The sequence below is a fragment of the Gymnoscopelus microlampas genome (assembly GCF_963454915.1).
Source record: "Gymnoscopelus microlampas genome assembly, chromosome: 3".
In the NCBI taxonomy this organism is placed as follows: Eukaryota; Metazoa; Chordata; class Actinopteri; order Myctophiformes; family Myctophidae; genus Gymnoscopelus; species Gymnoscopelus microlampas.
Window position 1 is genome coordinate 51,661,074 of NC_139940.1, and position 72,089 is coordinate 51,733,162.

Below are 72,089 nucleotides of genomic sequence, written 5' to 3' on the forward strand. Positions count from 1 at the left end.
AATGATTGGCATCAAAATATACTTAAAGTACTTAAAGTAAAAGTACTAAAATGTTTGAAGATAGCATATCTACAAGCTCACAACATGTCGCGATGCGACGCATTGTGAGCTTATAGATTGGCTATTTTCAATTAGCCTAGGTATAAAATAGGGCTAAAGTGGTTCATTCATGTTTTATAATATAATAATTTATATCCACAAAGTAACTAGTAACTAAAGTTTTCAAATAATTGTAGTGGAGTAAAAGTACAATATTTGCCTGGAAATACTCCAGTAAAGTCAAAATACCTAAAAAAAACTCTACTTAAGTACCGTACTTGAGTAAATGTACTCAGTTACTTTACACCACTGCCATCAGGTCAGAGTTCGTGTCAGATCCTGTGTCTAGGTGAGACATGACCTTTGACACCATCTAAATGTCTCAATAGAAGAGCAGGCAGACTAAATACAACCACCCCAATTGTATAAGTTATATTGTATTAACATACTCTACCATACAGATTGGCCAAAATTACATTTTACTCATTAAAACAAGTTTTTGTTGTATCATTACTAACATACACAATTCTATGCTATGCTAAATTGCTAACGCTAAGGGTTTGATTGACTAGAACATTCTATCTAACTATAATAATAACCCATTAAAACTATTAAATGATTACATTATTAACGAATTAAGCTATTAATGCATTAACACATTAAATAATGCAACACACTGAAATGTTAACACATTAAACTATGACCACATGAAACTATCAACATGTTCAATTATTGACACACGTGCGCTCGGGTGACAGGGTAAAATACCTGTCCACCTCCATGTAGTGTGCGCGCGCGCGCACGTGTGTGTGTGTGTGTGTGTAGAACACACACACGCACACGTGCGCGTGCGTGTGTGTGCAGTGATGGAAAAAGTACTCAAATGTTTTACTTAAGTGTGCGTGTGCGTGTGCGTGTGCGTGTGCGTGTGCGTGTGTGCAGTGATGGAAAAAGTACTCAAACGTTTTACTTAAGTTAAAGTATCAATACTGCAATGTTACTACAGTAGTAAAAGTCACGAATTCAAAATGTACTTGAGTAAAAGTACTAAAGTATTGGTATCAAAATGTACTTAAATACCAAAAGTAAAAGTATAATTTTATCTGTGTTGCTTGTGCCAGTTATCAAGGACAAAGCTGGGAAAATAAATAGTATCGATAATTACAGACCTATTGCTCTGGCTAGTATTCTCTCCAAAGTACTGGAGAAAATCTTGTTGGACATGCTGGATAGGTATATTACCACAGCAGACAACCAGTTTGGTTTTAAAATGAAACATGGTACGGATATGTGTATATTTGCTTTAAAGGACATTATAGCAAAATATAGAAGTCATAATTCCACCATGTTTTTGTGTTTTATTGATAATTCAAGAGCATTTGACAGATTGAACCACTTCAAATTATTTGACAAAATGTGCCAAAGAGGGGTACCCAAGTACATTATAAGGATACTAATCTCTCAAGAACAGATTCCGACCTGCGGTGGAATCTGTCGGAGCGGTTCGTCCTAACCAGCGCGCATTGGATACAAGTGGGCGTGCCTTCAGATCAGGAAGTGGGCCGCGCTTTACCCAATCAAATGTAGTGGGCGGGATTCACGTGTCCATCCACCATGATCCACCCTCCCCCCCTCGAAACTAGCCGAAACTAATTTAACAATAGCGTCCTCGGAGCGGACAAAACCACGGAAAGATATTCACATTTTAAATTACTCTTTCATCATAGAAACAAGTGGGCTTATAACCAAAACCATCCATGTTCTCTGGGAGAAGTGGTGTTAGTGTTCCGTGTAGAAATATTGTTAGTGGGAATGAAAACACGGTCGCACCAACCGGAAGTGATGCGCTATAGGCAGACATGAAACCGGTGTTTCCCTGCGCTCTAGTCTAACATTATACTCCTGCCAGACTCCACAGAATATCAGAAAAGCAGAGGTCGCTGTTTTTCATTTTCTGTGGGGTCTGGCTACGCGAGACTATAAGGATACTAGCCTTTTGGTATGCACACCAAACTATGCAGGTGAAGTGGGGCAATACTGTGTCTGAACATTCCTATGTAGGTAATGGTGTTAAGCAAGGGGGGATTTTATCTCCTCTATTGTTTAATTTATACATGGATGATCTGTCTAGGAATCTGAACCTGTGTAATACTGGATGTGGCATAGGTGACACTGTTGTCAACCACCTTATGTATGTGGATGATTTAATTATCTTCTCCCCGTACAGTGCAGGCTTACAACAGCTTCTGAGGGTCTGTTCCCAGTATGGCTTTGAATTTAATAAGTATAATGCTAAAAAGAGTAGCATTATGATTGTGCGAAGTAAAGAGGATAAAAAGGCTAAACCCTAATTTTATTCTCAGTAGCAACATACTATCTGTGTGCAGTGAGATTAAGTACCTAGGTCACTGTATCTCTGATGATCTCTCAGATGATAAAGACATCCATAGACAACGATGCAAATTGTATGCCCAGGCAAACATATTAATGCGGAAATTTCACAAATGTTCTGTACATGTCAAGGTCTCACTGTTTATAGCCTTCTGTACACCTTTGTATACGGCTCACCTATGGAGTAACTACAAGGCTAGCAGCATGCAAAAACTCAAAGTAGCATACAATGATGCTCTACGGTTGCTGGTGAGGGTACCAAGATGGCACAGTGCCAGCCAGATGTGTGTTAATTTGGGGGTACCTACCTGTCAAGCCCTGTTAAGAAATCTAATGTACAAATTCATATGTCGTATTGAAGAGTCTGACAATCATGTTATTATGATTTTAATTAATCCTATCAAGAGTTCTACACGGTTCTCTTCCATGATATGGAGACATTGGCGCAACAGCCTTTACAGACTGTGAGCAGCTGTAGATGGACTGTTTTTGTTTTATGTGTTTTACGTTTTGTTTTGTTTTATCTCTTTGCTTTTTATAGTTTTAGCACTGTGTATGTGTCGTATTGTCTTGTCTTTATTGACCCTGAGTCTGAAATAAAGATTGAATTGAATATACTAAAATCTTTTACAATAGCCGATCTACAAGCTCGCGACGCGACGCGTTGTGAGCTTGTAGATCAGCTATTTTCAAGAAGCCTAGGTATAAAATAAAGGCTAAGTGGTTAATGTATGTTTTATAATGTAATAATTTGTGTGCGTGCGTGTGCGTGTGCATCAGGTTTGGTCGAAAGTCCATACTAACACTGGCTCTGGATCAGGAGAGGGAAGCCGGGCAGAGAGGGCGATCTTTGTCCCTTTGCCAACGACACTCCTATAAGGCCTTGGGGCAGAGCCTGTCAGAGGGGGGTGTTGAATGGGAGGAGTAGGATGAGGCGCTACGTCCTCCCGGTGGGGGCTCCTCACTGGCAGGTAGGATACAACAACAGTGTGTGGGGAGGAGTAAATAATGTGATACTCTGCTCTCTCTCTCTCTCTCTCTCTCTCTCTCTCTCTCTCTCTCTCTCTCTCTCTCTCTCTCTCTCTCCCTCTCTATCTCTCTCATGTTACACTATTAACACATTACACTATTAACCCAAACAATAGACACATTAAAGTATTAGCACATTAAACTACTGTAAAAACATATTCAACGATTAACACACAGGCCCGGACGGCTGGAGTAGTCCGGGCACCTAGGCTGAATAGCGTGTTGCGGGTTCGAGTCCCGACCCCGACGACCTTTGCTGTGTGTCACTCCCCATCTCTCTCTCTCTCTCCATTTCCTGTCAGTCTACTGTATACTATCAATAAAAGCCCCCAAAAAATATCTTAACAAAAAACAACAACTATTAACACACAACTAGTGACAAATTGACAGGCTAAGTACTTCTCTTTTGTTTTTCAGAAGAAAAAAATAACTGATCCAAAACTAAAAAATATGATATTTCCTAATCATTTTACCCAAAATGTTTATAACAAATGATGACTTTTAACATAACAATAACCCTGTCTGTCAGTTATGTAACATAATAGATTTAAATAGGTTTAAATAGGATTAAACCTGGCTTAGGCCAAATTATTTACTGATTTACTCCAGACTTACGCATTTTTTTTTCTTCACAAAAACATGTGACTTAGGCCAAAAGAATGGCCTATTTTGGCCTAAGTCACACTAGGGAGATAGGCCATTATACTAAAAGGGGAGGGAACAGCATGATCCTTTTCAATTAGGAGATAGGCGATTTTACCAGAGGTATCATGAGGAGCTCACTTAGGCAAAAATATAATTTTCCTCAAATAATTACGTAGGCCATTAGTTGAAGAAGGTGACAATGTGTTTTATTGAGACAGATTTTCTCTTTAAATCAAATTTAACCTGAACTTGAAATATAGACACAGCATCCTATCCGTTCAGACAGTATCAGACCCTCCCTGAGGGGGTTCCCAATGGACACTTATGGGTCTGTATTAACTCTCAGAGTTATGATGGTCCTTGACATTTAAAAGTTTGAGAACGCCTGCATCAGACACAGCATAATAAGTGGTAATATAAACTAACGTTACCTGTACTGGCAGGCAGGTGGCGCCATTGTATAAAACTAACTTCCATCATCAGCGTTTAACCACTGGTCTAACCCCAGCCATCGACACTCCTAACACATTTGATTTACAGTGTATTATATTAATTATTTTTATACAATTATCAGTTTTAATATCAGAAAGTAGAAAATAAAGATGTTAGAAAATAGGTTACAGTATATAACAATAAGAGAATATAAAAAAAATACTAAGATAAACTGTAATTCCTTGGTGGTCTCTCTCTGTGTTTGTGTTTGTGTGTGTGTGTGTGTGTGTGTGTGTGTGTGTGTGTGTGTGTGTGTGTGTGTGTGTGTGTGTGTGTGTGTGTGTGTGTGTGTGTGTGTGTGTGTGTGTGTGTGTGTGTGTGTGTGAAAATTACTGGGTCCATTTTCTACTAAACAATGTAATTAAACACTAATTAGATGTTTACTAGTGCTAGTCTGTTGTTTATGTGTATCATGCTCTCTCTCAGCGGAGTCAGTGTGTCTCTCAGTGTGTCTCTCAGTGTGTGTGTGTGTGTGTGTGTGTGTGTGTGTGTGTGTGTGTGTGTGTGTGTGTGTGTGTGTGTGTGTGGGTGTGTGTGTGTGTGTGTGTGTGTGTGTGTGTGTGTGTGTGTGTGTGTGTGTGTGTGTGTGTGTGTGTGTGTAAAATAGAGAAAGAGAAAGGTTAAATAAGCTGTTTTAGAGTGTAATGTGTAATGTCCTAACCGGGATTTGAACCCTGGTCGTCTACCACTCTCCCTCGAGGGCATTCTTGCTTGGTCATCAGGGATATTGGGCTCATGCACTTCAGGCAAGGCTACTTCTCAACCAGCAGGTGTCCCACCCAACACCAGGGTGTATACGTCTCAATGGAAGAGTAGGGAGACACCTCCAACCACTGCACATGTAGTTCTATTGTATTAACATACTCTACCATACACATGTAGTTAGATTGGTAACTACTCGGCGCCATTTTTTCTAAAAACTCTAGGCCTGCTGGTGCCAAGCTTTCCGAGAACACTCGAGGCGGAACATTCGGACCATGTAATGTTAGTAATAAGGTTAGGTTTAGGCATAGTTTTACTGAGATGAAGGTCAGGACTAAGGTCAGGTATAGGCATAGTTTTACTGAAATACCTGGTGCAGACTGTTCTGAGGTCGCCAGAATTTGACTGGGGCCAACTAGGTATTGGTGCCAACCGTTCTTGTATTTGTTATATTGTATTGACATACTCTACCATGAAGATGTAGTTATATTGTATTAACATACCGGTACTCTAACATACAGATGCACTAGTTATATTGCATTAACATACTCTACCATAAAAAAATAACATTTTATTCATTAAAATAAGTTCCTGAGCTTTAAGGTTGGGGTAAATGTTAAGGTTATAGGATTAGAGCTGGTTAGTTATGGTTTAGAATGGATGAAAAGTGTTTTCTAGTCTACTGACCACTCAAAGATTATACTGCTCATCAGAAGACTTTAGGCTTTCAGTGTCTTGCTTAAGGACACGTTGGCACTATCTTCTGACACATCTTCTGACGGCCGCTCTACTTCCTGAGCCACTGCCACGCCTAGTCATTTAGTTATGTTTGTTAAGGTTAAGGTAAACACACTAATGACACCCATAAAACGAGCCACCAAAGGCTATCTGTCACTGGTCAATGGTTAACAGACTCTCTTTGTTCTCAAACGTTTTTCATGTCATTGGGGTGCGGACCCCTATGGAGATTTTTTTTTTAATGGACTATTTTCTAATTCACCTTATTCTTGGCCCTTCTCCGGGCGGCGCCATTGCCCTTTTCCGCTGTTTCATTCTATATCTGTCCACTTCCTCCCTAGTAGGCTACAGGTGCAGGTAATCAGTGTGTTGCCAGATTTCGCAAGAGAATCAAGCGGCCAGGTCTATGAAAACAAGCCCCCAATACCACTTTACATCGGCTATTTGAAAATAGCAGATCTACAAGCTAACAATGCGTCACATGTTGTGAGCTTGTAGATCTGCTATTTTCAAAAAATATTGGTGGGAAAAGTGTGATTTTCCGCATATTTTTTAAACATTTTAACAACAAAAATCTTGTATAGGGGTCCTTGGCACAAAATATTGTCAGATGGGGGTCCGCGGACAAATCAAAAACATGACATGAAAAAAATGTGGGAATCACTGGTTTAAAAGACTTTAGGAAGCAAGCCAAAATAATCAACACTTGAGAAAAGGTCCCAAAGTCGCTTATTATAAGCAGACATGGCAACACTGGTAAACAGGAAACCCCTGGATATGGGATATGGGTCTCCCCCCCCTCCCTACTTTTATTCAAATTGGCACTCACTCACAATGACACTGTCAATTTGAATAAAAGCAGAGGCTGCTGAGCAAGAGCAGTGTGCTGTATTTTTTGTTCATGAAAATATTTGTTTATCATGTTTGCTTCAGGACCAGAGTATGGCAGCACATCCTATTGTATTGTTCCACCTTCTTATTTAACATGTTATTTGTTACTAATCGGGACAACCTCGTCTCACGCATGAGTGAAGCGAGTCAAACAAGTTCAGGAGTTTAACACTTAAGCCCAAAGCCCTTTTTAAGTGTCATCATAGCCTCCAGAGCCACTTTCATTAGATTGCTAAATAGCTTCTTCCCCTGACCCCAATCTGGCCAAAGAAAATAGAAATAAGCCTGTGAAACGCTATATACAGTATACAGTATAGTTGCTGTCCGGTGGAAACCTTGTATGTCCAAAACCTTCCTTTTTTTATTATTATTTTCCCACCCAAAAAAGAAAATAAATAGTAAAAATAGCAGACTGACATTGCGACGTGCTGCAAGCTTGTCGATCTGCTGTTTTCACTACTTTTGTGTGACACTCATGTATGATGAATAGGGCGTTAATTTATGAGAAAATAAAACCACATAAAAAGTTGAAATAGGATTTCTGCCCGACTGCAACAATATACAGCAGGCCTACAGTGTCATACAGTATGACATTATTTTGTTCTCTTGTCGCTGACATCTCTCTCCTATCCGTGCCTGTCCTGTGTTTCATGCAGTGGCGTCGCTATGGCAACTGAGTTTCCCTTCTGGAATCAATAAAGGACTTATCTATCTAATCAAGTGTAAAGGTTAGGCACGTAATTATGTTATTATGTATGAATGAATGTATTCAGGCTAGTAGTGCTCTCACGTCTGGCAGTACAAGGGTGTGTGTGTGTGTGTGCGTGTGTGTGTGTGTGTGTGTGTGTGTGTGTGTGTGTGTGTGTGTGTGTGTGTGTGTGTGTGTGCGTGTGCGTGTGTGTGTGTGTGTGTGACCTTTTTCTTTTTATGTTGGTTTCTTATTTCATTTCATTGTAGTGCAGTACTAATCTTATGAACTTGTGTACATTGCATTGCTGTTGTTGCACAGTATCATTGCACCTGTATATACAAATACAGCCGTTGATTCTTAATCCCTTGATTGATCCCTCTCTTGATTGTGTGACATTTGACCTTTAGTGTGTCCTTGCGCTATCTTGTTCTAAAACGTGTGATGTGACACTTTGTGTTGAGAGGACGTTATGGGGTTGCAAATGTTCAAAATGGATCTGTGGAAAAAGGCGGACAATTAATTCCAGCCTCGAGCGGAGTGGCTGAGTCACACTGCTGTGTGTGTGTGTGTGTGTGTGTGTGTGTGTGTGTGTGTGTGTGTGTGTGTGTGTGTGTGTGTGTGTGTGTGTGTGTGTGTGTGTGTGTGTGTACTGTAGTAGAAATTGAGTGATAGACAATGTGAGGACCATTTTCCTGTACTATGGTTGTGTTATAGTAAGACAATGTTTTTAAACCTGTTTAGCGTTACAGGGTTATAATTAGGAAAAGATTCAGGTTGGGGTGAGGGTTATGATTAGACATTTAGAGGCTTGGTTTAAGGGTTAAGGTTAGAGTTATCTGATTTATACTTAGTTGCACCCCAGTGTTGTGCACCCAAAATAGCCAACCTATCAGCTCACAAAGCGAGCTTCTAGATTTGCTATTTTCGGTAATACAAAAATGTGCGTGCGTAAATATACAGTACTTGCGTGTGTGTGTGTGTGTGTGTGTGTGTGTGTGTGTGTGTGTGTGTGTGTGTGTGTGTGTGTGTGTGTGTGTGTGTGTGTGTGTGTGTGTGTGTGTGTGTGTGTGTGTGTGTGCGCGCGCACGCACGTGCATGCGTGTGAATATATGCGTGGGTGGGTACACTAAATCCTCCCCTACACAACAAAGGCCTGTTGTAAACCGGCCTGACTTGTTGCAACTCGCTGTCAACAGCACACAAACCCAGAGGATACTAGCTTATAACTTCACTATAATAGCTCATATTATAATAGCTTATATTATATAGACGCACGCTCACACACACACACATGCACTCGTAGTGCACACATGCACACACACACAGGTTAGAGAGTTTTTGTGTCCTTGTTTGACAGCGTATATAGTAGCATGGCAGGAGCATTCCTCTCCACTCCTCCACTGACCTGGGAACAGCCGACTCATTCAACCAACGGCTCCTCTGCCAGTCACACTGTTCAAGCAATGCATTCAGCTGTGTGTGTGTGTGTGTGTGTGTGTGTGTGTGTGTGTGTGTGACTGTGTGACTGTGTGTGTGTGTGTGTGTGTGTGTGTGTGTGTGTGTGTGTGTGTGTGTGTGTGTGTGTGTGTGTGTGTGTGTGTGTGTGTGTGTGTGTGTGTGTGTGTGTGCGTGCGTGCGTGCGTGCGTGCGTGCGTGTCCTTTAACCATTTACAACCTATACTTAGTCGACCACATTCCCTAGGGCTATACTGTGCCCCTCCTGTGCAGTGTTGTGCAGTGTTGGACAAGTTACTTTTAATATATTACTGTAATATTATTATTTTACCCAGTAACGAGTACTCTAAGGTATTACTCTGCCAAAACAGTAAATGTCACATATTACTCAGGTTTTGTTGGCTTTGATTCAGTTCTAAAAGGAGCTGGCTAAACTGATTGTGTTGTTGTACACCCCTTTTTCTTTTTCTTTTGTGGGTGTGGGGCAAAAGTAATGTAATATAATATATTACTCTTGATTCCAAGTAATAAGTAATATAATATTATTACTTTTTTAAAGGAGTAATATGTAATAAGTAACATATTACTGTCCTGAGTAATATTGCCCAACACTGCTCCAGTGTCCCCTCTACACTAAATCTGTTCATTGAAAATAGATCAGCTATTTTTGGCCAAACGTTCAAATATACGTGCCTAGAAAACTAAATTAACTAAATATTTGGGGGTTTGATTCCAACAAACAGCCATGTGACCAGTCTTCCCCTCAGCCAATCGGAGCCCTGAACAATGACCCGACTGTCTTTAACCAGCTCATCAGCAGAGATCATAACGTCTTTTTTTTATTCATGGACAATCTCTTCACACATCTCTTGACACAAATTGCACATTCTTTGGATTGTGTTATTTACTCATGAATCAAGAATCATAAGGGTTTCTTTGCCATGCTGGTACAGTGAGCAAAATGTTAGTGTACCTAGGGCTGTCACGTTTACACATTTAAGTTGACGATTAATTTCCACTCAAATAATTGTGATTAATGAATTCATTGGTTACATGTCATTGTTCCGACGTGTCATTGTTCCGACAATACTAACCCTATCCCTATCCCTAACCCTAACAGTACGCGGAAGCCACGTAGTCGGAGAGGCGAGATGTCGAAATGGAAGGCGGTTATCGATTTAATTGTGTGTCTAAAATGTGACTGAAACTAAATGGAATTTTGTTCAAAAGACTATGACTAAGCCTAACTCAAAATGAACACTGCAGGGTTTTGTGTGGTTAGTTATGTAATTAACAAGCAGCCCTTTAGGAATGGAGGAGGGTTACATAGCAGACTGTTTGTTTGATCTTGATTGAACCACATACAGTAGCAGTAGTAGGTATAGGAGTGGGATAGACTCTCAGGGACTCCTTCTTGATAAGAGATGCAAGAGGTGTTGTCTGTCACATGTTCCTACAGGTATGTGAGGGGAATGAGGGTGTGGCAGAACCCGCCGCAATGTGATAACAACAGTGGTGGAAAAAGTACTCAGATATTTCACTTAAGTAAAAGTAGCAATACCACAATATGGAAATACTCTGTTACAAGTAAAAGGCCTGTGTTCCAAATGTTACTTGAGTAAAAGTACAAAAGTCCTGGCATCAAAATATACTTAAAGTACCTAAAGTAAAGTCAAATGAACTGATCACCTATGTATTTCAGTTTTAATTACTTTCTCTTACTAACTGCATTTTGTTCCTTGAAGTGTGTTTTTTTAAGATTCTGCCATGTGCCAGACTGAAATAATGTCCCACTGGTTAATTTTGAACCCAGCTATGTTAACACTTATCCTACCCAAACCCAAAAAGGGAAACAATATTTGGAAGTATACTGTACAAACACAATTTCCATACAATTTGGACACAAGGAATTCTTAATTCTTTGTATTATTAAGATTCAAGCATATCTTGACTCTATTTTAGGGCAAACATTAAAAAAACTGAGCCAAGAATGTTCAAATTACATCTATATTTGTCTTTTTACTAAATACTTTTTGCGTCCCTGCATTCCCAGTAGGCTATGAAGGCTTACTTTGTGGGCCCTAGAATCTCCAAGAGAGAACTTTGAACTATCAGGCTCCTCTCCTGTGGAACCATCTTCGAGGTTTGGTCCAGGAGGCAGACACCCTGAGCAGGCTTCAAAACGTTCCTTCCATTTTGGGAACAACAGCACCATCATCACCCATAGTCTCTAATATCGTCATAGCCAGTGCAGTGCCACGTTTGATTACCTCATTAACAAATGACATGACCTGCCTGGTGAAACATGTTCAACAACTTTTATTGAGATGTGGTGTCTAGTAAGTATGTACATTGTATTTGTATATAACACTTCTCAAAGAGATAACTCACAAAGTGCTTTACATACAACAGAAATAAAAACACAGCATGAAACATTCAAGTGATTAAAAACAACAAAAACACACGTAAAATTTGAAGACATTCCACAAATGGTTCTTAAAAATGTCCACAGAGGCTGCAGCTCTCAAAGCCTGTAGAAGGGCATTCCATACATTTTTATTTTTGACCCTTTGACCGCCTGGGAAGCCTAAGGTTCGAAATGTCCCTGAGCAAGACACTTAACCCCTAACTTCTTCCCCCTCCGCATTCCCCCGCGAGATGAAGAAAGGTAAAAAACAAAAAGGTATGGAATGTCATTCCACGGGTCTTGAGAGCTGGGACGAAAAAAGGTCAGCCTCTGTGGATTTTTTTAAGAACCACTTACAAACACTAGTGTTTAAACAAGCATTTGTGTAATGTCTTAGATGTTTAGTTTTTTTTGTGTTTTTGTTGTTTTTAAGCTGGGTGAGGCAGAAAACTGAAGTTCCCCTGCGGGACGAAAAAAGGTCATAAAACAAAAAGGCATGGAATGCCCTTCCACAGGTCAGGAGAGCTGCAGCCTCTGTGGACATTTTTAAGAACCACTTGTGGAATGTCTTAGATTTGTTGTTTTTAATCATTTGAATGTTTCATGCTGCCTCGTGGACAAAACCTGGAAGATGGTTCCACAGGAGAGGAGCCTGATAGTTGAAAGCTCTCTCTAGGTCGAGATTCTAGGAGCCACAAAGTAAGCCTTCATAGCCTACTGGGAATGCATGGATGCACAGGGTGCTGTTTTTGTCCTGTAGCCTAATAGAGTCAAGATGTGCTTGAATCTTAATAATAACCACTTTATTCCTTAGGTCAAATTGCATGGGATTTATTGTCTCTTGGACTTATTTGTCTCAGGTTGTTTCCTTCAAAAGTTATGCTCTTTTCTAGTTCTTCCATTTTCAGGTTTGGGTACGGGATATGTGTAATAAAAGGTTAAAAATGAACCCCATGGGACATCATTTCAGCCTGTTACCTGGCAGAATCTTGAAATACACACTTCAAGGATGAATAAAAAAACAGGTGGCGCGAAAAAATCCACCCATGCACGTGGACCCCACTTTCCATCTAGACTAATTGTCGATCTGCTACTTTTCTTTATTTGAATCCTTAAAAGTATCAGCATTGAACTGTTTTTTTTGTTATTGGAGGTTTCCACCCAACAGCGACGACCTTTAATGACTGTCCAGTATGAAAGTGGTTTTGGGCATCACAAGTGTCATGCTTCTGATGTAAATACAGAACATAAAATGTAAAACAGACCCTGGACCAGTCAACGTTCACATTCATGTCTTATTGCTACATTTGCATAATGTCTTCCATGAGACACGGGCAAAGCCGTTTGTTTCTTCATCCTTTTACGACGGCCGCTTTGACTGAACTGATGTCAAGTAGATTAACGGCCCAACTAAACTGCAGTAATGTGTGTCATGTAGTTGACATAGTGCGAGGCATTCATCATCCTAAATGCAGCGTCACACAAGCACTAGATTAGATTTCTATGCAAACGGGAAACAAGCTTCTCTCTTGTGTCGGTGGCGTTTTGCAAATGAGCTGTTGAACTCAACGACGACGTGACCCAGGTGCCTGTCATCCTATGGAAATGAGCAGTGGTGGAAAAAGTACTCAAATGTTTTACGTAAGTAAAAGTATCAATACTGCAATGTAGAAGTACTCTGTTACAAGTAAAAGTCTGGTATTAAAAATGTACTTGAGTAAAAGTACAAAAGTATTGGTATCAAATTGTACTTAAAGTACCAAAAGTAAAAGTACCAGAATGTTTGAAAATAGCAGATCTACAAGCTCACAACGCGTCGCATCGCGACGCGTTGTGAGCTTGTAGATCTGCTATTTTCAAATAGCCTAGGAATAAAATAGGGCTTAAGTGGTTAATGTATGTTTTATAATGTAATATATTTATATCCGCAAAGATACTAGTAACTTAAATTTTCAAATAATTGTAGTTCAGTAAAAGTATTTGCCTCTGAGAAGTAATGGAGTAGAAGTAAAAGTATAGACAATTGGAAATACTCCGGTAAAGTAAAAGTACCTCCGAATTGTACCTACAGTATAAGTACAGCACTTGAGTAAATGTACTTAGTTACTTTACACCACTGGAAATGAGTTGAGCCACATGAAACCTCATCGTCCCTAGTCTGGACATGTCATGAGAGGCGAACATCTGGCGGAATTAGCTGAATATTTGGTGAAAATAGCAACCCGCCGCAACACGTAGGTCAGCTATTTTCATTAAAGAGGCTTGGTGTGGAGGCAAAAAAGGAGGGGACCAAGTTTGGACCCTTGGGGAAACCCCTGGGAGACCCCAGTCAACAACGTTTATAGGGTGTAAGACTGGGTAAGACAGAATTTGGCTCCTTTTTGGTACATGTATATGTACAAAACGTGTAGTCAACTGAAGCAATTCAGTTCCCTCTGCATGTTACATTAACACTGAGTCTGACCGACAGGGCCAACGTGTACCAACATGCATTGCACATGATCTTCAGACTACACCTGAAGGCAGAGGGACAGACAGGTGGGGTAGCTAGACGAGACGAGACATCTCACCTCAACTAACCTGTCGTTTTAACATCCTCCACCTTGGAGGCAATAATATTAGCGCCCGAATTGGAATACATCACAAAGGCAGACCAAGCAAGCAAGAAAGAAAGGCATTGTATTATTAAGAGAAAGATTGTTACATTACACAACAGAATCAAGATGGGCTGTAACAGTATAAATTAAAAAAGAGTCAATTTCTAGATGTTGCAAACTGTGGGTGCTCCCCCGATGCAAGAGTCTGCACTGCAGGGAGGAATTGTGTTCCTACGACTTTTATGGTCGAACTTATCACTTTTGTGGCGCCTATGGTCAGACGAGAAAGCGCTTGTGGGCGGTGCACTCTGTAGTCTGTCTGTCTGTCTGTCTGTCTGTCTGTGTTGTCTGTCTGTCTGTCTGTCTGTCTGTCTGTCTGTCTGTCTGTCTGTCTGTCTGTCTGTGTTGTCTGTCTGTGGCTAATCTCACAAACTACGTCACAGATCAGAGTCATATGTCTTGTGCACGCCGCCAGCAGGCCAAGGAATTCCACTCCCAGATAATATCTTTCACATTGAACGGTATCATTTTTGTGAACGAATAATCTCATACTCATCTTTCCTCTGCAGGCCGCGATGGAGCGGAACTGAACACACACTGTTTTTTACACGTGTAAACCTGTGATGTGACGATACATTTGAAGAGAACAACTATGTCTTAAATCAAGCTTTATGGTATCTGACTCATAGCGACTTTTAGGAGCTGTCATTGATTGATTGGTTGAATGATGTATCTACAGTTTGCAAAAAGTACAGAGGTACTGTACAGTTATACAATAATGCTAAAAGGATAACACCAAAATCCCTGAGGGCTTGTTCCCATTGTGGTCCTATGAATTCAATTCATCAAGACATTTAAAGATATACAACACTATACAAGAAATCACCCAAAAGTACATTTACAGAAAAACATTGGGGGTCTTTTTTTTTGGCAAGCTAGAAGACTTGTCTAGGTCCAGTTGTAAATTGCAGACAGGTGCTCTTTAAGGCCGTTTTTTAAGGAGGTGCAAATGTGCGCATGGGAAAATGTAGCGCACTGCAGACATGAATATATCGTCTCTGTCGGGCGGAAACCTCATATGTACAAAACGGTTACTTTCCAGGATTCAAATTCAAAGGTATCAAAAGTAGCAGATCTACAAGTTCAAAACGCGCCACTTGGCGCCGCGTTTCGAGCTTGTAGATCTGCTACTTTTGATACTTTTATGTGACGCTGTAGTGTGATCAAGTATAGGGCATTCATTTACGAAAAAACACAAAAGGTTAGAATATGGAGTTAAAGAGATTTCTGCCCGACAACAACGATACACATGTGTAGTGCATGTGCCAGAGCAGGAATTTCATGGAGGCCATGGTCAGTGGCGTGCCCATTCGGTTTGGCCTGATGCCACTCTGAAAAGTATAATTATGCCCAGAGGCCGCGGTGGGCTTGACAACCCACCCACATTGTCTCAGCTGATTTAACAGTTGTATAAGTTCAGTCATTCGTGAGAAACTCGGAGTAAAAAAGCTGCTCCTTGACTTGGAAAGGAGCCGGTTTAGGTGGTTCAGGCATCTAGTACGGATGCCTCCCAAGTTTCTCACTAGGGAGATCCTCGCTGCACGTCCCACAGGGAAGAGTCCCCGTGGCAGACCCAAGGACCAGATGGGGGGATTCCATCTCCACACCGGCCTTGGAATGCCTCGGGATCCCCCAGGAGGAAGTTGCTAATGTTGCTCTGGAAAGGGAAGACTGGAAATCTCTGTTGGAACTGTTACCCCCGCGACCCGATTCCGGAAAAGTGGTTGAAGATGGATAGATGGATATTGTATTAAAGGAATATTTCACTTTAAAAAAAATGTGATAATTTTATCGTCTACTCAGGCTTTTGGAAGCACCCCGGACAGTTTTTAAGTTGCTTGATTCAGTATTTAGATATTTGATATTCATTTTATCAGACACGCCCCCTTCCCATACAAACCCATTGTAACTTCAAACTCCATTTTAACCATGTTAGATTAATCGGAAACACCCGTCCTTGGTTCAAGTGACTGATATTGTCCTTCTAATACGTGAGGAGACTACTTCAACTACTTTTTTCATTTATTTTAAATATCTTTTAGGGAAAATGGAAAGAATTTAATACAATAAAAAATATATAAAATAAATGAAAAAAGTAATACAAACACAGAAACACGCCCCCCTCACATATTGCAGGATGAGTCACCAGAACCAAGGACGGGTGTTTTTGATGAATCTAACATGTTAAAAATGGAGTTTGAAGTTATGGGTTTGTATAGGAAGGGGGCGTGTCTGAATATCAAATATCTAAATACTGAATCAAGTAACTTAAAAACAGTAGACGCTAAAATGACCAAAACATTTTTTTTTAAGTGAAATATCCCTTAAACACAACACGTTGCATCACGGCGCGTTGTGAGCTTGTAGATCTGCTATTTTCAAATAGCCAAAGTTTAATAGGGCTGAAGTGGTTTATGTAAGTTTTGTAATAATAATACAAATCTGAAAAGTAACCTGTAACTAAAGTTTGCAAATAATTGCAGAGGAGTAATAGTGCAATAATTGCCTCTGAGATGTAGTGGAGTAGAAGTAAAAGTATTGAAAGGTACCCTACTTCTTGAGTACTTGAGTACTTGGTTACTTTCCACCACTGGAAACTTCCTTTGTATCTGTCTGAGATGTTGTCCTGGAAAAATGAGAGCTGTACAAGATCAAATGACGTACTTTTACTGAACATCCCTAGGGCGCACACTGAGTTTGGTGAATCCTCCTTTTCTTTTAGAACTGTTCAAATCCACGATGATGCTCCATTGTGTATCTGTTTGTAATGGTTTTTAACCTACTCAGTATTTTATTTCATTACACATTTTAGTATCTAGCCTTTTCTTTTATTGTTTTTATGTGTCTTCCTGTTTGTTTCATGGTTTGCTGCGGCGGCTGTTTTGTTCTGTTCGCTTGTCGTCACTGTAAACGAGGGTAACCTCAGTGCCTTTCGAGCATAAATAAAGGTTTGAAAAATAGCAGATCTACAAGCTCACTGCGCGTCACTTTGTGCCGTGCTGCGAGCTTGTACATCCGCTATTTTTGAACATTTTTGAAAAATCTTGAACGTGTACTGATTTAGAATGCATTTACTAGAACCGGCGTCATGTCTTAATGGGTTAAAACCATTGTGTTGACGGCCTTGCTGCCCTCTCTGGTATTTTGCCACCAAAGGCCCAGTGGCCTTGCCCTCTGAAATGATGAAATTCCGGGCCTGGTATGTGCCACAAAAACACTGTGGGAGGAGAGGCGTGCCAAACGGTTGTGGATATAAAAACAACAATAATAAATAGGTGCAATCACTATCACTGTGGTTGCCGTGGTATTTATTGTATTTCAGGAGTGAGTCACAACAATACAGAAGAAAGAGTGACGGAACAAGAGTTTTGATTGGCCGAATGACTCCACTCCTCTCTCCCTCTCTCTCTCTCTCTCTCTCTCTCTCTCTCTCTCTCTCTCTCTCTCTCTCTCTCTCTCTCTCTCTCTCTCTCTCTCTTTCATACACACACACACACACACACACACACACACACACACACACACACACACACACACACACACACACACACCCACACACACACACACACACACACACACACACACACATCCTCTAAGTATTCTTGAAGAAGGGCGGAGGGCTTTCCGTCTTTCATGTGACTGATCTTTCGCTTCCGGCCATTAACGTACTCCGCTACCGTCTGTCTCTCCCACAATGTCTGTCTCTCAGCTGTCCTACTGTCTGTCTCTCCTACACTGTCTCCCTCTCAGCTGTCCTACTGTCTGTCTCTCCTACACTGTCTCACTCTCAGCTGTCCTACTGTCTGTCTCTCCTACACTGTCTCCCTCTCAGCTGTCCTACTGTCTGTCTCTCCTACACTGTCTCCCTCTCAGCTGTCCTACTGTCTGTCTCTCCTACACTGTCTCCCTCTCAGCTGTCCTACTGTCTGTCTCTCCTAACCCGTCTCCCTCTCAGCTGTCCTACTGTCTGTCTCTCCTACACTGTCTCCCTCTCAGATGTGCTACTGTCTGTCTCTCCTACACTGTCTGTCTCTCAGATGTGCTACTGTCTGTCTCTCCTACACTGTCTGTCTCTCAGCTTACAGTACAAAGTGTGTGTTGAAGTTGTGTGTTTGTGGTTTGTGCCTTTACGTGTGTGTGTGTGTGTGTGTGTGTGTGTGTGTGTGTGTGTGTGTGTGTGTGTGTGTGTGTGTGTGTGTGTGTGTGGGGGGGATTACTAAGGAGAAGAGAGAGAGAGAGGGAGGAGTGATACAGAGAGGGCGGAGAGAGAGAGAGAGGTGGGCAGTGTTGTAGTTTTCCACTGCAAGGCATCAGAGACACACAGTGTGTTTGTGTGCGCATGTGTGTGTTTCCACACTTGTGGAAATCATCAAAAACTTTTGCTTCTTCATGATGGAAGTTACAGCGTGTGTGTGTGTGTGTGTGTGTGTGTGTGTGTGTGTGTGTGTGTGTGTGTGTGTGTGTGTGTGTGTGTGTGTGTGTGTGTGTGTGTGTGTGTGTGTGTGTGTGTGTGTGTGTGTGTGTACACACACACACACACACACACACACACACACACACACACACACACACACACACACACACACACACACACACATAAAGGCACGAACCACAACACACCAACATAATCACCATGAACAGAGCCATGAACTATATAGACAAACAGAAGCAACCATTGTGTTCTGTTGTGTAGAAGTGTGTAGAAGTGTGTAGAGGTGTGTGTTAGGGGTGTGTGAAGGAGGTGTGTGTTAGGGGTGTGTGTGAGGGGTGTGTGAAGGAGGTGTGTGCGTTAAGGGGAGGTGGTTGGCTTGCTTTTCTTTGCCTTCATGACCAAGTGGTTGCATTTGATTCATGTATTTATTTATTTGCATCACAGTTTGGTTTGTACATCTATACTAGGGTTTCTCAATGGGGGCGGTACAGAGAAGTCTGAGAGGGCGTTGGAAGCAATATATTTTTAAAGCGGCCGTTGAGATGCTCTTGTGAGGGGGGGGGGGGTAATATATTCAAGTGCACATTTTAGAACATGACAGATACATTGAATTGCTTGACATGAGGTCTCCTTTCGATCCATGAAAAACTGAAAAACACAAACGGAACATCTTTCCTACCATAGTAGGCCTAATGTAGACAACGAGCTACAACCTACATCTAAACATCCTCCGAGGCCGAGCTGGAAAAATAACATTGGCCTCTCTCTGCACATACAGTACAAGTGCACACTGCGCGGGGAAGCGCAGATGTAGCTCGTTGTCTATAATTGCTAAAGAGACGTTTGTGTTTTGTTTCGCTTATGAGCCATTGATCATGGAAGTTCGATCGGTGAACATTTCCAACTCAAACGCTAATAAAAAGCAGAATGAATGAACTGCTTTTCAATTAACTAATTTATGTCTCTCTCCAAACACCTTGAGAGGAGGAAGGGAGGCTCTTCTCTGCTCGACAATAGAAGCGTCATCAACGCGTCCCCTCGCTAAATACTGACATGATACTGACTATTTCAGTATCATGTACCAGGGCTGTGACAGTGCCTGACATCCCTGTGACAGGGCATGTCACAGGGATGTCACAGCCTGGAAACCAGATGAATCTGCGAGTGCAACAAAACTATTTGACCTCTGCAGATTTGGTCTGGCCCCGCTCGGTTGTGTCGGCATGTTTTGAATTCTCCCCTTGGAAATGCAGGTTCCACACAGAGGTTCCAGATTAATATCTATACGCAGTGATATTAGTCTGGCCATGCCAGGCTATGGATGTCAGGCCCTGTACACTCCTAGAGTTACAGACCCATAAGGAACACTGGTCTACACCCTCCCACGTGTTTAACTGTAGGGGTGAGCAGGGTCAGGGACTATAATACATCTGTGGGGAAAATTGGGAACTGGCATAACAACTAAATTGGAAGAAAAAGGAGAAAACGGAGAGAGAGAGAGAGAGAGAGAGAGAGAGAGAGAGAGAGAGAGAGAGAGAGAGAGAGAGAGAGAGAGTCATCTGGGTTTGGTTAGCAGAAGCTGTGTCCTCAACTGACTTCCATAATTAAGCCTCTTCCTCATAGTAAACGTCTCTAACATAAACACGCACGCACGCATACACGACACACACACACGCACGCACACACGCACACACACACACACACACACACACACACACACACACACACACACACACACACACACACACACACACACACACACACACACACACACACACACACACACACATACTTACATTCACTAACTATACACACACAAACAGAATTCCGTTCTGGCGTCAGCCTCCAGTTTGTAGTGGAAATTTTCTCTCCCACTCTCCCCCTCTCCCCCTCTCCCCCTCTCCCACTCTCCCCCTCTCCCTCTCTCCCTCTCTCTCTCTCACACACACGCACGAGCATGCACGCGCACGCGCACGCGCACGCACACACGCACACACACACACACACACACACACACACACACACACACGGTTTAGCTTTCATACTATTGTTGCCTGTTGATACTGGAGTGGGTGAGTCACCTTCCTCTGGGCCTTCCCCTGGCATGTCCCCTCCCCTCACCGCTGTCACATGTCCCCCTGAACTGCTCTGATTTGGCACCAGGATGCCTCTCCCTGCATGCAGTCAGTGGTAAACGGTCTACATTCATATAATACTCTTCTGCCCACGTGGAAAGTAGCTCCGCAGCCACAAGACCACTGGCACTAGATTGCTAAAGAACTTAAAGGTATAATTCACTTTCAAACATGTTTGAGGTCATTTTATTGCCTACTCAGGGTTGTGTGTGCACCCCCAGACAGTTTTTAAGTTGCTTGGTTCAGTATTTAGATATTCGAGATGCATTTTTATCAGACACGCCCCCTTCCTATACAAACCCATTGTAACTTAAAAACTCTATTTTAACCGTGTTATATTCGTTAGGGTTAGGGTTAGGGTTAGGGTTACCTGTCCTTGGTCTGGTGACTGGTTTTATTTTTTCATTTGCCCCCAAAGTTACATACATAACATAAATGAAAAAGTAATTCCGGAATTACAAATTTACTTGAGTAAAAGTACAAAAGTATTCGTATCAAAAAATTTACTTAAAGTACCAAAAATAAAAGTACTAAAATGTTTGAAAATAGCAGATCTACAAGCTCACAACGCGTTGCGATGCAAAACTGTACTTAAGTACAGTACTTGAGTAAATGTACTTAGTTACTTTACACCACTGATTATTAGATTACTATTTTTATGCATTTGATGTATTATTGATGTATGTGTCCTTGTGTTGTGTCCTTGCTTACTGTAAATCGCTCTGGATTAAGAGTGTCTGCTAAATGCTTAAACTGTAAACTGTATGAAGATAATACACTGAAATCGAAAGCTGATTCTCCAGAGCATCAGCACTTACTGGCGCTAAAACGCAGAAAATGGCAAAACATTAACCTTTATGATGCTGTAGATTGTCGTGTCAATAGAGGAACACATAGTAACTGACATTTAAAAAAAGAAGAAGAAGCTGCGACCGCATGCAATATCATCCAAGGTCTTTCATTCAGGCAGTGGTTATATCATAGCGCCACTGACTTAATTAAAAAACCCTCTAATACAGCCTGGTCTGCCGCCAATACGAAACTACAGAGAGAGAGAGAGAGAGAGAGAGAGAGAGAGAGAGAGAGAGAGAGAGAAAGAGCGAGTCTTTCCAGGTGTGTGCTTCCAGGCCCCAAGGCTTCATGACCGGGAAAGCGTCTGTGTCATTTTAGATTTTTAGCCTTGGCTATTGAAAAATAGCAGATCTACAAGCTCACAGCTCACAGTGCCGTCACTTCGTGCGAGCTTTGCTATTTTTGAACATTTTTAGAAATATCTGTAAAGCGTGAGAACTGCTGATTTAGAAGGTATTTGTAGAATGGGCCTCAGGTCGTAATGGGTTAGTGTTGAAGTGAACATATTGCACAACGTGTTGTATAAGCTCATTAAACTAAATTGACTCGACTCTCTTTTCTTCAAAGCCATGAGGTTGGACGTGAAAACAGTTGCGTTTTATAAGCATGAATGAAGAACAAACGCAAAAGGCACGCAAAAGCAATTTTAAAAATACAAAATGTGCTGTGCTGTTGAGGTTCCCCCCCCCCTACCCCCCACTGGTTGCAAAAGACGGTCGCTAAACAAAATAACACAGGGGCGTATTAATCTGCATTTGCAGTTACAGTTGCGTAACACAGGTCAAAAAGTTTACCTTATTAAATACCTGGTGTAGAAGCCTGTACCAGCATGAAACGAGTGTAATGGGTGCATTGAATGCATTTGAACGCAGTCTCTTTGTTGCAGACTGCAATCCCTGGTATAAATGTAGAGAGAGCGGAGCTAACCACATACTGCAGAGTTCAGAGTGCTTCCCTTTGGACTCTAGTATCATGTCAGTATCATGTCAGTATCATGTCAGTATCATGGTCAGTATCATGTTCAGTATCATGGTCAGTATCATGTCTGTGTCATGGTCAGTATCATGGTCAGTATCATGTCAGTGTCATGGTCAGTGTCATGGTCAGTATCATGGTCAGTATCATGGTCAGTATCATGTCAGTATCATGTCAGTGTCATGGTCAGTATCATGTCAGTATCATGTCAGTATCATGTCAGTAACAGTATCATGTCAGTATCATGGTCAGTATCATGTCAGTATCATGTCAGTATCATGGTCAGTATCATGTCAGTATCATGGTCAGTATCATGGTCAGTATCATGGTCAGTATCATGTCAGTGTCATGGTCAGTGTCATGGTCAGTATCATGGTCAGTATCATGTCAGTATCATGTCAGTATCATGGTCAGTATCATGTCAGTTGAGAAAGAAAATAGGCAACGCACATCGACTGGTGGGTGCTGGGCTAAAAAACAACAGTATAAAAATGGATGGAGCCTGCACACCGGATTTGGTACAAGAAGACTTTCTGTATTTGGACAACGTTTCGATCTTATAGATCTTCATCAGGTCATTATGACCTGATGAAGATCTATAAGATCAAAACGTTGTTTATTTGGACAACGTTTCGATGTCAGTGTCATGGTCAGTATCACGTCAGTATCATGTCAGTGTCATGGTCAGTATCAGTATCATGTCAGTATCATGGTCAGTATCATGGTTAGTAATCAGTATGGGGATTTAGGTACTGGCCCAAAAAAGGTTGTAACACTGTGCTAGCTCTAGGCGCTATTTCTCCCATATGATTGATGTGAAGCTGAACGTTGTTACACATTGAGTATAGGAGGCCATTACACATTGCTGTCCAGGTGGCGTGATAGTTGGACGCCAACCTATGATGCACGTCGCAACTACAGCAGTAATGTGATGGTGGTACCTGTTGCCCAGCATTTTGAACGGGAGGAAATAGGCACAAAGCTACTTGGAGGCTAGTCTGCTCTTTGGTCAGGTTATTGTCGCTCTGTGGCTGTAGGCGAGCCTCAGGATGTTTGGCCAGGGTTTGGTCATAACACCTGTTGAGCTGCAAAGACAACGCAGCACGTTTTGCAGTGGCATGCACTGTAGGCCTGAACTGAAGTGAAGTGAAACAATTTCTAAAATAAGCGCTCCCTCTTCAGTGGTGTAAAGTAACTAAGTGCATTTACAGCCAAGCCAAAATGGCTTGGCTGGGGGTCACTGAAAAAAATGGGTTTAAAAGTGATTCAACTGGTCAGCCAAATGAGATATCGGCATGTAAGTGATGTTACAAAAAATGTGCATCTGTTCTTGAGGTAATTGTTCATCCCCCAAAATCACGAAGGCTAATTTGACCTTTGGGATACACAAATAAGTGGGCGTGTCCAAAAACTGCACTTTGGCCTGGCAGGGCAGTGTACTACAATTATGAGGTACTTTTACTTTACCAAAGTATTTCCAAATGTCAGTACTTTTAGTTCTACTCCACTACATCTCAGAGGCAAATATTGGACTTTTACTCCACTATAATTATTTGAAAACTTTAGTTAATAGTTACTTTTGATTATAATACATTGCCGTTTTGATACTTTTACTTAAGTATAACAATTTAGTACCAACACTGTCTCTCTCTCTCCCACTTACACTCCCCCTCTCTCTCTTTCTGTCTATATGTGTGTGTCTCTCTGCCTAGCTGTCTCTGTCTCTGTCTCTGTCTCTGACTCTCTCTCTATCTCTCTATCTCTCTGTCTCTCTCTGACTGACTGACTGACTGACTGACTCTCTCTCTCTCTCTCTCTCTCTCTCTCTCTCTCTCTCTCTCTCTCTCTCTCTCTCTCTCTCTCTCTCTCTCTCTCTCTCTGGGTGTGTCTTTCTCTCTCTCTCTCTCTCTCACACACACACACACACACACACACACACACACACACACACACACACACACACACACACACACACACACACACACACACACACACACACACACACACACACACACACACACACACACACACTCTGACTCTCTCTCACTGTCTCTCTCTGTCTCTCTCTCTCTGTCTCATAGGAGCAATAGCCAGCTTCAAGCTACCAGCTGACCAACCAGGCTTTGTCGTTTGGTATCCAGGAAACAACAGAAGTTCAACTGAGTTTATTCTACTTAACTGCAGTTGTTGCTTCCCGCACTCACTGCCTTGTATCAAGAACCCACTAGTCACCATCTCTGATCTACGTTACACAATGCTGCGTGCACAGTCGCACGCACGCACACACACACAGATGCATTTTCTTCCAGTGAATCATCAGTTGGGTTATATAACGACACGATGAGGTTAACACAGTCAAATCACACATCCCGCCCTCCTCTCTCTCTCTCTCTCTCTCTCTCTCTCTCTCTCTCTCTCTCTCTCTCTCTCTCTCTCTCTCTCCCTCCCTCTGTCCCTCCTTCTCTCTCTCTATCTGTCTGTCTGTCTCTCTCTCTCTATCTGTCTGTCTGTCTCTCTGATTGTCTGCCCATCCAGGTGGTGATAGGCAAATAGTCGCCATGGAGATCACACACACACACACACACACACACACACACACACACACACACACACACACACACACACACACACACACACACACACAGGCCAACAGAGAGGGTTGAAAGAAAGAGAGAGAGAGAGAGAGAGAGAGAGAGAGAGGGAGAATCAGAGAGAAGGGGCGTGTGCACCTCCATATAAAGGCCTCCTGTCCTCTCCTCTCCTCGCCTTGTCTCCACAACTCCATTCCTTCACTCTCCTCTCTCTCTCTTCTCGTCTTCATCCGCCCAGCTCTGCAGTGAGTACACTTTTTAAGAAACTTTAAATCTTTTATCACATTTTAAAAAAAAGCTTTGCTTTTGTTATGAAAGTTGGACAACAGCCATTTTTTTTGTACTCCAGTGGTTCTAAAACTTTTTTTTTTATTGCAAGGACCTCCCATAACTCTGAGAGTGTGAATATGGTACCAAATGGGACCCATAAGGGTCCCATTTGGTACCATTTGCACACTCTCAGAGTTACGGACCTGTATAAGGGGCCATTTGGAACCCCGCCAACAATACCCAAGGGTCCCTGGACCTCAGTTTGAGAACCACTGCAAGTCCATTTCAAATATACCCTCGAACTGGATTTATGATATTCATGATTTTGTCCTATTGTTTGCTATTCTTTTGGTATTTGATGTTGTTCCTTTGTTTTCTGTCGGTGCTGGATATGTTTACCTATACAAAAAAAAGGCTCTATTGATAATGCATTCATCCGATGAGCACTTCTGTTTCAGTCTGATTTACAGAAAGGGAGACGTTGTAGGAGAGACAGACAGTAGGACAGCTGAGAGGGAGACAGTGTAAGAGAGACAGACAGTATACTGCTGAGAGGGAGACAGTGTAAGAGAGACAGACAGTAGGACAGCTGAGAGGGAGACAGCGTAGGAGAGACAGACAGTGTTGGTGAAAAAACGGTGATTTTATCATGCTCTATAATGTTGTATTTCTACACTATGGTTTGGTTTAGTGTATACTTTGTTCCACATGGTATATATTTCTACGATGTAGTTCTATATCGTTGTCGTCAGGCAGAAACCTTGTACCTCCATGTTTCGACTTTTTCCTTTTTTTCTGTAAATGAATGCCCTACTTCATCATACAATAGTGTTGCACAAAAAGTTGTGAAAAAAGCAGATCTACAAGCCCACAACGCGTCGCAGCGCGACGCGTTGCGGGCTTGTAGATCGGCTATTTTCACTATTAAATATTCTTCTTTTACAATAATGATGAACAAAGGAAGGGTTTTGTCTCACGTAATGAGAGGATCAGAGATCTCGCCCTACGATGATGTGTCTGTGGGGAAATCTGCATTATTTTAATTTAGAAAAGAGTGCTGCTATATTTGTTTCAAAAAGCTTGGCGCCAATAGCTACCCATGCCTACTGCACATGTATATCGTCTTTGTCGGGCAGAAACCAGCTATCTCCATTTTTCAACTTGTTTTCTATTTTCTTATAAATCAGTGCTATTGAACAGCCTTTACGTCTTTGTGTTGGTTTTACAAATATTGAACCAATGAAAAGTATTAAAAAGTGCTTCTGACTAAACCTCCTAACTCCATTGGATCCTCAAACTGTCAGACAAACCACCTACTGTAACTCCAACTTGTGGAGTTAGGTGGTTTGTCGCCCATTGATTAGTCAGGTCAAAAACCTTCACTTGAGCTGTATTTGGGTAAAGTGATGATAATATAAGGACACATTTTTGATGAGGCAGTATTGTGTAAAAACATGTTTTCATTTCCTGAAATGTTAATAATTTGGACGTAGCTGGTTTCTGCCTGACAGCAGATATATCTATATGTACTATTTTAACAGCAAATTAGCATTTTAGTGGTTTTGTAAGCTAGTGTTTTCTTTTTTAAAGCTGACACATTTCCATATTCTATTTAATTGTGCATACAAAGAAAGTGTCAAAATAAAAACTAAGAAATAGTTTTTAATACGTTTTTATGTTGACACTTTGCTTTGGCAATGTAAACGCAAGTTTGCTCATGCCCAGTAAAGCTCATTTTTGAATTGAACTGAATTGAATGGGCTTGGCTTATTGGACGACAATAATTAGTAGTTTAGTTACCAGCGGTAACTAAACCTGTACGCCCACTGAATGGGCTTGGCTTATTGGACGACAATAATTAGTAGTTTAGTTACCAGCGGTAACTAAACCTGTACGCCCACTGCTTTGAAAACCAATCCTGATACCATCCCCATAAGAACCACCCAGTCTTTGCATTGGCTCTGTGAACGCTGTTCTTTTTTTTTTTTTATCTCAGAATTGTCTCCGCCCAGTTTTTTTCCCATTCACTGAATTTAGATATCACCAGTAAGAGGACACTTTGTATGTATTTTTAGTTAATCAATGCCCTAATACATCATACAAGACTGTCGCACAAAAGTAGTGCAGAGAGAGAGAGAGAGAGGGAGAGAGAGAGGCAGAGAGGGCTAGGCAGACAGACACAGATAGACAGAGAGAGAGAGAGAGAGAGAGACACACAGAAAGAGAGGGACAGTGGTGAAAAAAGTACTTGAGTAAAAGTACAAAAGTATTGGTATCAAAATGTAATGAAAGTACCAAAAGTAAACTCATTATGAAGAATGTCCCATTTCAAATGTATTCATCTTTTGAAAATAGCAGATCTACAAGCTCACAATGCGTCGCATCGCGACGCATTGTGAGCTTGTAGGTTGGCTGTTGTCAAATGACCGAAATGTATACTCTAGGGCTGTAGAGAGAGAGAGAAAGAGAGAGAAAGAGAGAGAGGTAGAATACTTAGAGAAGCTAGAGTATAGAGGCAAAAAGAGGAACGGGCCACTGTCTGTGCGAGTGAGAGCAGACAAAAATGACCGCATGTCGAAGTCTAGAAGTGTTGCAATGCCAGTGTGGAGTTTATAGAACATGGTTGTAATGAGACCAGAACTTCATCTGTTTCGGGTTTCTCTGTCTCGAACCCATTAAAAGCACAACCACGCCCTTAACGAGAGAGAGAGAGAGAGAGGCGGAGGGAGAGAGAGGGCACGGATGGAGGGAGAGAAAGAGAGAGAGGGGGGGGGTGTATGGGTGTGGTGGGGAGACATTCTTGTTTGTGTTTAAACAGGATCAGTCTGGCGTCGGTTGTGCCAGCCTCTTTCATTCCTTTAATTTTCTCTCTACTCCCTCTTTTGTCTTGTCGAGTAGTTTGATCACGATAGCACACACTAGTATCTCTGTCTCTCGCTCTCTCCCTCTCTCTCTCACACATGCACGTGCACGCGCGCGCATACAGTGAACAGTAGAGCGACGGACAGGGTTGCATCTTCAGATGTCCCGAATTCAGAACTGTTTTACTTTAAACAAGTGGTTCTCAAACTTTTTTATGTATTTTTTTTTATTATTTCGAGGCCACCCGTGACTCTGAGAGTGTACAAATGGAACCGAATGGACCCGTTTACGGGTCCATTCGGTTCCATTTGTACACTCTCAGAGTTACAGACCTGTAAAGGGTCCATTTGGAACCCCCTCACAGAATCCCGAGTGTCCGTGGACCTCACTTTGAGAACAACTGCTTTGAATGCATCAGCAAAAAAATACGTTATTCAAGCATTCACAAAAGTTTTGAAGATGTAATACAGACATGCTTTTAATGACATTATCAAAGTAGCAGGCATACAGTATGCATACAGCAGCTGGTTAATCATTATTGTCCCATCAAAGCGGTTGCATTGCCTTTGGCTTCTTCCCGGAAGCATGAATTCAAAGCAGATGACTCTAGAACAAACAATCAAAATGGCACACGGACCACATGAGAGAGTGTCCATGGACACGCCTAATAGGAACTGCCAGGACCAGGTGGGCGAAGGGCAGGGGGTTAGTTTGTCGACAGGTGAGCCACACCTTGTCTCCACGTAGCCTCGTTTGCCAGACCACATGCAAAGCCTCCCGTGACTCTAGCCCTGTACCTCCAACAGTGGGTTCTACTGTTCAAACAGAGAGGGAGACAGTGTAGGAGAGACAGACAAGTACAGCTGAGAGGGAGACAGTGTAGGACAGACAGACATACTGTACAGTACAGCAGGGCATGCTGAGAGGGAGACAGTGTAGGACAGACAGACAGTAGGGAGACAGTAAATGCACAATTGTTATGGGTTTGTAAGGTACTTTTCCTAAGTTGCAATGCAGCCTGTTTACACAAGCTGGGAGGGAGACAGACAGACAGACAGACAGACAGACAGACAGACAGCTGTGTAGGAGAGACAGAGCGTCGGTGCAGGAAAAGGTAGAACAAATCATGTGTATGATTTTATCATGGACCACTAGAGGGCAGTAGATGTGGTTTCACACACTGTGACCACACACTGTCACTGTTTTGACACATGGCCTATCAATGGTGCACAATTGTAAGGTCGTATGGACAGACAGAAACCACCAAAAGCAGAGTTTAAGGTCATTTATTCAGACATTAACAAACCAATCATTCTCTCTCACCATGGCTCTGGACTGGATTAGAAAAGGGTCAAGGTTCAGGCCAATTTGTAGGTTCGTCAGGAGACACACCTGCAACCACTGATTGGGCCAAGCCACCTTGTTTGTGGACAAGGTTTCGTAAAAGAGGTGTTGAAGAGGAACACTGGCCATTACACTGGACATTACATTGAAGGGCAAAAGATCTACAAGCCTAAATGAAGTGTACCTAAAGTATTTTGTGTCTGTTTATGGCTCGTGAAGAGAAGTGACAGCATCGGAAATCACCCTGAGTATTTGGTTTGTTCTGGTGGGAGGGGCCATGGGGCTATATAGGGGTGAGCTGTCCATTCTGTCATAGTTTGCTGTCTGAGGTCTGCTGAGAGAGGTGCTCAGTTTCCAGTCTCTAAGGAGGTGTGGTAATTTTGTGTTTAAGTGCATTTGTTGGTTATTTGTTATTATATATCATTATAATCATTAGATCATTTGTTATATTTTAATTTTATTGTAATAATACTTGAATTATTAGATTATTTGGAGTTATACGTTTTTGAATGTTTCTTTTTCCTGATTTACAGATGTCTGGTCTCTTGTATTTTGCTACTTTATTCTTGACACTTGGGGTAAATAAAAACGTGTTCAAACTTGCCTATCTGTGTGCCTCTTGCCATCCTTAAGAATATGTGTAGTTGTACTTAAGGGTACACACTACCTTCACTCAACCTGGGGTGTGACATCGGCCCTCCTGCGTGTGTCTCTCTCTCTCCCTCTCTCCATTTGACTTCTAATGTTTGACCTTTGTCCTCTGTCCCCCTCAGCCATGTCTCAGAAAGTTCCTCAACTGGCCGCTGCCATGATCCTCATGATCGACACCTTCGATAAGTTTGCCGGGAAGGACGGAAACGCCGAATCACTCAGCAAGGGTGAGCTCAGTGAGCTGCTCAAGTCCGAGCTGGGAGACTTCACAAGTGTAAGTGTTCATCTTTATAAATTAATTTTACTCCACTGTTCATTTTGTTATCCATTTTTTTTAATCGGCTACCTTTTTTCACTGACAAAAAACAAAATCAAAACTAAGCAATGATGACAAACTATGACTATATAAATATATTGACAATTCCGTCAACAAATAAAAACTACTCACAAGTGTTAGGGAGGACTAGTGGAGAAGAGACTCGGTAGAAGCTCCTATACAGATTTAGTATAGGACTTTCACAAGTGCAGTGATGGAAGAAGTCCTCAGCATTGCTTTACTTAACCCATTAAGACCTGAGGCGAGTCTTAAAAATGTTTTATAAATCCTAACAGTTTTATGAAAAAAAAAAAATCAAGATTTTTCAAAAATGGCAGATCTAGTGCCGCGCTATGAACTTGTATATCTGCTATTTTTGAATAGACCAAAATATAATGTTGTCAAATCTGTATGGTAGAATGTTAAAACAATATAAATTATACAATTGGGGTGGTTGTATTTGGTCTCCCTGCTCCTCTATTGAGACCCTGTGTCTATAGGTGAGACATGACCTCTGACACCATCCTGTTTCTGGTTTGACACAAAATTAGACCTGAAGGTCAAGATTTAATTCATCGCGAGCAGGCAAACAGGCAAAAAGTTGATACATTTTTGAAAGTTTTTAACAACACAAATCTGGTACGGGCGTCCCTGCCACAAATTGTATTCAGATGGGGATACGCGGACAATTACATACTGTATTAATTTGGGGGTCTTTGACATGAAAATGTTTGAGAACCACTGCTTTAAACAACATTGAGCAAGCAAGGCTAAATTACGCACCTACACTTTTAGAAACGAGCCCAAAAAATTCAACGCAACCCACCAGACCAATATTCACAAGGGTCTTTACAGTACAGAAAAGCAAGCCCAAAGTCGCTTATAAAAACAACACTGCTGTAAACCTGTGATGTGACAATGATGTTGATTCTGATTCTCTCCCTCCCTCCCTCCCTCCCTCTAGGGCGGTGATAAGGCGAAGGTAGATGAATTCTTCAACCAGCTGGACGAGAACAAGGACGGCACCATCTCCTTCCAGGAGTTCATGGTCTTCACAGCGTCGCTGACCATGTTGATCCAGGGAATGTCCAAGAAGAAGTAATTCAATCAAAGCAACTTCCATCTAGAGAGAGAGGATGATGGAATGGGTGACCATGCTGTGGGGTCTATACCTTGCTGTGACTCATGGAGAAAACAATAACACACATGTTCACGAGTTGGGGTGGGGGGGAAAGTGTAACCATGTCATTTCATAACACAAATAAACATCGTTGATACAATTCTGTCTGCTTCAATGTTCCTTATAACTTAATCTGTGCCAGGGGTCCTTAGAGTTACTACAGGGGGGCCGGCAAATCTTTGTGTTATAGGAACTTTGTTTTTTACATTAACCACTCTTGAACCCTAGCATCGCTATTATTGTTTCCTATTAGCCGATCTACAAGCTCACGTGTTGTGAGCTTGTAGATCAGCTATTTTCGGTGAAGAAAATTGGTGTTGTAGAATGAAAAAAGAGCAGACCAAGTACAGAGCTAAATGTCAAGTTTACAATTGAGGCTTTGCGTGGTTAAATGCACACAAAACAAACATTAATTTACACAACACTGATGACAGGGCTGTCAAACAGTCTATGAAGCTATGAAAAGGTTTAATCTGCCACACATTTTTATACAATATGTAGTGGGGGGTCCCTGCTTCATGTCTCTCACAGCTAAGGGGGTTTTGGCCTGAAAAACCTTGAAGACCCCCTGATCTATGTTCCTCCCCTGTCACATCAGCCCCCTTGTTAACAATTCAAATGATGGGGGTGTAAGGTTTTAAACTCTCCAGAGACAGGGGGCAGCAACTCAGAAGGTCCTGGTTGCATCCGAAATCACATGCTACGTATCAGCATGCAGTTTTCCACAATACTTTTTGAGTGCATACATAAGGCCTATGCTTCATTTTGGACATACTAACGATAAAACACAATGTTAGGAAAGTGCCCCATCTTGTGACAAAGCAGAGGTACTACACATACATCTTCCTGTTTCATGCACTTGACAATGACAAGCCATCTAATCTACATATTACATTGTGTATAATAGAAACATTGACTTCACGATGGAGGTTTGGTCACTGTCTGTGATGTAATTCCTGATATGTTGATGTCGCGGTTTCTGCATTACACTGTGACATTCATATAACTGTTGCCGTAGATGGGCAGTATTTCAAATACATGTAGTTGAAATACATATTTAAAACCCTTTTTTTTTTGCATTTTAAAAAAAATATATAGATGTAACTTGTATCAAGTTTCTTTCAGATCTTGTTTTTTTTCTGTATTTTAAATACATAAAATATGTCATTTAATTCTCAAATGGACATATTTTAAACATTTACACAGGTAGGTTTATAAACTGTGGAATGAATGAAAAAAAGAATAGTGAGATGACACTTAAAAAAAAGCATGGGTTTCCGAGGCTACTTCTACTCTGCCTCTGATTGGGCTTACCCACCCTCAGAACAAATTCAACCACAAATGAGAGGCAGAGTATAGGGGGACTTCATATCACCTTGCCTCAACTAGCAAATGAAGCCTCATGGAAATGTCCTCATGCATTAAAGATAGTTAACTGGTGTGATAACTACATTACTGCATAACCCATAAATGGTCAGACAAGCCTAATATTTGATTATTTGTGAAGCTGTGACAGTATCCTGGTCAGTATCCTGGTGTCAATATCCTAGTGTCAGTATCATGGTCCTGGTGTCAGTATCCTGGTCAGTATCCTTGTCAGTATCCTGGTGTCGATATCCTAGTGTCAGTATCATCAAAGATTGTTAATATAGGCAATACGCAATCTCCGGTTTACTTCCCGTTTCTGCGTGACGTAGGTGGACACCTTTTTAGGAGACAGGAAGCAAGTTGGAGTCTATTGATTCCAATGGAAGAGTCAACGTGAACTCAGCTTCTGAACCATTCCTTAGCTCCATGGATACTGAACTAAATATTGGACCCAATCATCACAAGCCACACAATATGTACAAGATTTTCATACTAAAATGGCTTTTTTTAGAGACACAAATTAGGAGAAAATCTACTTTGTTATCGACCTTTCTCTATCCCATCAACACACTCTCGCGAGATTTGGGAAGATATCTGAAGAGTCCATCTGCAGTCTGACGGACGAGACATAGAGGGCTCTGTCCCTTATTTTTTAACTCTATGCTCTGTCCCTATAAGATGTTCTAAAAACTGATTAACTGAGATTATATATGTGAATATAGTACGTGAAAATCATTATGGACATATTAAAAATTAAATAAAATGTGTGTTCCAATGCTCAATAATATAATGTTCCATTACTAACTGTCTTGGTTGATGGGGTATGATTTTGGAATCATAACATTTTGCTAAACATAACATTCATGCTAATTTTCTAAACATATAGTGGTCTATAGTGGTAAAATATATACCTTATAAATAAGGGCCTTTTATTTATAAGGTATATATAATATTTATATATATATATATAGTTATAATTATAGTTATATATCTCTCTCTCTCTCTATATATATATATATATATATATATATATATATATATATGGTTAACATTGAGCAGAAACAGGAGCACATCTAGCATAAGACTGAATAATGTGTGTTTGTAGTGGGAATTTCATGGGTTTCTTAAAAGCATCTTTGACAATAACAGTTTGCTTTCAAACATGTAAAGCATTTATTTTCTTTAATGAAGAAAATACACAAATACACATCCATATGACGTTGTCAGCCAGGGAGAGGGGAGGGGGAGGGGGAGGGTGGTGGGGTGGTCGGGGGAGAAGACAACCATGCCTACTTAGGAGACCATTTGTAGGATTTGTGTACCACTTCGCCTCTAGTGGCTCCAATGGAGAATGCGTATCTTGCTATATAAAATCTTTGGTATCATGGTCCTGGTGTCAGTATCCTGGTCAGTATCCTTGTCAGTATCCTGGTGTCAATATCCTAGTGTCAGTATCCTGGTCAGTATCTTGTTTTATTATTACAAAAACATAAATGAACCTCTTAAACCTTAATTTATACTTCAGAATTCGAAAAGAGACGATCTACAAGCTCACAACATGTCACAATGTGTCGCGTGGTGAGCTTGGAGATCAGCAAAAGAAAAAAAAAGTGAAATGAGCCATGCTGTACATAATGCCAAAACGTTTGTAGGCTACTCAAGTACAATTTTGAATACGGGCTTTAGAGTAATTCTACATTGTGGTATTTACAGTGATACTTACTGACTTTGTTCACTTGCGTGTTGTTCACTAAAATATTAGATAAAGATGCAGGAGTCAGGTAAAGGTTCAAAAAATGTCCTTGTTGGATTTGAACCAGCAACCTGCTGGTTATAAACCCTGTATCTCAATCACTGCAACCACTGTAATTCATCCTAATTCTGTTCACTTGCTTGCATGTTCTTCATTGAAAGGTTAGATAAAGGTGAAACAACCAAGTAAAAGTTGGAAAATATTCCTTACTTTTTTTGGTCCCTAACATTCATCGAGCTCTGGACTTAGTACATTTATTTTTTCACCATTGTGTCACTACCGAAACGAAAGTTGGTCACTACCGAAACGAAAGTGAAATCCGAAAAAATCACTAAGCGTGGAGGCCAAAATCGTCCCCCCAAAAACCTGTTAGGAGTACGTTTCAGGCCATTTAGAGTTGATTGGTAGTACTTTGTAGTGACTTTTTTTGGTCCCTAACATTCATCGAGCTCTGGACTTAGTACATTTATTTTTTCACCATTGTGTCACTACCGAAACGAAAGTTGGTCACTACCGAAACGAAAGTTAAATCCAAAAAAATCACTAAGTGTGGAGGCCAAAATCGTCCCCCCAAAAACCTGTTAGGAGTACGTTTCAGGCAATTTAGAGTTGATTGGTAGTACTTTGTAGTGACTTTTTTTGGTCCCTAACATTCATCGAGCTCTGGACTTAGTACATTTATTTTTTCACCATTGTGTCACTACCGAAACGAAAGTTGGTCACTACCGAAACGAAAGTTAAATCCAAAAAAATCACTAAGTGTGGAGGCCAAAATCGTCCCCCCAAAAACCTGTTAGGAGTACGTTTCAGGCAATTTAGAGTTGATTGGTAGTACTTTGTAGTGACTTTTTTTGGTCCCTAACATTCATCGAGCTCTGGACTTAGTACATTTATTTTTTCACCATTGTGTCACTACCGAAACGAAAGTTGGTCACTACCGAAACGAAAGTGAAATCCGAAAAAATCACTAAGCGTGGAGGCCAAAATCGTCCCCCCAAAAACCTGTTAAGAGTACGTTTCAGGCAATTTAGAGTTGATTGGTAGTACTTTGTAGTGACTTTTTTTGGTCCCTAACATTCATCGAGCTCTGGACTTAGTACATTTATTTTTTCACCATTGTGTCACTACCGAAACGAAAGTTAGTCACTACGGAAACGAAAGTTAAATCCGAAAAAATCAGTAAGTGTGGAGGCCAAAATCGTCCCCCCAAAAACCTGTCACAGTCAGTTCACCTTCTTTTGGGTCTTGAGTCGAACCAATTACTCCCGCGGAGACATCAAATTTCTCTTTTGGGCCTTGAGTCTTGGGACTCAAGGCCCAAAAGAGAAATTTGATGTCTCCTTTCGTTTCGGTAAAAAGAAAATGTACTATGTCCTGAGCTCGATGAATGTTAGGGACCAAAAAAAAAGTCACTACAAAGTACTACCATTACACTCTAAATTGCCTGAAACGTACTCCTAACAGGTTTTTGGGGGGACAATTTACCGAAACTTTCGTTTCGGTAAAAAGAAAATCGTTTCGGTAAAAAGAAAATTTACTAAGTCCAGAGCTCGATGAATGTTAGGGACGAAAAAAGGAGTCACTACAAAGCACTACCATTCAACTCTAAATTGCCTGAAACGTACTCCTAACAGGTTTTTGGGGGGACAATTTACCGAAACTTTCGTTTCGGTAAAAAGAAAATCGTTTCGGTAAAAAGAAAATGTACTAAGTCCAGAGCTCGATGAATGTTAGGGACGAAAAAAAAAGTCCTCCACACTTAGTGATTTTTTCGGATTTAACTTTCGTTTCGGTATTGACCAACTTTCGTTTCGGTAGTGACACAATGGTGAAAAAATAAATGTATAAGTCCAGAGCTCGATGAATGTTTGGGACCAAAAAAAGTCACTACAAAGTACTACCAATCAACACTAAATTGCTTGAAACGTGCTCCTAACAGGTTTTTGGGGGGACGATTTTGGCCTCCACACTTAGTGATTTTTTCGGATTTAACTTTTGTTTCGGTAGTGACCAACTTTCGTTTCGGTAGTGACACAATGGTGAAAAAATAAATGTACTAAGTCCAGAGCTCGATGAATGTTAGGGACCAAAAAAAAAGTCACTACAAAGTACTACCAATCAATTCTAAATTGCCTTAAACGTACTCCTAACAGGTTTTTGGGGGTACGATTTACCGAAACTTTCGTTTCGGTAAAAAGAAAATTTACTGAGTCCAAAGCTCGATGAATGTTAGGGACGAAAAAAAAAGTCACTACAAAGTACTACCATTCAACTCTAAATTGCCTGAAACGTACTCCTAACAGGTTTTTGGGGGGACAATTTACCGAAACTTTCGTTTCGGTAAAAAGAAAATCGTTTCGGTAAAAAGAAAATTTACTAAGTCCAGAGCTCGATGAATGTTAGGGACGAAAAAAAAAGTCCAGAGCTCGATGAATGTTAGTGACGAAAAAAATAGTCACTACAAAGTACTACCATTCAACTCTAAATTGCCTGAAAAGTACTCCTAACAGGTTTTTGGGGGGACAATTTACCGAAACTTTCGTTTTGGTAAAAACGAAAATCGTTTCGGTAAAAAGAAAATTTACTAAGTCCAGAGCTCGATGAATGTTAGGGACAAAAAAAAAAGTCCTCCACACTTAGTGATTTTTTCGGATTTAACTTTCGTTTCGGTAGTGACCAACTTTCGTTTCGGTAATGACACAATGGTGAAAAAATAAATGTACTAAGTCCAGAGCTCGATGAATGTTAGGGACCAAAAAAAAAGTCACTACAAAGTACTACCAATCAATTCTAAATTGCCTTAAACGTACTCCTAACAGGTTTTTGGGGGTACGATTTACCGAAACTTTCGTTTCGGTAAAAAGAAAATTTACTGAGTCCAAAGCTCGATGAATGTTAGGGACGAAAAAAAAAGTCACTACAAAGTACTACCATTCAACTCTAAATTGCCTGAAACGTACTCCTAACAGGTTTTTGGGGGGACAATTTACCGAAACTTTCGTTTCGGTAAAAAGAAAATCGTTTCGGTAAAAAGAAAATTTACTAAGTCCAGAGCTCGATGAATGTTAGGGACGAAAAAAAAAGTCCAGAGCTCGATGAATGTTAGTGACGAAAAAAATAGTCACTACAAAGTACTACCATTCAACTCTAAATTGCCTGAAAAGTACTCCTAACAGGTTTTTGGGGGGACAATTTACCGAAACTTTCGTTTTGGTAAAAAGAAAATCGTTTCGGTAAAAAGAAAATTTACTAAGTCCAGAGCTCGATGAATGTTAGGGACAAAAAAAAAAGTCCTCCACACTTAGTGATTTTTTCGGATTTAACTTTCGTTTCGGTAGTGACCAACTTTCGTTTCGGTAATGACACAATGGTGAAAAAATAAATGTACTAAGTCCAGAGCTCGATGAATGTTAGGTACGAAAAAAAAAGTCACTACAAAGTACTACCAATCAATTCTAAATTGCTTGAAACATACTCCTAACAGGTTTTTGGGGGGACGATTTACCGAAACTTTCGTTTCGGTAAAGAGAAAATCGTTTCGGTAAAAAGAAAATTTACAAAGTCCAGAGCTCAATGAATGTTAGGGACGAAAAAAAAAGTCACTACAAAGTCCTACCATTCGACTCTAAATTGCCTGAAACTTACTCCTAACAGGGTTTTGGGGGGACAATTTACCGAAACCTTTGTTTCGGTAAAAAGAAAATCGTTTCGGTGAGAAGAAAATTTACTAAGTCCAGAGCTCGATGAATGTTAGGTACGAAAAAAAAAGTCACTACAAAGTACTACCAATCAATTCTAAATTGCTTGAAACATACTCCTAACAGGTTTTTGGGGGGACGATTTACCGAAACTTTCGTTTCGGTAAAGAGAAAATCGTTTCGGTAAAAAGAAAATTTACAAAGTCCAGAGCTCAATGAATGTTAGGGACGAAAAAAAAAGTCTCTTCAAAGTACTACCATTCAACTCTAAATTGCCTGAAACGTACTCCTAACAGGCTTTTGGGGGGACAATTTACCGAAACGAAAAGAAAATCGTTTCGGTAAAAAGAAAATTAACTAAGTCCTGAGCTCAATGAATGTTAGGGACAAAAAAAAAAGTCACTTCAAAGTACTACCATTCAACTCTAAATTGCCTGAAACGTACTCCTAACAGGTTTTTGGGGGGACAATTTACCGAAACGAAAAGAAAATCGTTTCGGTAAAAAGAAAATGTACTAAGTCCAGAGCTCGATGAATGTTAGGGACGAAATAAAAAGTCACTACAAAGTACTACCATTTATTCAACTCTAAATTCAACTCTAAATTGCCTGAAACGTACTCCTAACAGGTTTTTGGGGGGACAATTTACCGAAACTTTCGTTTCGGTAAAAAGAAAATCGTTTCGGTAAAAAGAAAATTTACTTAATCCAGAGCTCGATGAATGTTAGGGACCAAAAAAAAAGTCACTACAAAGTACTACCAATCAATTCTAAATTGCCTTAAACGTACTCCTAACAGGTTTTTGGGGGTACGATTTACCGAAACTTTCGTTTCGGTAAAAAGAAAATTTACTGAGTCCAAAGCTCGATGAATGTTAGGGACGAAAAAAAAAGTCACTACAAAGTACTACCATTCAACTCTAAATTGCCTGAAACGTACTCCTAACAGGTTTTTGGGGGGACAATTTACCGAAACTTTCGTTTCGGTAAAAAGAAAATCGTTTCGGTAAAAAGAAAATTTACTAAGTCCAGAGCTCGATGAATGTTAGGGACGAAAAAAAAAGTCCAGAGCTCGATGAATGTTAGTGACGAAAAAAATAGTCACTACAAAGTACTACCATTCAACTCTAAATTGCCTGAAAAGTACTCCTAACAGGTTTTTGGGGGGACAATTTACCGAAACTTTCGTTTCGGTAAAAAGAAAATCGTTTCGGTAAAAAGAAAATGTACTAAGTCCAGAGCTCGATGAATGTTAGGGACGAAAAAAAAAGTCCTCCACACTTAGTGATTTTTTCGGATTTAACTTTCGTTTCGGTATTGACCAACTTTCGTTTCGGTAGTGACACAATGGTGAAAAAATAAATGTATAAGTCCAGAGCTCGATGAATGTTTGGGACCAAAAAAAGTCACTACAAAGTACTACCAATCAACACTAAATTGCTTGAAACGTGCTCCTAACAGGTTTTTGGGGGGACGATTTTGGCCTCCACACTTAGTGATTTTTTCGGATTTAACTTTTGTTTCGGTAGTGACCAACTTTCGTTTCGGTAGTGACACAATGGTGAAAAAATAAATGTACTAAGTCCAGAGCTCGATGAATGTTAGGGACCAAAAAAAAAGTCACTACAAAGTACTACCAATCAATTCTAAATTGCCTTAAACGTACTCCTAACAGGTTTTTGGGGGTACGATTTACCGAAACTTTCGTTTCGGTAAAAAGAAAATTTACTGAGTCCAAAGCTCGATGAATGTTAGGGACGAAAAAAAAAGTCACTACAAAGTACTACCATTCAACTCTAAATTGCCTGAAACGTACTCCTAACAGGTTTTTGGGGGGACAATTTACCGAAACTTTCGTTTCGGTAAAAAGAAAATCGTTTCGGTAAAAAGAAAATTTACTAAGTCCAGAGCTCGATGAATGTTAGGGACGAAAAAAAAAGTCCAGAGCTCGATGAATGTTAGTGACGAAAAAAATAGTCACTACAAAGTACTACCATTCAACTCTAAATTGCCTGAAAAGTACTCCTAACAGGTTTTTGGGGGGACAATTTACCGAAACTTTCGTTTTGGTAAAAACGAAAATCGTTTCGGTAAAAAGAAAATTTACTAAGTCCAGAGCTCGATGAATGTTAGGGACAAAAAAAAAAGTCCTCCACACTTAGTGATTTTTTCGGATTTAACTTTCGTTTCGGTAGTGACCAACTTTCGTTTCGGTAATGACACAATGGTGAAAAAATAAATGTACTAAGTCCAGAGCTCGATGAATGTTAGGGACCAAAAAAAAAGTCACTACAAAGTACTACCAATCAATTCTAAATTGCCTTAAACGTACTCCTAACAGGTTTTTGGGGGTACGATTTACCGAAACTTTCGTTTCGGTAAAAAGAAAATTTACTGAGTCCAAAGCTCGATGAATGTTAGGGACGAAAAAAAAAGTCACTACAAAGTACTACCATTCAACTCTAAATTGCCTGAAACGTACTCCTAACAGGTTTTTGGGGGGACAATTTACCGAAACTTTCGTTTCGGTAAAAAGAAAATCGTTTCGGTAAAAAGAAAATTTACTAAGTCCAGAGCTCGATGAATGTTAGGGACGAAAAAAAAAGTCCAGAGCTCGATGAATGTTAGTGACGAAAAAAATAGTCACTACAAAGTACTACCATTCAACTCTAAATTGCCTGAAAAGTACTCCTAACAGGTTTTTGGGGGGACAATTTACCGAAACTTTCGTTTTGGTAAAAAGAAAATCGTTTCGGTAAAAAGAAAATTTACTAAGTCCAGAGCTCGATGAATGTTAGGGACAAAAAAAAAAGTCCTCCACACTTAGTGATTTTTTCGGATTTAACTTTCGTTTCGGTAGTGACCAACTTTCGTTTCGGTAATGACACAATGGTGAAAAAATAAATGTACTAAGTCCAGAGCTCGATGAATGTTAGGTACGAAAAAAAAAGTCACTACAAAGTACTACCAATCAATTCTAAATTGCTTGAAACATACTCCTAACAGGTTTTTGGGGGGACGATTTACCGAAACTTTCGTTTCGGTAAAGAGAAAATCGTTTCGGTAAAAAGAAAATTTACAAAGTCCAGAGCTCAATGAATGTTAGGGACGAAAAAAAAAGTCACTACAAAGTCCTACCATTCGACTCTAAATTGCCTGAAACTTACTCCTAACAGGGTTTTGGGGGGACAATTTACCGAAACCTTTGTTTCGGTAAAAAGAAAATCGTTTCGGTGAGAAGAAAATTTACTAAGTCCAGAGCTCGATGAATGTTAGGTACGAAAAAAAAAGTCACTACAAAGTACTACCAATCAATTCTAAATTGCTTGAAACATACTCCTAACAGGTTTTTGGGGGGACGATTTACCGAAACTTTCGTTTCGGTAAAGAGAAAATCGTTTCGGTAAAAAGAAAATTTACAAAGTCCAGAGCTCAATGAATGTTAGGGACGAAAAAAAAAGTCTCTTCAAAGTACTACCATTCAACTCTAAATTGCCTGAAACGTACTCCTAACAGGCTTTTGGGGGGACAATTTACCGAAACGAAAAGAAAATCGTTTCGGTAAAAAGAAAATTAACTAAGTCCTGAGCTCAATGAATGTTAGGGACAAAAAAAAAAGTCACTTCAAAGTACTACCATTCAACTCTAAATTGCCTGAAACGTACTCCTAACAGGTTTTTGGGGGGACAATTTACCGAAACGAAAAGAAAATCGTTTCGGTAAAAAGAAAATGTACTAAGTCCAGAGCTCGATGAATGTTAGGGACGAAATAAAAAGTCACTACAAAGTACTACCATTTATTCAACTCTAAATTCAACTCTAAATTGCCTGAAACGTACTCCTAACAGGTTTTTGGGGGGACAATTTACCGAAACTTTCGTTTCGGTAAAAAGAAAATCGTTTCGGTAAAAAGAAAATTTACTTAATCCAGAGCTCGATGAATGTTAGGGACCAAAAAAAAAGTCACTACAAAGTACTACCAATCAATTCTAAATTGCCTTAAACGTACTCCTAACAGGTTTTTGGGGGTACGATTTACCGAAACTTTCGTTTCGGTAAAAAGAAAATTTACTGAGTCCAAAGCTCGATGAATGTTAGGGACGAAAAAAAAAGTCACTACAAAGTACTACCATTCAACTCTAAATTGCCTGAAACGTACTCCTAACAGGTTTTTGGGGGGACAATTTACCGAAACTTTCGTTTCGGTAAAAAGAAAATCGTTTCGGTAAAAAGAAAATTTACTAAGTCCAGAGCTCGATGAATGTTAGGGACGAAAAAAAAAGTCCAGAGCTCGATGAATGTTAGTGACGAAAAAAATAGTCACTACAAAGTACTACCATTCAACTCTAAATTGCCTGAAAAGTACTCCTAACAGGTTTTTGGGGGGACAATTTACCGAAACTTTCGTTTCGGTAAAAAGAAAATCGTTTCGGTAAAAAGAAAATTTACTAAGTCCAGAGCTCGATGAATGTTAGGGACGAAAAAAAAAGTCCTCCACACTTAGTGATTTTTTCGGATTTAACTTTCGTTTCAGTAGTGACCAACTTTCGTTTCGGTAATGACACAATGGTGAAAAAATATATGTACTAAGTCCAGAGCTCGATGAATGTTAGGGACGAAAAAAAAAGTCACTACAAAGTACTACCATTCAACTCTAAATTGCCTGAAACGTACTCCTAACAGGTTTTTGGGGGGACAATTTACCGAAACTTTTGTTTCGGTAAAAAGAAAATTGTTTCGGTAAAAAGAAAATTTACTAAGTCCTGAGCTCGATGAATGTTAGGGACGAAAAAAAAAGTCTCTTCAAAGTACTACCATTCAACTCTAAATTGCCTGAAACGTACTCCTAACAGGTTTTTGGGGGGACAATTTACCGAAACGAAAAGAAAATCGTTTCGGTAAAAAGAAAATTTACTAAGTCCAGAGCTCGATGAATGTTATGGACGAAAAAAAAAGTCACTACAAAGTACTACCATTCAACTCTAAATTGCCTGAAACGTACTCCTAACAGGTTTTTGGGGGGACAATTTACCGAAACGAAAAGAAAATCGTTTCGGTAAAAAGAAAATTTACTAAGTCCAGAGCTCGATGAATGTTAGGGACGAAAAAAAAAGTCACTACAAAGTACTACCATTCAACTCTAAATTGCCTGAAACGTACTCCTAACAGGTTTTTGGGGGGACAATTTACCGAAACTTTTGTTTCGGTAAAAAGAAAATTGTTTCGGTAAAAAGAAAATTTACTAAGTCCTGAGCTCGATGAATGTTAGGGACGAAAAAAAAAGTCTCTTCAAAGTACTACCATTCAACTCTAAATTGCCTGAAACGTACTCCTAACAGGTTTTTGGGGGGACAATTTACCGAAACGAAAAGAAAATCGTTTCGGTAAAAAGAAAATTTACTAAGTCCAGAGCTCGATGAATGTTATGGACGAAAAAAAAAGTCACTACAAAGTACTACCATTCAACTCTAAATTGCCTGAAACGTACTCCTAACAGGTTTTTGGGGGGACAATTTACCGAAACGAAAAGAAAATCGTTTCGGTAAAAAGAAAATTTACTAAGTCCAGAGCTCGATGAATGTTAGGGACGAAAAAAAAAGTCACTACAAAGTACTACCATTCAACTCTAAATTGCCTGAAACGTACTCCTAACAGGTTTTTGGGGGGACAATTTACCGAAACTTTTTTTTCGGTAAAAAGAAAATTGTTTCGGTAAAAAGAAAATTAACTAAGTCCTGAGCTCGATGAATGTTAGGGACAAAAAAAAAAGTCACTTAAAAGTACTACCATTCAACTCTAAATTGCCTGAAACGTACTCCTAACAGGTTTTTGGGGGGACAATTTACCGAAACGAAAAGAAAATCGTTTCGGTAAAAAGAAAATTTACTAAGTCCAGAGCTCGATGAATGTTAGGGACGAAATAAAAAGTCACTACAAAGTACTACCATTTATTCAACTCTAAATTCAACTCTAAATTGCCTGAAACGTACTCCTAACAGGTTTTTGGGCGGACAATTTACCGAAACTTTCGTTTCGGTAAAAAGAAAATCGTTTCGGTAAAAAGAAAATTTACTAAGTCCAGAGCTCGATGAATGTTAGGGACGGAAAAAAAGTCACTACAAAGTACTACCATTCGACTCTAAATTGCCTGAAACGTACTCCTAACAGGGTTTTGGGGGGACAATTTACCGAAACCTTTGTTTCGGTAAAAAGAAAATCGTTTCGGTAAAAAGAAAATTTACTAAGTCCAGAGCTCGATGAATGTTAGGGACGAAAAAAAAAGTCTCTTCAAAGTACTACCATTCAACTCTAAATTGCCTGAAACGTACTCCTAACAGGTTTTTGGGGGGACAATTTACCGAAACGAAAAGAAAATCGTTTCGGTAAAAAGAAAATTTACTAAGTCCAGAGCTCGATGAATATTAGGGACCAAAGAAAGTCAGAGCTCGATGAATGTTAGGGACCAATGTTAGGGACTTGAGTCGAACCAATTACTCCCACGGAGACATCAAATTTCTCTTTTGGGCCTTGAGTCTTGGGACTCAAAAGAGAAATTTGATGTCTCCGTGGGAGTAATTGGTTCGACTCAAGACTCTTTTGGGTCTTGAGTCTTGGGACTCAAGACTCAAATCCTGGAAATCAAATCCTGGAAATCAAATCCTGGAAATGGCAAATCAGCATGTTTGGGATTTGAAGGTGCAAGGGTCAGGTAAAAGTATTTTTTCACCATTGTGTCACTACCGAAACGAAAGTTGGTCACTACCGAAACGAAAGTTAAATCCGAAAAAATCACTAAGTGTGGAGGCCAAAATCGTCCCCCCAAAAACCTGTCACAGTCAGTTCACCTTCTTTTGGGTCTTGAGTCGAACCAATTACTCCCGCGGAGACATCAAATTTCCCTTTTGGGCCTTGAGTTCCAAGACTCAAGGCCCAAAAGAGAAATTTGATGTCTCCGCGGGAGTAATTGGTTCGACTCAAGACCCTAACATTGGTCCCTAACATTCATCGAGCTCTGACTTTCTTTGGTCCCTAACATTCATCGAGCTCTGGACTTAGTAAATTTTCTTTTTACCGAAACGTTTTTCATTTTACCGAAACGAAAGTTTCGGTAAATTGTCCCCCCAAAAACCTGTTAGGAGTACGTTTCAGGCAATTTAGAGTTGAATTTAGAGTTGAATAAATGGTAGAATTTTGTAGTGACTTTTTATTTCGTCCCTAACATTCATCGAGCTCTGGACTTAGTAAATTTTCTTTTTACCGAAACGATTTTCTTTTTACCGAAACAAAAGTAAATTGTCCCCCCAAAAACCTGTTAGGAGTACGTTTCAGGCAATTTAGAGTTGAATGGTAGTACTTTGTAGTGACTTTTTTTTTGTCCCAAACATTCATCGAGCTTTGGACTTAGTAAATTTTCTTTTTACCGAAACGATTTTCTTTTTACCGAAACGAAAGTTTCGGTAAATTGTCCCCCCAAAAACCTGTTAGGAGTACGTTTCAGGCAATTTAGAGTTGAATGGTAGTACTTTGTAGTGACTTTTTTTTTGTCCCAAACATTCATCGAGCTTTGGACTTAGTAAATTTTCTTTTTACCGAAACGATTTTCTTTTTACCGAAACGAAAGTTTCGGTAAATTGTCCCCCCAAAAACCTGTTAGGAGTACGTTTCAGGCAATTTAGAGTTGAATGGTAGTACTTTGTAGTGACTTTTTTTTTCGTCCCTAACATTCATCGAGCTCTGGACTTAGTAAATTTTCTTTTTACCGAAACGATTTTCTTTTTACCGAAATGAAAGTTTCGGTAAATTGTCCCCCCATAAAACCTGTTAGGAGTACGTTTTAGGCAATTTAGAGTTGAATGGTAGTACTTTGTAGTGACTTTTTTTTTCGTCCCTAACATTCATCGAGCTCTGGACTTAGTAAATTTTCTGTTTACCGAAACGATTTTCTTTTTACCGAAACGAAAGTTTCGGTAAATTGTCCCCGGAAAAACCTGTTAGGAGTACGTTTCAGGCAATTTAGAGTTGAATGGTAGTACTTTGTAATGACTTTTTTTTTTCGTCCCTAACTGTCATCGAGCTTTGGACTTAGTAAATTTTCTTTTTACCAAAACGATAGGGTAGCACTTTACAATAATGACCCGTTATAAAGCATTTATAAATGTTTATAAGTAGTTTGTAGACTATTAACAAATCATTAACAACCTGTTTGTTGACATTTGTAAATGATTACTAAAACCTTTATAACTACAGTTACAAATCATTTGTAAAGTATTAGTAAGTAGTGAACTATTCATGAATAAGCCATTTATATACATCTGTAAAAGATTATTAAATCATTTGTAACGACCCATTCTAAAGCATTTATAAACGTTTATAAGCAGTTTGTAGACTATTAACAAATCATTAACAACCTGTTTATTGACATTCGTAAATGATTACTAAAACCTTTATAACTACGGTTACAAATCATCTATAAAGGTATTAGTAACTATTCATGAATAAGCCATGTATAATACATCTGTAAATGATTATTAAATCATTTGTAACTGATGTTACATAATATATACAAGCTATTGGTAGCTTGTTCATGTTTAACATATGCTTTGTTAAACATTCCTAAAGTATCTATAAATCCTTTGTACATGTTATTATGTGCCCTATAGTAAAGTGAAGACAGTTCATCATTTACAACTGTCTGTTAATGTGTTTGTTCATGTTTAACATGCTTTGTAAAACATTCCTAAAATATCTATAAATCCTTTGTACATGTTATTATGTGCCCTACAGTAAAGTGAAGACAGTTCATCATTTATGACTGTCTGTTAATGTGGACTTTCTCCTTACCTGTTGCAAACTACCTGGCTTTCATGAATGCAGACACCAAACAATTACTAGAATTATCATTCATGTTAAGCAAATGATGCGTAAGACATTCGTAAAGAGTATGTAAACCATTTGCAGACGTTATCATGAGCCTGAGCCTAGTTGCTTCTTTTGGGCTTGTTTTCATAGACCTGTCCGCTTGTTTATTTTGCAAAATCTGGCAACACACTGATTACCTGCATTACACCTGCAGTAGCCTACTAGGGAGGAAGTGAACAGTGATGCAGTTGCAGACTGGACAGAAATATAATCTAATTCATGTTTTATGTGTTTTAACTGTCTTGTTGCTGGTGATCGAGGTAACATAAAATGGCTAATCTTACACACATGAAGTAGCATTATGACTAGGGGGTATTTTGATGGTGGCTGTTTGTATCCACAATGTTTGTTTTGATGTGTAGGCTAGTAATGTCCTCCATGCTTAGCAGTTTAGCTTAGCAGCTAAAGCTAACTTGCACTGGGAGGTGGTGACTGCAGAGGCTCCAAGCTGCTACTCTGTGATTCTGTTGTGATTAATTTCTTTGTTTAAATGTCAGTGTGTGTGCTGTGGCCAAGAGTTGCTACATTTTATATCTTAATACATTGTTGTATACTTGTATACTATATAACGTTACTTTTGCCACTTTTTGATGTCACATGTTTTACTAATCACTGTTAAACATGAAATAATAATGCATAGTCTTCACTTTACAACAAGGCCCATGATAACGTTAGCAAATGGTCAACACACTCTTTACTAATGTCTTACGAATCATATATTAAACATGAAAGATAATTCTAGTAATTGTTTGGCATCTGCATTCATGAAAGCCAGGTAGTTTGCAACAGGTAAGGAGAAAGTCACATTAACAGACAGTTGTAAATTATGAACTGTCTTCACTTTACTATAGGGCACATAATAACATGTACTAAGGATTTATAGATATTTTACTCTACTCAGAGTCATAAGTTCACAAAATGTACTAAAGTACAGTGAACGTCTGTGCGGTTTGTCTTCATCACTGAAAATAACGTACATGTAAACTGATATAAAACTGCTGTCATGTGCAGTGAAGAAACACAACCATTTCAATCCTAATAATACCTATTTGATTTGACATCCTGACTTGCTGCTGTAGCTGAGGCTTGAACCTGTTACCTGCGGCTCACTAGTCAGTGACTCTATCCATTCACCTACAGCTGTTTCCTTGGAATCTGTGGTTCTGAAACGTTTTGTTGTCAACCCCCCAAATTGACATGTATTTGGGCAGTGGACCCCAATGTGAAAAGATGTAGTGTCAGGGCCCCCCATGAAAAAGATTTATATTTATGCTGTAACACATTTTTTTAAAGTTATTTGTCTTGTTTGTTGTTCAAGCCAAAGCACCAGGAAGGCTGTACTTGTCAGCCATCTGTTAGCTCAATGGGTTGAGACGCAGTATTCATGATCCAGAGGCCATGAGTTCAAATCCCATTGATGTCTTTCCTATGATTCTTTCCTTTGCAGACTGGCTTCCAGAAGATCAACTGAAAACTACCAGGAAGGCTATATTTGTCATCCAACTGTTAGCTCAATGGGTTGAGACGCAGTATACATGATCCAGAGGCCATGAGTTCAAATCCCATTGATGTCTTTCCTATGATTCTTTCCTTTGCAGACTGGCTTCCAGAAGATCAACTGAAAACTACCAGGAAGGCTGTACTTGTCAGCCATCTGTTAGCTCAATGGGTTGAGACGCAGTATTCATGATCCAGAGGCCATGAGTTCAAATCCCATTGATGTCTTTCCTATGATTCTTTCCTTGAGTGGGTTCGATTCCCACTCCGAGTCATGTGTCCCCGGTAACTTGGGGCAACGGAAGAATTGACTGATATCCTTCGTGATGCTTCCCTTTGCAGAATAACTTCTAGAAAAACAAGTTAAAACCACCAGGAAACCTGTAACTCTCAGCCAACAGCATAGCTCAACTGGTAGAGCGTCTGTCCAATAACATGACTTGACTTGACTTGAGTGGGTTCGATTCCCACTCGAGTCAAGTGTCCCCGGTAACTTGGGGCAACGGATAAATTGACTGATATCCGTAGAATAACTTGTAGGAGTGTGCTGGTTCAAATCCAGTTCAACCCAGGACCGAGCGGTCCTGGGTTCGATTCCCACTAACGTCAAGTCCCCGGTAAATTGGAGCAGCGGATAAATTGACTGATATCCGTAGAATAACTTGTAGGAGTGTCCTGGTTCAAATCCAGTCACCACCTTAGTAACTGAAACCGAATCTGGCCAATTCGGTCTCAGTTACTGAGATAGATAGAGGGTGTGTAGAGTAGGCGGAGTAGAGTAGTGAGTAGAGTAAAGAGGGAATATAGACGGGGAGTAGGGGTAGGAGTAGGTCCCAGAAGGGCCCAGAGTAGGGGGAGGAGTAGGAATAGGGGGGGGAGTAAGGCCCAGAGTAGGGGGAGGAGTAGGAGTAGGAGTAGGGCCCAGAGTAGGGGGAGGAGTAGGAGTAGGAGTAGGGGGAGGAGAAGGGCCCTAACCCGAGACCGAATTGCCAGATTCGGTTTCAGTTACTAAGGTGGTGACTGGATTTGAACCAGGACACTCCTACAAGTTATTCTACGGATATCAGTCAATTTATCCGTTGCCCCAAGTTACTTGGGACACTTGACTCGAGTGGGAATCGAACCCACTCAAGTCAAGTCAAGTCATGTTATTGGACAGACGCTCTACCAGTCGAGCTATGCTGTTGGCTGAGAGTTACATGTTTCCTGGTGGTTTTAACTTGTTTTCTAGAAGTTAGTCTGCAAAGGGAAGCATCACTAAGGATATCAGTCAATTTATCCGTTGCCCCAAGATACCGGGGACACTTGACTCGAGTGGGAATCTAACCCACTCAAGTCAAGTCAAGTCATGTTATTGGACAGACGCTCTACCAGTTGAGCTATGCTGTTGGCTGAGAGTTACAGGTTTCCTGGTGGTTTTAACTTGTTTTTCTAGAAGTTATTCTGCAAAGGGAAGCATCACGAAGGATATCAGTCAATTCTTCCGTTGCCCCAAGTTACCGGGGACACATGACTCGGAGTGGGAATCGAACCCACTCAAGGAAAGAATCATAGGAAAGACATCAATGGGATTTGAACTCATGGCCTCTGGATCATGAATACTGCGTCTCAACCCATTGAGCTAACAGATGGCTGACAAGTACAGCCTTCCTGGTAGTTTTCAGTTGATCTTCTGGAAGCCAGTCTGCAAAGGAAAGAATCATAGGAAAGACATCAATGGGATTTGAACTCATGGCCTCTGGATCATGTATACTGCGTCTCAACCCATTGAGCTAACAGTTGGATGACAAATATAGCCTTCCTGGTAGTTTTCAGTTGATCTTCTGGAAGCCAGTCTGCAAAGGAAAGAATCATAGGAAAGACATCAATGGGATTTGAACTCATGGCCTCTGGATCATGAATACTGCGTCTCAACCCATTGAGCTAACAGATGGCTGACAAGTACAGCCTTCCTGGTGCTTTGGCTTGAACAACAAACAAGACAAATAACTTTTAAAAAATGTGTTACAGCATAAATATAAATCTTTTTCATGGGGGGCCCTGACACTACATCTTTTCACATTGGGGTCCACTGCCCAAATACATGTCAATTTGGGGGGTTGACAACAAAACGTTTCAGAACCACAGATTCCAAGGAAACAGCTGTAGGTGAATGGATAGAGTCACTGACTAGTGAGCCGCAGGTAACAGGTTCAAGCCTCAGCTACAGCAGCAAGTCAGGATGTCAAATCAAATAGGTATTATTAGGATTGAAATGGTTGTGTTTCTTCACCCCAACTGCACATGACAGCAGTTTTATATCAGTTTACATGTATGTTATTTTCAGTGATGAAGACAAACCGCACAGACGTTCACTGTACTTTAGTACATTTTGTAAACTTATGACTCTGAGTAGAGTAAAATATCTATAAATCCTTAGTACATGTTATTATGTGCCCTATAGTAAAGTGAAGACAGTTCATCATTTACAACTGTCTGTTAATGTGACTTTCTCCTTACCCGTTGCAAACTACCTGGCTTTCATGAATGCAGATGCCAAACAATTACTAGAATTATCTTTCATGTTTAATATATGATTCGTAAGACATTCGTAAAGAGTGTGTTGACCATTTGCTAACGTAATCATGGGCCTTGTTGTAAAGTGAAGACTATGCATTATTATTTCATGTTTAACAGTGATTAGTAAAACATGTGACATCAAAAAGTGGCAAAAGTAACGTTATATAGTATACAAGTATACAACAATTTATTAAGATATAAAATGTAGCAACTCTTGGCCACAGCACACACACTGACATTTAAACAAAGAAATGAATCACAACAGAATCACAGAGTAGCAGCTTGGAGCCTCTGCAGTCACCACCTCCCAGTGCAAGTTAGCTTTAGCTGCTAAGCTAAACTGCTAAGCATGGAGGACATTACTAGCCTACACATCAAAACAAACATTGTGGATACAAACAGCCACCATCAAAATACCCCCTAGTCATAATGCTACTTCATGTGTGTAAGATTAGCCATTTTATGTTACCTCGATCACCTGCAACAAGACAGTTAAAACACATAAAACATGAATTAGACATATTTCTGTCCAGTCTTCAACTGCATCACTGTTCACTTAGTAGGCTACTGCAGGTGTAATGCAGGTAATCAGTGTGTTGCCAGATTTTGCAAAAGAAACAAGCGGACAGGTCTATGAAAACAAGCCCAAAAGAAGCAACTAGGCTCAGGCTTATGATAACGTCTGCAAATGGTTTACATACTCTTTACGAATGTCTTACGCATCATTTGCTTAACATGAATGATAATTCTAGTAATTGTTTGGTGTCTGCATTCATGAAAGCCAGGTAGTTTGCAACAGGTAAGGAGAAAGTCCACATTAACAGACAGTCATAAATGATGAACTGTCTTCACTTTACTGTAGGGCACATAATAACATGTACAAAGGATTTATAGATATTTTAGGAATGTTTTACAAAGCATGTTAAACATGAACAAACACATTAACAGACAGTTGTAAATGATGAACTGTCTTCACTTTACTATAGGGCACATAAGAACATGTACTAAGGATTTATAGATACTTTAGGAATGTTTAACAAAGCATATGTTAAACATGAACAAGCTACCAATAGCTTGTATATATTATGTAACATCAGTTACAAATGATTTAATAATCCTTTACAGATGTATTATACATGGCTTATTCATGGATTGTTACTAATACCTTTATAGATGATTTGTAACCGTAGTTATAAAGGTTTTAGTAATCATTTACGAATGTCAATAAACAGGTTGTTAATGATTTGTTAATAGTCTACAAACTGCTTATAAACGTTTATAAATGCTTTAGAATGGGTCGTTACAAATGATTTAATAATCTTTTACAGATGTATATAAATGGCTTATTCATGAATAGTTCACAACTTACTAATACTTTACAAATGATTTGTAACTGTAGTTATAAAGGTTTTAGTAATCATTTACGAATGTCAACAAACAGGTTGTTAATGATTTGTTAATAGTCTACAAACTACTTATAAACGTTTATAAATGCTTTATAACGGGTCATTATTGTAAAGTGCTACCAACGATAGTTTCGGTAAATTATCCCCCCAAAAACCTGTTAGGAGTACTTTTCAGGCAATTTAGAGTTGAATGGTAGTACTTTGTAGTGACTTTTTTTTTCGTCCCTAACATTTATCGAGCTCTGGACTTACTACATTTTCTTTTTACTGAAACGATTTTCTTTTTACCGAAACGAAAGTTTCGTCCCTAAAACTCATCGAGCTCTGGACTTACTAAATTTTCTTTTTACCGAAATGATTTTCTGTTTACCGAAACGAAAGTTTCGGTAAATTGTCCCCCCAAAAACCTGTTAGGAGTACGTTTCAGGCAATTTAGAGTTGAATGGTAGTACTTTGTAGTGACTTTTTTTTTTGTCCCTAACATTCATCGAGCTCTGGACGTAGTAAATTTATTTTTTCACCATTGAGAGAAAGAGAAATTTGATGTCTCCGTGGGAGTAATTGGTTCGACTCAAGACTCTTTTGGGTCTTGAGTCTTGGGACTCAAGACTCAAATCCTGGAAATCAAATCCTGGAAATGGCAAATCAGCATGTGTGGGATTTGAAGGTGCAAGAGTCATGGTGTGATGTGGTCTCTTAATTGGAGCCGGTTCTGGTGAGCAGACACATTGAAAATAGAACCTACAGTAGCTCAAACAGATTCTGTGCTTAATTAATGTAATCCGTGTTGGTGCCCCCAACCCAAGTCATCTAGTTAAAAGCTTAACAAAAAGTCTTGGGACAGTTTAATTTTTTCTTTTAAACTTCTGCCATCAAAATATGACCAAGATTATGTCAGCGCATTCTTCCTGAAGCTATAATCCCCTGTTCTTACATCGCAAAGCTAGCAAATTACTCTCACCCTTTGTGTGCATGAGTGTACCTTATCACATATAAGCCTAGCGTCCCTGTTCTTGGCATGTCATAATAGGCAAAAAATTCAAAGTAAACAGGCAACCATTTGGGCCAAAATAGCAGATCTACGAGCTCAACACGCGTCACAACATGACACGTTTTGAGCTTGCAGATCGGCAATTTTCAGCTACATGATTTGGTGTGGAGGGGGAAAAAAGGAGGGGCCTAGTATACCCTAGGGCATTGGTTCTCAAAGTGGGGTCAGGGGACCCCTAGGGGTCCATGGGGGGTACTAGGGGGTCCCCAGCTAAATTAGCTTATAAAGCATCACAATCATTTAACCCCCTTTTCCATATTATTTATTTACTTTAGCTATTCAAAAATAGCAGATATACAAGCTCATAGCGCGGCACCGAGTTTGAGCTTGTAGATCTGCTATTTTTGAAAAAATCTTGAAAATGTGTGCAAATCTTAAAAAAAAAAAAAATTAAAAGGCGAACATTTTTAACACAAATCTTTGCTTCTGGGGGTCCCTGGCACAACATATTTTCAGGTTGGGGTCCGCGGCCACATACATATCAATCTGGGGGTCCTTGGCACGAGAAGGTTTGAGAACCACTGCCCTAGGGTTCCCCGGTTAATAAAGTATAGTGGTTAGAACACGCAATAGACATTGGAGACAAACAATCGCAACTTCAGGACATAATAGGCCTACAACCGCTCCATAACCAAAAAGGCAATTCAGGTTTACAATGACTCTACCCAACCTCTTCCCCTTTCATTTGAGCTGTTACCATCAGACAGGGGGTTCCGAGTACCATTAGCAATATAGAAGGGTCTGTGCCATCTGCAGTGGATATTTTAAATAAGAACATTTTTGAAATAATCCCTAATCACTGTTGCTGTTATGGGAATGTATTTTATATTGTATTTTATTGCATGTGTGTATTCTACGTATTAGTTTAGTATTAGTATAGGATTAGTTAATGTTTTTATTGTTGTATACTGGATGCCAGTGTTACAAAGGTAAACTTATTATTATTTTGTATTTTTATTTAATGGACAATAACGTTTTCTTTATATTTGAGACAAACATATGGATTCATAATTTTGATACTTCAGCAGTTGAAACATACGATTATGATCTACGGCAGAAAACAAGAACCGGCCAACAGTCATATTTCATATCATCATCATCATATGATGAGACAGAGAAATTACACACATAAGACTTAACCTCTTAAATCCTATGTAATTTGTTGACCGGGGTCCCCCAGGGCTCTATCCTTAGCCCCCTCCTTTTATCCACCCCTCTATACCAAATCCCTCAGTCAGAAGTCGCAGATTTACAAGAGCTGAGCTAGCAAGACCTGTTGTTTTTGCTGAATGTTTTTCACAGAATAGGAACCCTATAGGGTTCAGTGTGGTCAAATGAAACTTGCTGGTTTTGTATGATATGAACCTGAAAGATCAAATCTAATTTAAAAACTTGTCATGTCTTGAAGTGTTTTTGCATGTCTCCTACTGTAAAAATGACTAGCCACTCAGCTACTGCAAGATGTTGTTGAATGAAATAGGAATGCTTATGACAAAATTGTCAATATATTTAGTCAGAGTTTTAGTCATCATAGCTAGTTTTTATTTCCTTTTCGTCAGTGAAAAGAGGTCAACAAATGTTTGAGTCATAGTTTTAGTCGACAAATTGAACACTGCAAGAGTAATAAGTTAGTTAGTAGTTACTTATTACTCCTTTTATTAAGTAATGATATAAAATTACTTATTACAGCTGCTAGTTACAAGTTACACCATTATTATTGCTTTTGCGAGAGGGTGCACGCTTGAAAAGACAGATGCACAAACTGACAATGTGTCGCATTGCAACGTGTTGATAGTTGATATCTGTTCTATTTTTGCACGTGACGTCATACTATGGAGTATAAATTAAAGGTTTCGAAACTATTAACTACTATAACTATTATCAAAATGATAGAGAGAGAGAGAGAGAGAGAGAGAGAGAGAGAGAGAGAGAGAGAGAGAGAGAAAGAGAGAGAGAGAGAGAGAGAGATGGGAGGAGAGGCAAAACACTGTAATGTTATAGATATATACTTTATTAATTCTCTCTGGTAAAATAAAAATTACAAAATAATTTCAACCTCAAAACGGCACTTCCCTTGTTCGTAGTAATAGTCATTTTAAACGTATTGGTAATACATGGATCATAATCATCATGACGAATGAGAAGAATACTAAATACTTTAATAATAATAATAATAATAATAATAATAATAATAATAACATTAATAATGTAATAGATAAGAGCTCTAAGTGTGTTGAATCATAGCAGTAGAAAAAATCAGTAGGTTAACAGCATACTGTACAGCAATAATCCAAGTGGTTGAAACGTGTTGCTTCTCCCGGCCACAGGGTGGCACTGTAAGACAGTTTTTCAAAATGGTTCGCCTTTGAAACTGTCTGGACAGCTGATAGTCTTCTCTAGTAGTCATTTGTTCTCCATGGCGGCAGTAGAATTCCTTGTTGACGTACAACCAGGCTGTTACAGCCAGTACGCTTGTTGAGTGTCCCGTGGGTCGTCTGTTGTCAGTCTGTCATTCGTCTGCAGTTCGTCTGTTGTTTGTCTTGTCATTCGTAGTTCGCCTGTAGTTCGCCTGTCGTTTGTTTGTAGTTTGTCTTAGTTTGTCTGTAGTTCGTCTGTTGTTTGTGTTATTCGTGTCGTTTGTCTGTCGTTCGTCTGTAGTTCGTCTCTTGTTTGTCTTTAATGTGTGTGCAGTTTGTCTGTCATTCATCTGTTGTCCGTCTGTTGTTCACCTGACGTTCATATGTAATTCACCTGATGTTCATATGTCATTCGTCTGTAGTTTGTCTGTCGTTCGTCTGTTATTGGTCTGTGGTTTGTCTTGGGTTGGTCTGTAGTAGTCTGTTGTTCGTACAGTTAGATAAAGCTGTTCCTTCATGGCCATTCCTCCTTTTTTAAGGTGGTTTTGTGTGGGCGTCTCAGCACAAGCGGTAGGTACAGTGCGGTCCAGTTTCACCTACAGTACACAACGATCACCAGTCCGAGTCCAGTACTGTTGATTTTTTTGTGTTGTTTTCTTTATTTAATTCTTTTTTATAATCACAGTTATTCCCTCGGAAATATGATCAGGATACCTGCAACAGTCCCACATCTCACTCAGTGTCCGTTACAAGAGAGAGCACTTTGGTTGTCAAGGTGTGTGTGTGTGTGTGTGTGTGTGTGTGTGTGTGTGTGTGTGTGTGTGTGTGTGTGTGTGTGTGTGTGTGTGTGTGTGTGTGTGTGTGTGTGTGTGTGTGTGTGTGTGTGTGTGTGCGCGCGCGCGCGCGTGTGTGTATACATTCATGGTAGCAGTGAGTTGTTTGGGACCGTGGGCTGAGTTAAGTCAAATGTATACTTCATCGTATGACGGTGTCGCACGGAGAAATCGGCTAACCTACAAGCGCACTTACGCCGCAGATGCGACGCATTGTGCGCTTGCAGGATGCCAATTGTCGCCACACAACAGCTTTAATATGGCAGTAATAATATCTTTTTCCCCCCTTTTTCAAGTGGTACATAACAGTACAGTTAGAAAATGAATCGTACGTACAGTTAGTAAATCAGTCATATGTGGACTTTTAAAACTCTATTGAGTAAGTATTCTATCAGGTTGATCTGACCTCACGGTGGCACTCAAGAGTTAAACCTGTAATCCATACCTGTTTGTGAGTGTGAATAAAACATTATATATAGGCCTATTGACCAGGCTGTGTGGCAGAGTAGGTTAATGCAGTGGTTTTCAAACTGGGGGCCACCAGAGGGCGCATGGGTAACCATGGACAACCTGACGGGCACCCACATTTGGACGGGTGAAAAATATACTTTTATAAATTCAGGCAGATGGGTACGAGCGGTACTGAACTGAACGTGGGTGGTCATTTTATTATGAAAGTCGGAGAGCACTGTTTCCGCCCAAATAATGTCACTTACGTAACTTTAGGCACACACGACCCCCACATGCTCCCGGAAGATAAACATGGATGAAATAAAGTCAAAGATATAGCGGTGAATACAAAATAGTGGAGAATAACTTGCCAAGGGCCAAGTTGGACGTTTGGGAGTGGCTGTGCCTTCTGCAAAAAGTGCCAAAACGTTTTAGCCTACGAATGCCGCAAGCTGGGCACTTTGTCACTTAAGAAACACTTAGGAACCACTGTGGGAACACAGGCGGTTCTGGGAGAATTGATGGATACTTTCCCACAAGCAAAGAAGGCCTCCTACCACCAAACCAAGAGGACAAGGACGCTATAACCAAGTTGTCAGTGGAGTTTGTGTCTCGGGAACGTCACCATCCCTATTTTGGCCATGTCATTATTGTCAAATGTGGTCAACATTTTCCAAGTGGGCCCTTATCCAGAAAAGGTTGGTAACCCCTGTTGTAGTAGTTGTTGTAGTGTGTTGTAGGCATCGGTTTCATAGACCCCCATAACTCTCAGAGTTACAGACCTGAGGGTCCCTGCCTGGACCCCACTTTGAGAACCACTGGTCTAAATGAAACTGTAAGGTGCTTAGTTTTCATATATATATCTTTTTTCACAAGGAGGTTTCCCTCTCTGTGTGGTTGTTAAAGCACTTTGTAAACTTTGTTTTACAAAAAAAAAAGTATTATATAAATATGTGCTATTGTTATTTGCTACAGTTTGTGTTTGAGTTGTGTGAGAATGAGCACGTTGTTTTATCGACTGTAAAAGTTTTCACTGTTTATTTTTTTGGGGGTCGTCAGTGCCATAGCTTATTAAGTCCTGTACAATATGAAAGAGATAGATTAAATATGGATTAAACCCTGCATGCATTGATCCTGTATCCCATCCTGAATTATGACTGTATACAATTAACTGTGTTGAAAGTTCGGCAGTGACAACAATCCGTGAGACACCGGAGAGCTGTGTTTAGGCGTAATCACTCGCATCGCGTTCGCGTTGTAAGCTCGAAGGTTGGTCGTGGTCGACGAGGCGACGCAGTCATACAACGAGTGTCGTTATCCGGCTGGACTTTGACACCGTCTCAACAGCTTCGTAAGGTCTAAAACTAACGTTGAATTCACACTAGCAGCCATTTCAACCGCTACAGACATGACCTCTTCCCACTTCTCTTCACTTTCCCTGAAAAGCCCCCCCCCTTTGTCGTGCCTGATTTGCCTAGTGTGAAAAGAGGCCAATTCACACATTCATGCCAAATCCCTTTGTCCGTGGCAATGCATGGACAATTCACTGATGTTTCAGGCTCTCTGAAACTTCGGAATGTCACATCTGTACGTTTTATCGCAATATGGCCATGGCCGTGTCCGGGAAGGCACGCTTTGTCGTGGTCCAGCGAGAGCTCCGCTGTACTGAGCAGCATCAAAGTCAGCAGCTGCGCAGTGCGCACCCGGCAGGAGTCTGACACACACTCGATGCTCGTCTCTGGCAGTTTGTTTGTAAACGTTTGTATGCGTTTTAGGTAAGATATAGGCCATGCAGTCGCTCAATCTTGATTAATCGCACAACTACAGCTCCTAGTTTAAAACTTTGTTACTTCCAGTAGTGACTCGGAACCTCTGCCTGATGACCAAAACCTAATATCTCCCCCGGCCAAGAACGAATTCCCCTTTAGGCTAGTGTTTAAGATGTTGGCTTTCCACACGGGAGATCCGGGTTCGAATCCTGGGCGTTAACACATACAGTACTCTGTTTCTATCCGTCTCAAGTGGTTAACGCCTAGTCCATGTCTATTTTAGAGCACAACGCGCTTCTGCTTGGCTGAAGTGTCAAACTTTTACTTTTCTTAACTTTGCCCCCTCGCTTTTTTTTTGCGGTTTCCGCTTAGTGCCGCGGCGGGGAAAGTGCCGGTCGCGCCTCTCCATAGACGATGTGTTAAACCTCGCCGCTTTTCCACAGAACGCGGCGGCAGAAAATACCGCTGCTGGTGTGAATTCAGCGTAAACGGAGACAGTGTGTGTGTCAGTGTGTCGAGACCGATTTATGCTTTGAGCGGCATGTGTCGGCCAACGTGTCGCACGATGAAAGTGACGTCAGAAAGACAAATAATGTTTCACGGAGGACCTCCGCCGATGGTGTCGCGTACCTCTGCAAAAATGAAATGGTTGTAGACAACTTCATAAAAATGTCGCATACTGTGATTGGTTGGGAGCAGTGGTGTAAAGTGACTAGGTACATTTACTCAAGTAGGCTACTGTACTTAAGTACAATTTTGAGGTACTTTTACTTTACTGGAGTATTTCCAATTGTCTAGACTTTTACTTCTACTCCACTACATCTCAGAAGCAAATATTGTACTTTTACTCCACTACAATTATTTGAAACCTTTAGTTACTAGTTACTTTGTAGATTTTGATTATTATTACAAAACATACATTATCCACTTCAGCCCTATATACATTTCAGCCATTTGAAAATAGCCGACCTACAAGCTCACAATGATTGTGAGCTTGTAGATCTGCTATTTTCAAAAGTTTTTTATACATTTGAAAACTTGAAATGGGACAGTCTGCATAATGAGTACTTTTACTTTCGGTACTTTAAGTACATTTTGATACCAATACTTTTACTCAAGTACATTTTGAATTCCGGACTTTTACTTGAAACAGAGTACTTCTAGATTGCAGTATTGATACTTTTACTTAAGTAAAACATTTGAGTACTTTTTCCACCACTGGTTGGGAGGATGGGAGGCATGGCCGGACTAATATCACCGCGTAGATATTAGTCTGGAATCTCTGTGTAGAACCTGCATTTCCGAGGGGCAAATAAAAAAAAATGCCTCTGGTAATAACATTTGTATACCGGGCCCTGATAGGCTCTATTCACAGCAGCCATATTATGAAGACATTCACAGGTGTTCCCAATAATACTAATGAAGGCTCTGTTCCATTCTGGTCAAACAGAGTCAGGGTGCTGATATTGTGCATGTTGGCCCACTGGAAACACTCTGTTACACCAGTGGGTCTACAGTCCAGGGACCCTCATGGGCTTCCAAATGGCCCCTTACAGGTGTGTAGTTATGGGGGTCGTGGAAACCACTGTGCTACACTAAATGGAACAGAGCCTTCATTAGTATCATTGGTAACACCTGTGAAGGAAGTGATAATATGGCTGCTGTGCATAGAGCCTATTGGTCCCTCTCAACTTCGGAGGGAGAGAAATACAATCTCTATTGAGAGGGGCCAGACCTAATCTGCCAAGGGCAATTTTTTGTTGCAATGGCAGATTCGTCTGGAACCAGGCTAGGTCGCTCAAAACTCAGAAACTTCGTGAGACCCGCGGTGCGACGTGTGTGGTCCGACGGCGCTTGACGCTCAAAGCAGGAACCGGCCTTTTAAGGAGACAGTGTGTGTGTCAGTGTGTTCTTACAGTGCAGTGCATGGAGTGCTTGGCAGTATAATAGGCAAAACAGCGTCTCCTACCGGACACCTAGTGCATCGACTTTGAGTGTAGAATAAAGTGGGCCTTGCTTTGGAAAGAGGGTGTGTTCAACGCTGAGTCTGTGCGTGTGTGCGTGTGTGTGTGTGTGTGTGTGTGTGTGCGTGTGTGTGTGTGTGTGTGTGTGTGTGTGTGTGTGTGTGTGTGTGTGTGTGTGTGTGTGTGTGCGTGCGTGTGCGTGCGTGCATGCGTGCATGTGTGTGTGTGGTGGTCGCATTGATCGACCCTTCGCTTTAAAGGGATGCTCGCTGACACAAATAGCGTTCAGATAGAAAATACATCATAAAGATTAAAAGACAGTCAATAGTTCCTGATGGAGGGGAGCCAGAGAGAGAGAGACAGAGAGAGAGAGAGAGAGAGAGAGAGAGAGAGCAGGATGTTCAGTAGAATGAGAGGTCTTTTCTTTCGACTCACTCCATCGCTCTTCGTCTCACTGTCGTTTATCTTCCTCATCCTCTACTTTGCCCCTTCACTCGTTTTTCTTCACAGCTCCCATTCTCTCCGTCCTTCCTTCTACTAATCCTTCTTTTTCTTTTGTCAGGGAAGCTCTCTCTGTCTCTCTCTCTCTCTCTCTCTCTCTCTCTCTCTCTCTCTCTCTCTCTCTCTCTCTCTCTCTCGTGTCCCTGAGTCTCTCCATTTCCATCCATCCATCCCTCCCCCCGCCCCTGTCCTCTTCCTCTCATCTTCAGCCACTCTTTCATGGCTGCTAATTTTAGAAGACCTCCTCTCCTGTCCTCTCCTCTCCTCTCCTCTCCTCTCCTCTCCTCTCCTCTCCTCTCCTCTCCTCTCCTCTCCTCTCCTCTCCTCTCCTCTCCTCTCCATAACAGATTTCACATCACCCTTTCTTCTCTCTCCCTCCTCGCTCTCACTCTCTCTCTCTCTCTCTCTCTCTCTCTCTCTCTCTCTCTCTCTCTACCTCCACCACCCCCATCATCTCTCCCTCCTTTCATCTGTTTCCCCTATCTCTACCTCCTCTCTCTCTCTCTCTCTCTCTCTCTCTCTCTTTCTTATCCTCCTCCCCTGGGTTCTTCTGTTTAAATGCGCCTTTAGCGCTGGCGCCTCATTTGGTTTCTTAGTTAGAGCTCAGAGCTCTGCCCACGCCTGTGACCTTCCCGTCTCTCTCTCTCTCTCTCTCTCTCTACTCTCTCTCTCTCTCTCTCTCTCTCTCTCTCTCTACTCTCTCTCTCTCTCTCCGATAGGACGGGCTAATCCTCTTTCGTTCGTGTCCTTCGCCCCCTCGCCATGCCAGTCGTCTTCCTCCCTGGTCTTCAGCAGCTGTGGGGACTGTGTGTGTCCTGTGGGCTGGCCGCCTCGGGGCTGAGGCCGTGAGGGGACTCCAGGGCCAGCGCCTGGGGGGGTCCCTGTGTGGTGGGGGGTCCTCCCTGGACGGTGGGGGGCATAGGGAACGGCACGGACCCCTGGGGTAGAGGCCCCAGCAGCGGAGCTGTGGACAAAGTGGTGGAAAAGTAACTAAGTACATGCACCCTTGAGTGTGAGAATGCATCACAACTTGATAACAAGGTTTATGAAGTATGATAAGTGCTGGTCATAATGCGTTATATAATCTCAGTGGAACAGCTCATAACTTTACAGATGAGACATCTGACAGTTTCAAAGAGCCTGCCATTGGGCTGTGGAAAGTGGCATTTTCCAGGTGGGAAATGCCATTCCAGGTGGGAAATGCCGTCATTTCACACCTCTGTGGCAATTCAATGGTGGCAATTCAGTGAAGGCTAATAGAAATGGCAGGCTTTCTATTCCTGGAAAGTTAGCACGCTATAATGGAAGCCATTGTTCTTGTGTTAATAAAAATTGAATAAGAAAAACAATTATATGAAGATTGGAAGGTTGAAAATTGGTGAGGTCATCCTTTAACATATCTCTGCTGTCGGGCAGAAACCAGCTATAGCCAAAATATTAACTTTTTAGAAACACAATACTGCGTCGTCAAAGTCAGTATGGTGACTTTATACATTGTCAGATACTTGAATATGTCCTTATTATCATCACTTTACCCAAATACAGCTCAAGCGGAATTAGGAGGTTTTCGACCATTCATGTGGAGATAGATAGGCCTACTGTATAGGGTTTTTTTTTCGTCCGACTTCGTCATTCTAATCAATGGGGGACAAACCACCTAACTCCACAAGTTGGAGTGAGGTGGTTTGACCAACAGTTTGAGAATCCAGTGGAGTTAGGAGGTTTAGTCAGAAGCTTTTAGTTTCGTTCAATATCTGTAAAACCCACACACAGACGTAGAGGGTGTTAAATGGCACTGATTTAAAAAATAAAAAATAAAAACGTTGAAACATGGAGTTAGCTGGTTTCGATATATTTACGATATTTTTTAATCCTATCCTACAACTTTAATTGAAATTACATCCAAAATATGTCCGGGGTTGCTCAACACACGATCACTCCATTTGCCCCGAAACCTGCCACAGACTGTTGATCAGAGCTCTGGCTATACTAAAAAAAAAGTATTATATAAATATATGTTATTGTTATTTGCTACAGTTTGTGTTTGAGTTGTGTGAGAATGAGCACGTTGTTTTATCGACTGTAAAAGTTTTCACTGTTTATTTTGTTGGGGGTCGTCAGTGCCATACCTTATTAAGTCCTGTACAATATGAAAGAGATAGATTAAATATGGATTAAACCCTGCATGCATTTATCCTGTATCCCATCCTGAATTATGACTGTATACAATTAACTGTGTTGAAAGTTCGGAGACAACAATCCGTGAGACACCGGAGAGCTGCGTTTAGGCGTAATCACTCGCATCGCGTTCGCGTTGTAAGCTCGAAGGTTGGTCGTGGTCGACGAGGCGACGCAGTCATACAAAGAGTGTCGTTATCCGGCTGGACTTTGACACCGTCTCAACAGCTTCGTAAGGTCTAAAACTAACGTTGAATTCACACTAGCAGCCATTTCAACCGCTACAGACATGACCTCTTCACACTTCTCTTCACTTTCCCTGAAAAGCCTTTGCCCTTTGCCCCGAAACCTGCCACAGACTGTTGATCAGAGCTCTGGCTATAATAGAGACCTCTTTCCCCGCCTTCAATGTACTTACATATTGTACGGTTAATATAAAAACTACATTTCCTACTACATCACACAGCAGCTTTCCTTCTTTTTATTCGATTAGTCGATTACCATGATCAGTCATAACCATAAGGACTTTCCAATGCAGCTACCACTGCCAAATAAGGACTGTGATATGATCGGGCCTAGATGTGAGGGCCGCTCATTCTAATTTGGCTGGGTGGTTTATAACCTATCATTCTGTGTTCTGAGACAAATTGTATACATAATACTGCTTATAGCAGGGGTCTTCAACAGGAGGTCCGTGACCCCTAGGGGGTCCTCAGAGTTACTACAGAGTTACTACAGGGGGGCGCCAAATATTTTTTTACATTAATCACTTGAACCCTTGCATCCCTATTCTGAGGAGAACTTAAGCCAAAAAATAGCAGATCTGCCGGCGTTGTGAGCTTGCAGATCTGCTATTTTCGACAAAGTATAGGTATAGGTGTAGAGGGAAAAAAGAGCAGACCAAGTAAAAGTTTAACCTGAAACACAATTTCATACAATATAGAGGGGGTCCATGCTTCATCTCTCTCTCAGCTAGGAGGTCCTTGACCTGAAAACGTTGAAGACCCCTGGCTTATACACGAATGCACGGAGCGCTGCCCTGTAGGCAACCATTGCTGCAGTGTCAGACTAAATCAGCTGCTGCTGCGGAGTCAGTCAGCGGCAGTCACTGACTGCTCACGTTACTCTTTTACCTGCTTTTCATTAACTTTTACCAACACTAACTTTACAAAGATGTACAGAAAATCGGGACGAACCACCGACGTCAGGTGCCAGTAGGCTATTTTTTATGGCTGCTCTGCTAACGTCAACAGACGGACAGAACCGTAGCAGCAGCTGACTGACACCGCAACAATGGCGGCGCCCCCTACAGGGCAGCGCTCCGTGGATTCGTGTATAGGCATACTCATACTACTTCCTGTTTACCGGGTCTTTAAAGACGGGGTGCCGTGATTTTCAGTTATCCCCCCCTAAAACATAATCATCAGGTATTATGGTTATACTAGGAGGAAAATTTGTTTCAAAAAAGTGTACAGAAATTGTTAAAATTATGCTTTTATGTGGACACGCCTCCAGTTCATTAAGTATACCTGGTTCTCACCTTAGCACCTCCTCCACCACCTTAGCACCACCCACCTGTCCTAGTCCCTCCTCCTCCTCATGCCCACACCTGTTGTGTTATGACAATGAAGGGGGAGGGTATAATTTTACTGTGTCATTAAAGTGCTGTTTTTCTATTGGCACGTTTGACCCTCAAGGTTTCAGCCTCCAGGTAGAAACTCAAAATAGTCAGAGAAGACATAAAACACCATAAAAACACCACCAGGGGGCTTAATGAAGTTCTATCAACCTCATGACTAAACAGAAAAAGTGCAAAACCATGGCACCACCTCTTTAAGTAAAAAAGAAAAATGCAAGTACTTCTTCCATCGCTGGCTGTGGACAGGGGAACCAGCGCGGTGGCGGCGGCGGTGGCGGTGGGTGCGCGGGTGTCCCTCTCGCGGAGCAGGTGCACCAGCGCGGCGTGCTGGGCGCTGAGCGTGGCGGACAGGTGGTGCGGCAGCGCCGTGAAGCCGGCCGTCAGCTGCTCCACGCGGTGCTCCAGGGACAACATCTGTCTCTCCAGGTCCTCACTGCGGTCGTTCAGCTCCGACATGAGCTCGTACATCACACTCTGCATCTGGATACAGACGGTGGTGGGAAAAAGTACTCAAATGTTTTACTCAAGTAAAAGTATCAATACTGCGATGTAGAAGTGCGCTCTGTTACGAGTGAAAGTCCGTTTAAAATGTACTTGAGTAAAAGTACGAAAGTTATTGGTATCAAAATATACTTAAAGTACCCAAAGTAAAAGTACTAAAATGTTTGAAAATAGCAGATCTACAAGCTCACAACGCGTCGCGATTGTGAGCTTGTAGATCGGCTATTTTCAAATAGCCTACGTATAAAATAGGGCAAAAGTGGTTATTGTATGTTTTATAATACATAATAATATATTTATATCTGCAAAGTATCTAGTGACTAAAGTTTTCAAATAATTGTAATGGAGTAAAAGTATAATATTTGCCTCTGAGATATAGTGGAGTAAAAGTAAAAGTATAGACAATTGGAAATACTCTGGTAAAGTAAAAAATACCTCAATATTGTACTTAAGTACAGTACTTGAGTAAATGTACTTAGTTACTTTACACCACTGGCATCTGGATATATATATCCAGATATATTGTGGATATATATATATATCCACAAAGAAACACACATATACACAAACACAAAGCAGACCACACACAAGCACGCACGCACATACACATCAATACACACACGAGAAAGAAGGGAAAGAAATACTGACTCATCATCATCATCATCATCATCATTGCTATTGGAGGAAGAGATCAGAACTACAAATCCAGGCACACAGAGTCAAACGATATCGTCTCTTTGGGGTGGAGACCTCATATTATGTGACTGGGTACAATGCTTTGTGCCGCAAGGAGGGCACGGCCATTATTCCATTTTTGATGTGTAGCTTATTGAAATTGGAAAATATTTGAACAAGCTATGGTCATTTGAATGTTGTCTAACCAGCATTGTCAAAGCACTAGAAAACAGCTTTCAAAGATTTCACACAATCAGGGCCTGTTAATGGGCGTCAACAATGGGTAATTTATTCAACCCAAGTCCAAAACTGTTACTTTTCAGGATTCAAATTAAAAAACATCCAAAGTAGCAGATCTACAAGCTCGAAAACGCGCTGCGTCGCGCCGCTCAGCCCAGCTCTTTCCCATGCTGATTTGGTTGATTAAATCAGTGGTTCTCAACGTTTTCTGGATCAGGGCCCACTTTAAAGTGTTCAAGGCCCACCCATCTGACCACTTAACAAGGCAGCCTGGATCTATGGAAAAGATATTTATCTGTATCACAAAGAAAACACACACGCACGCGCACACGCACACGCACACGCACACACACACACACACGCACACACTCACACACACACCAGGGTTGGAACCTCAGCTCATCCAGGCTGGACTCAGTTTGACACACACAGCTTGTGACCATAAATCAATGCCTGCACACCTTTTAAACACATCTATGGATTAAATAGAAACCGTGGTTCTGCAGTCTATAACCTCCACCCTCCACGGTGGTGAACGCCAGCCTAACTTATTTTCTATCAATTACATACCCCATGAAGCCTTGAATTTGTTGAGATTATTTTTTTGTTTTCGTCGCATTCCTGAGCCAATAATTTGATGACCGGGTGGCTGGTCAGTATTTGATAGATAACTAGAAAAAGTGCTCCTCGGAGCACAGGTCTCCGCCAGGTCAGGTAGGTTATTGTGGCCTCCTGGTGGCGCTATAATAGGCCAACGTGAAAAGGTAGCCATTTCTTCTTAGGCCTTGCACGGCAATTGGACACTGCATTCATGATTTGAGGCATTTTGTTCAAAACAATTCTGTGGCATCCAGGGAGTGTGTGTGCACAGTTTCACTGCGAGCAAGCCAACGGTGCCGGAGATTAGCTGTACACAGACAGAATGACGGACGGACGGACGGACGGACGGACGGAGGGAGGGTAAAACATACATTCTCGCCATGCCTTTGGCCTGGCGGAGACAATGAATAAGTATTTTTTGGGGTGAACTACTCCTTTAAAGGTAGAAACATGTTGCCGTCGGCCTTGTTTTAATGACGGCTGTTTCCTCCCTTTTTACCATTGAATGCCTGGATAAACTGTTTTCCTCTCGTTTTATGAACCAGGAGCACCGTTGATACTTTTTTTTATTTCACCACTATTTATTTTACCACTCGTTGAGCACCTATAAATATTGTTTTCAAAGTTTAAGTACCGTCTTGCTCCCAGAATATTTTTTAATTGGGTCCCAAATATGCGCAGCAGCCATATTGGAAAAATAATTAGGCCTCTTCCTTCCTTCAGTATCCCCAACGATACTAATGAAGGCTCTGTTCCATTCTGGTCAAACAGAGTCAGGGTGCTGATATTGTTACACCAGTGGGTCTCAAAGTGTGGTCCAGGTACCCTCATGGTTCTTTGAGGGGGTTCCAGATGGCCCCTTAGGGTGTGTACATTTGTACACTCATAACTCTCAGAGTTATGGGGGTCCTTGAAATTAAAATGTTTGAGAACCACAGACTGTGCTACACTAAATGGAACAGAGCCTTCATTAATATCATTAGTAACACCTGGAGGTGAAGGAAGGAAGGAAGGAAGAGGCCCAATTTCTTTCCAATATGGCTGTGTGCATAGAACCTACTGTATACAAACAGAAACAATGAGAGAGAGTGAGAGACGTCCATTTCAGCACCACGGACAGTGACACAGTGGGCTGGGTTCACTGCTTGCCAATATTCCTCATCAAACAAGATCAATTCTGTTACAAGTAAAAGTCCGGAATTCAAGTAAAAATACAACAAATATTGGCATCAAAATGGACTTAAAGTACAAACATTTTAAAGCACTCATTATGCAGAATGTCCCATTTCACAGGTTTTCAAAGAGCTTGTAGATCGGCTATTTTCAAATGGCCAAAATGTATACAGGGCTGAAGTGGTTAATGTATGTTTTGTAATAATAATACAAATCTACAAAGTAACTAGTAACTAAAGTTTTCTCTCCGCGCTCCTTTGTGGTTTTAAAGTAGATTATACATGAAGGTTAAACCTCACGTGTCCTGAAGTCAGGTTGTGGTTGTGGTAAAACAAATTAGCTTTCCACAAACATAATGATCAGAGTTTTGCTTAAGCAAACATTTTGTTGGAGGCAGAATTGTCCTTGAGGCCAAAATTATAATCCCTGGTTCACCATGATTTTCATTGTTTTATTAAAGAGGTGGTGCCATGGTTTTGCACTTTTTCTGTTTGTCATGTGTCTATGAGGTTGATAGAACTTCATTAAGCCCCCTGGTGGTGTTTTTATGTCTTCTCTGACTATTTTGAGTTTCTACCTGGAGGCTGAAACCTTGAGGGTCAAACGGGCCAATAGAAAAACAGCGCTTTAGTGACATAGTAAAAATATACCCTCCCCCTCATTATCATAACACAACAGGTGTGGGCATGAGGAGGAGGAGGGACTAGGACAGGTGGGTGGTGCTAAGGTGGCGGAGGAGGTGCTAAGGTGAGAACCAGGTATACTTAATGAACTGGAGGCGTGCCCACATAAAAACATAATTTTAACCATTTCTGTACACTTTTTTGAAAAAAATCTTCCTCCTAGTATAACCATAATACCTGATGATTATGTTTTAGGGGGGGGAAAATCACTGAAAATCACGGCACCCCGTCTTTAGCTATTTTTGAAGATGTGTGAAAATGTGTGCAAATCTGTGAACATCTGTGTTTTGAAATGATGTTCCATGTTCTCCTCTTCCACTTTGTTTTCATCTGTGTCAGTAACCATTGAGACTCCAAATGTCAGACCCGCCCGCACACACACTCCTTGCTTTGCTCTCGTGTTGTAATCACCAGCTTTGATCCTCTTTCCAACCTCCTTTGTTGACTACATGCTGTGCTCCATTGCTGCAACAGCGCTCTCTATATTCTCCCCCTGATTGGAGGAATGCATGTTCTGTTTACTAAAGGAGCTGGAGAGACGAGGGAGACCCCCTGTTACTGAACAAACACTCTCTATAGCGATGATTACTGTCACAATATAGAGCTGTTTAACACTTTAAAATCACTTAAAGCACCTCTGACGTAACTATATTGCTGTCGGGGGGGAAACCTTGTATGTCCAAAACCATGACTTTTTCTGTTTCATTTTCATTTTAAAATAGTGCTAAATAGTGATAAATCTGCTATTTTCACTGGTTTTGTGCGACACACTTGTATGATGAAGTAGTAGAGTATTAATCTACGGAAAAACATGAAAAGTTGAAATATGGAGATATCAGACTTTCTGCCTGACGCGACGAATTATGAGCCAACCGACCGCCGTAGCAACGCGACAGCGATCGGATGAAAGATAGATGTAATAACCCGTTATGACTGGTGATAAACTGATTAATGTCCAAGTCAACGGTACCCTATAACAAACATCCGTTATGTGCTAATGGCGGAGAGCAACGGCTGGCCGTTGTTATAGAATTATAAATGTTTTATTACATGAGGCTGTATTTACCGTCTATTATGGGCTGCTGGGTCATTTGTGTGATTAATGAGCTGACACAGAGAGAGAGAGGGAGAGAGAGAGAGAGAGAGAGAGAGAGAGAGAGAGAGAGGGAGAGGGGGAGGGAGAGGGAGAGAGAGAGAGAGAGAGAGAGAGAGAGAGAGAGAGAGAAGAGAGAGAGAGAGAGAGAGAGGGAGAGAGGGAGAGGGGGAGGGAGAGGGAGGGAGACATAGAAAGCCGGAGGGATAGTAGTGAAGGAAACCCTCTTGCGTGGGTGTTACCACATTTAGAGGAAAGACAGAACAGAACAGAGAGAGAGAGGGGGGGGGAGGAAGAGAGGGAGGAGGAGATAGAGAGGGGGAGAGAGAGTGTGTGTGAGAGGAGGGGAACGGAGAGAGAGATAGAGAGAGTCCCTCCTTCATTTTGATTGGCCTCTGTAACCATGGTGAACTCACAAGTGGCCAATTGAGATGGAAATATTGAAAACATATTTGGAACAAAGACGAGACTCTACAGACATTAACTCTCTCTCTCTTTCTCCCTCCAGCCCTTTCTACACCACTCCCTTTCAGATAGTCACACTTGCTTGCATGTACACACACACACACACACACACACACACACACACACACACACACACACACGCCACACGCCACACGCCCACACACACACACACACACACACACACACACACACACACACACACACACACACACACACACACACACACACACACACACACACACAGAGATTCTCATATTCTCACTCAAACACCCACACAGGAAGCGAAACAGCAACTCTCTCTCTCTCTCGTCCCCCTGCCTTTAACACTCGTCCTGGTTGCTAGGAGACACAAAACCACGGCAACAGGCAGGTCAGCCTGGAAACAGTGGAAAGCCGAGGTAGTGTTCTCTGCTTTCATCACGCACGCACGCACGCACGCGCGCACGGACACACACACACACACACACACACACACACACACACACACACACACACACACACACACACACACACACACACACACACACACACACACACACACACACACACACCTGTGACATCTGTGACAGTCAGCTAGGTCAGTCAATCTCAACTTTTTTTTTCATTTTCAAGGACCCCCCCTTTGGTGTATGTACAGTATGCACAATTAGGCCACAGGCCCCCATTTCATACAATTATTCATCTCTGGGACCCCCGTCCTACACTGCTAAATCCTCAGAGTTCAGTTGGATTCTGAGAGTGGTCCTCAGTTGAGAAGCAGTGACCTATATAATTGACCTGGCAACCAGCTGTCTATGGTATCTTGTGAGGTCACATACTCCGTCCAATAGGCTCTATATGCACAGCAGCCATATTGGAAAGAAATTGGGCCTCTTCCTTACCTCCTTCACAGGTGTTACCAATGATACTAATGAAGGCTCTGTTCGGGTCATCTGCGACGCACGTGCCGAATTTGAAGTTGTTCGGTCGAACG

The 72,089-nt window shown here is 40.9% G+C and overlaps 2 protein-coding genes and 1 long non-coding RNA gene across 3 annotated transcripts in view; 1 reads left to right on the top strand and 2 right to left on the bottom strand.

Annotated features, from left to right (window-relative positions):
* Positions 1-25,210: 25,210 nt before the first annotated feature.
* On the top strand, positions 25,211-31,788 carry LOC311042605 (ictacalcin-like). Its single transcript, XM_084053426.1, has 3 exons — positions 25,211-25,367; positions 30,372-30,523; positions 31,530-31,788. Exons 2-3 carry the CDS (start codon positions 30,374-30,376, stop codon positions 31,665-31,667), a joined length of 288 nt encoding a protein of 95 aa, XP_083909552.1. The 5' UTR covers positions 25,211-25,367; positions 30,372-30,373; the 3' UTR covers positions 31,668-31,788.
* On the bottom strand, positions 31,693-33,342 carry LOC311042607. Its single transcript, XR_014600524.1, has 2 exons — positions 33,033-33,342; positions 31,693-33,001 (listed from the first exon to the last, which is right to left on the bottom strand). It is a non-coding gene; the product is annotated as an uncharacterized lncRNA (long non-coding RNA).
* Positions 33,343-62,657: 29,315 nt separating this feature from the next.
* Positions 62,658-72,089, bottom strand: part of kcnn3 (potassium intermediate/small conductance calcium-activated channel, subfamily N, member 3) — a gene marked incomplete at both ends in the record, with an annotated part of 166,744 nt that continues 157,312 nt past the window's right edge. The window contains 2 exons of the mRNA XM_084052385.1: positions 62,658-62,833; positions 65,908-66,166. Coding sequence (XP_083908511.1) covers positions 62,658-62,833; positions 65,908-66,166 — 435 coding nt within the window. The remainder of the gene's footprint in view (positions 62,834-65,907; positions 66,167-72,089) is intronic.

What these genes read in the sequence shown, in the direction of transcription:
- LOC311042605 (XM_084053426.1), top strand. Translation starts at nt 30,374, where the DNA reads ATGTCTCAGAAAGTTCCTCAACTGGCCGCTGCCATGATCCTCATGATC. An exon ending in AGCTGGGAGACTTCACAAGT is followed by an intron (nt 30,524 to 31,529) that starts GTAAGTGTTCAT and finishes CCCTCCCTCTAG; the next exon opens with GGCGGTGATAAGGCGAAGGT.